This window comes from Marmota monax, unplaced genomic scaffold, assembly GCF_021218885.2.
Source record: "Marmota monax isolate L192 unplaced genomic scaffold, Marmota_monax_Labrador192_F-V1.1 WCK01_AAM20220418_F8-fsc00184, whole genome shotgun sequence".
NCBI classification, from domain to species: domain Eukaryota; kingdom Metazoa; phylum Chordata; class Mammalia; order Rodentia; family Sciuridae; genus Marmota; species Marmota monax.
This window is the reverse complement of record NW_026695008.1, coordinates 3,472,123-3,544,211: the sequence shown is the minus strand read 5'-3', so window position 1 is coordinate 3,544,211 and position 72,089 is coordinate 3,472,123. Positions and strand designations below refer to the sequence as shown.

Genomic DNA, 72,089 nt, shown 5'->3' with positions numbered 1-72,089 from the left:
TGGGAGTCTCCAAGTAAGGCAGGGTCCATCATCAGTTGATAGGAATGAAAAAGTCAAATGTATTTTTCTGCCTCCTGATGTGGTTTGGGCTTAATGCCTAAGGTGTTACCTGTGCCCCCAATGTGCTATGTCACCTGGCAGCAGGTCCTAATCAGAATGTCTGTGGGGGCTCCAAGCTGTGGTCCAGGCTAACTGTAAGGTTGGCCTTAACCTAAAAATGGCCTAAGCCTGAGTAATTCCAGTTGAAAATGAACCTGCAGGTCCACCAGGCACAGCCTCCAGAGACCTCTGGTATGAATCAGGCACAGCCTGATAAAGACAAGCCTGTCCACAACCCATAGGAAACTCAGAGTGAAGTTATGGTCATTTGCCTTCACTCTGATTGGAGTCAGAGTTGAGAGGTCAGGGGAGAAATTGTCAAACCAGAGGTCGTGACCTGAGAATGTAAGACATCACTAAGAAACACCTGTAGTAGCTGATAGGGATTGAAAAGGTGAGCAGAGCCCCAACATTTAGTAGAAATGATAGAGCAAGTGAACAGATATTGAGCCAGATGCACTCAGGGCCACATGCTGGAGAGCCTGATGAGTTCCTGCACTAATATCCCAACTCTTGTCATTATCTGCCTGATCCTCTGCATCATCCTCACTGCTCTCAAACTCTATAGCCACATCTTGACCCTGGTGAGAATGGTGACTTCCTCTTAGTCTCCTCAACCAGCTGTCACATCCAGCCCAGGAGAAGACTCCCTCAGTTCCTGACCTGATCACTGTGGTCTGAATGAGTGAGCATCTGCTGGACTTCAACCCTAAGACTTGAGACTCTAAACCTGGAACTTTAGCTGAGCATGTAGAGGGAATGTTTGTAATGAGTCTGGCATGATTAAGTGTTTGCTGTGCTCAGAGTTAACTTAGGATTTTTGGTTTTGAATTGATTATGTGTATTACAGTGCCCAACATTAAGGATTATCATTTTGTTGATTAAGAACCTATACAATGAAGTTGTATTGTGTGATTTGAGTGAATAAAGCATTAAAAATGCATTAGTGTGTATATATGATTTATTTCTCCCCTCCACTGTAGATGTCACACCTTTACCCATCCCAACACTAGCTGGGTTCCCTTTGTCCCTGCCCACTTCCACAGCATTGTCCTCACTTTGCCAATAATCTTGTGGGCTTTACAACATACTTACTGTACATTCTCTCTGCTTAAATGTACCTGGGTTAGTTTTTGATACTAAGATCCATGGTTGCCAGTCACAGTGGCACATGCCTGTAATCCCAGTGGATTAGGAGGCTCAGATAGGAAGATCACAATTCAAAACAGCCTCAGCAATGGCAAGGCACTAAGCTCATCAGGGAGTTCCTGTCAAAATATATTCACAATTTTCCTGGGGATGTGGCTCAGTGGTCAAGTTCCCCTGAGTTCAATCCCTGGTGCCCACCACAAAACCAATGATTGTTGATGTGTGAAAATATGTAGGGTTCAAGTGACCTAGAGAGTAAACTCATATGTGAAAATTATACTCCCTAGCCAAGGGACAAGTACAGCCTTCATTCAGTATCCACAGTGAATTGATTCCAAAACTCCACCCCCTTTGGATACCAAACTCTGCACATGTTCAAGGTCCAGGTATAAGTGATGCACTACAGGAGCTGAGGCAAGAGGATTGCAAGATCACAGACATCCTCCAGTGTGCTTTAAACCATCTTGAGGTTCCTTATAACATTTAAAACAATGGGAATATTATATAGCAGTTCACACTGTGCTGTTTAGAGAATAATGACAAGAAAAAAGACTCTACACATTCAGCACAGATAAACTTATTTTCAACCATGTTCAAACCAAGATTGATTGAGTCCAAAGATCCAGACCCTACAGCCTCAGAGCCCAGATGAGAGACGCAATAGCACAGAAGTGTGAGCAGAGGCAGAAGCAAACAGAGACATCAGATACAGAAGATGACCAAAGAACCAGGAAGAGCAGCCTTGAGAATTAGAAGCACCACAGCTCTGACATCTGCTTGGTGTTGGAACAAAAAGACCTACACCCCTAGGGACAACAACAGCATTTCTGAGAGACAAATAAGACTAGCAAAATGCACCTGGTAAATTTCATTCAGTGCCTAGGTTTCAATAATGAAGGGAATTTATCTCTATTAATATTTTAATGAAACAGTTCAATGTTTCATCTTACCTCAAAGCAATAAGCTTCAGAAATCAGGAACTGAACTAATAGAAAAGGCGTAATTGCCCAACATGTTGTATAATTAAACTATTCATTTCCTATAACTTGTATTTACTGAATTTTAAAAAAAGCTAGAACTGTGGCTCAGTGGTTTAGTGTCCTTGGGATCTACTCCTGGTACCAAAGGGGGGAAAAAAGAGAATAAAAAGAAAAAGTGGCTTGGGTACATTGTTTTTTGCTGAATAAAATTTGGGGGTGGGTAGCTTTAAAAAAAAGTGGATTGCAGTGGACACAGTGGCAAAACCTCTAATTCCACCAACTCAGGAGCTGAGGCAAGAGGATTGCAAGATCACGGACATGCTGAGCAAGTTAGTGATAATCACTCTCAAAATAAAAAATAAAATGTACTAGGGATGTGGCTCAGTGTTAACGTAGCCCTGGTTTCAATCCCCAGTCCCTCCACAAAAGGGGGAGTTTGGATGTGGTTCAGTGTGTAACAGGGGTTTGCTTGATGCTTTCACTAAATCACTTGTGGGTTTGAATCTTACATATTTTTTTTCTTTCCCCCAAGTCTTCTCCCTAACTTCCTCCTTGTGATCTTCTTTTCCCTGGTGTTATCCTTCCTGGTTTCTTCTCTCTAATCTAATTTTCTTAGAATCACTTCTAAAAAACAACCTGTTCAGCACTAATCTCTGGGTATATAAAGAACTCAAAAATCTAAGCACCAAAAAAAAAAAAAAAACAAGTAACCCAAACAAAAAATGGGCCAAGGACCTGAACAGGCACTTCTCAGAAGAGGATATACAACCAATCAACAAACATAAGAAAAGATGTTCATCATCTCTAGCAATCAGAGAAATGCAAATCAAAACTACTCTAAGATATCATCTCACTCCAATCAGAATGGCAGTTATTATGAAGACAAACAACAATAAGTGTTGGCAAGGATGTGGGGGAAAAGGCACACTCATATATTGCTGGTGGGACTGCAAATTGGTACAGCCAATACAGAAAGCAGTATGGAGATTCCTTGGAAATCTGGGAATGAAATTACCATTTGACAAAGCTATTACTCTCCTCAGAATATACCCAAAAGACTTAAAAAACATAATCCTACAGGGACACATCCACATCAATGTTTATAGCAGCACAATTCACAATAGCTGAACTGTGGAGCCAACTTAGATGTCCTTCAGTGGATGAATGGATAAAAAAAATGTGGCATATATACACAATGGAATTTTACTCACATAAAAAGAGAATAAAATGATGGCATTTACAGGTAAATGGATGGCATTGGAGAAGATAATGCTAAGTGAAGTTAGAAAATCCCCCTCCCCAAACAAATGCCAAATATTTTCTCAGGTTTAAGAAGGCTGACTCATAGTGGGGTATGGAGGGGGACCATAGGAAGAATAGATGAATTCTAGATAGGGCAGATGTGTGGGAGGAAAAATAAGGGTGCAGGGGATTAGCAAGGATTGTGGAATGGGATAGACATCATTATACAAATACATGTATGAAGACAAGAATTGTTGTCAACATAATTTATATACAACCTGAGATATAAAAAATTGTGCTGTATACATGTAATAAGAATTATAATGCATTCTGCTGTCATTTATTTTTTTAAATCAAGCAAATAAAATAACAACCTATTCCTCTGATAGGCAGAATGACAGCCTTTGGGACAGATGACCCTCTGGTTTTTTTTTTTTTTTTTCTACCAAAATAGTAAACATTCCCTTTCCTTTTTCTCAAAACTGTGTCCTCATTATTACATTAGCAACAGGGATGAGAACAGAGCATTTGAAAACAAGTGCTTTACTGGTATAGGGCAACTGAGCTCAAATCTACACTCAGACAGTCTTCCCTAGTGACCTACAGCCAAGGAGTGGTAGCACATGCCTGCAAACCCAACAACGCCATAGGCTGTGGCAGGAGAAGCACAAGTGGGAGGCCAGCCTCAGCAAGTTTGCAAGATCCTGTCTCAAAATAAAAATAAAAGGAGGTGGGGATGTAGTTCGGTGGTAGAGCACCACTGGGTTCAGTCCCCAGTACCAAAAAAGAAACATAAAATTGTGGCACATAGTTTGTAATGAAAAGAGAATATCACATTCCTATCTCTTCAAATGACCAGAGGTCTGGACTTAGTGTCTCCACATGTAGTTTCCCTTCATCCCAATAGTTTTGATTTCTGCTTTGGTTTAGATCATATGAAACTTCTTTCCTTCTGTTTTCCTTTTCCTTTTTCTGTTGTATTTTTGTTTTGGTTTGGTTTTGGTTTTGGTTCTGGGGATTGAATCCAGGTGCACTACAGCACAGAGATACATCTCCTTTTCATTGATATATTTTCAGTTTGAGACAGGGTCTCACTAAGTGGCTTAGGGTCTCATTAAATTGCTGAAGCAATTTAATCCTTGCTTAAGCAATTTGATCCTCCTGCCTCAGCCCCAAGTCATTGGAATTACAGACACGTGCCACCATACTGTGCTAAATTTCTTTATTTCCCCTTTGCAAATATGTGTGGGTGTGTTTTACTGGGTATTGAAGCCCAGGGATGATCTGTTGCAGCTACATTCCAGGCATTTTCATTTTGTATTTTCAGACAGTGTCTTGTTAAATTGCCAAGGGCATTGCTTGAAGTCTTAATCCACCTGCCTCAGCCTCCCAGGAAGCTGGGATTACAGGTGCAGGTCACCAAACCTGGAATGACACAATATTTTTTATATGCTGGACTCTATTCTGATCTATTTCTTTCTCATGACTCCACTCCAAAGTGGCACGCTGTCACATGTACAAGATACACATGACAATCGAGCCTCATCTCAGAGTTAGCATTTTCCATCTCTTACTTGCAAATATTCTCAAATACTATATGTGGCTTTTAGCATTGCTTACATTTAAACGGACCGTGTTGGTACCTGTCTGTAATCCAGCTATTCAAGAGGCTGCAGCAGGATGATGATGAGTTTGAGACTAGTATGGAGAACAAAGTGAGATCCTGTCTCAGCATAAAATGTGGTGGGCCATGATTTTAATCCCAGTAGTTTAGGAGGCTGAGGCAGAAAGGATCAAAAGTTCAAAGCCAGTCTCAGCAACTTAACAAGGCCATTATCAGCTTAGTGAGACCTTGCCTCAATAAAAATTGAAAAAGCTGGGGATGTGGCTCAGTGGTTAAGTACCCTGAGTTCAAACACCAGTACCAAAAAGAAGAAGATAAAGAATGGAAAGGAGAAAGAGGGGTTGAAGGAGAATAAAGAGGAGGAGGAGGAAAAGAGCAAGAAAACAACAACAGATAAGGGCAAATGGACAACCCTGACCTAAGGCAGAGTCCACCCACAAGCTGCCCATTCCCTCTACTGGGCACAATGACATCTGGGCTTAGAACCCAGCAGTAGAAAGTCACTTGATAGGAAAGGGGACACACTGGGACAAGCCTGCCCCCTACTGGCTCTTTTAACACTGATTTTTAGGTGGTTCTTGCTTCAGATTACACTTTTCTGTGATTGGCGCTGACTGTGGAGAGTAGCCATGAAAATTAATTCAAAACCAATCTCCCCCACCCTCAAAAGTGACATTCTGTTTGTTGATTTTTGTTATTGGAAGGTGTGTAGGGGCTGGTGGTGTACCTGGGTAGAGGCATCTTGGAGGGCAATGGGGAGACAAAAGTAGAAAACTGGACCCTATTTGTTGGTGAATCTAGCTTTCCTGTTGGGTGTTGTTTCTTCCTGGACTAGAGCTCCTGTGGCCCCTGTTGCAAGCAGAGCCTGGCTGCATGTGGCCTCTGGGAACCGAGGGCCTCAACTCCCCAACTCCCCCCAAGGCCAGTCTTACTACCCTTGCCACTGTAGGTTTCTTCCCTAGCCAGGAGAAGCTTTACTCCTCTTTGTGGTGCAAAAGAGCAACCTCGGGTCAAGTTGCCCAGGGCAACTTCCAGGATCTGCCAAGCTGCTCATGGTCACTCAAGTGCAAGCCAGTCTTTTTCACCTTGGTGGCAATGATTCCTCTGATGCTGTCTCTGTTTCTTGTTAATTCCCTCTAGGGAGCATGGTCCTCTCAACAGCCTTCTGGAAATGGAAACAGACCTCAGGCCATGTTCCAACCCTGCCCAAGCCAGCTAATTGCCATTTAGCAAGCCCTGCCTGGGGCCACCTCTCCAGCCCCAGCTCCCTGCTCTCCCCTAGTTCCAGGTGATGAGTGGACTCCTATGTTCCTTCTGTGGGCACCTCCCAGCCAAATATTCTGGTCATCCCCCCACACCTTTGTTCACTCCAGTGGCTTGGGTCATAAGATTATCTTGAGAGTCCTGACAAGGTATCAGACTGAAAGACTGTAGGACAGAAAGGACAGGACTCTTTGGATTTGGAAAAAGCCTTGGACAAACAAAAGATTTGGAGAATATTCAGGGAAACCCCTGAGGAGGAAAGTTGAATTGTGTTCTGCTTGGGATGGCACCTACCTGGGTTATGGAAACCCAGCTAAAACTAGTCATTGTCAGAGGACCTTAGTAGTCAGAGAGGGCTTCTGAAACTGCCTTTTGTCAATAGTTATCTAGGATTTAAAACATGCTAATTAACACTATATATATATATATATATATATATATATATATATACACACGCGCACACACACACACACACACACACACACACAGAAATATATCCATTTGATGGATTGATGCACTGATTGGATTATAGCTCTCATGATCTGATCATTTCACCTCTTGCATTAACACATATCCAAGCCATATCAGAGACACTTGCCTTTGACACATATCTTCTGCTCCCCAACTTCCCAAAGAACTCACAGTTCCCACCTCAGTGGATTATGGAGACTGGACTCTCATATTTAACATACAATGGGACCCCAACCTGGGTGACTCTCCTGAGAAGACCTATGGAGTTCCTCTTTGGGAAGTTCCTTCAGGTAGGAATAAGGCCCTGTAATTTGTCTATGTTCCCTTAATTCTTTTCACCTTTGATGAGCAGGACCACATCAGGAAGAAGGACAGGAAGGGTTTTGAAAGTCTATAATTGTTAAATTCATAATTTTGATCTGATATGCCTAGGTTAATATGTTTTTCTGATTACATTCTGCTTTGTTCTAAGGCCAATTTACAAGGGTTAATTCTCAGTCTAATAGGTTTTTAACAAATAACCTACAAGGCTTTTATTTGTCTGTTTTGTGTAGGGGCACTGGGGTACTCTCTGTCTACATGTATTGCCATGTCTACATATATTTAGTACTAAAAATTGATATATGAGCTCAGAAATTAATATTTAAAAAATGGATCTGAATACCTTTGCTTCATATGATTTAAAAGGTTCAATTGAAATTGGGTGAATAAATAAAAGCCAAAATGTCTTTAAATTACTAATGCAGAGTTTTGTTTCTAGGTGATCAAACATTTAATAAAATGGTAATGTCTATACAGTGTCTAATATCCATTGTCTCTAGGATTTTTCTTCAATGGGAAAAAATTACAAATGCTATTCAATGCACTTGTCTTATACCTTTTTAAAAAAAATGTAAATTTGATCTAACCTATATGAAATTAACCATGGATGTGTTTGTTAGAGACATCTGATTGGTTTACAAAGTTTAAATGTTAACTATTAAATGTAATATCAAGTAATCAAACTTTTTAAATTCCATAAGGTAAAATATTTAAGCATTGTTGGTGTTTTCATATATTGGTAAATTTAAAAAAAAATCAAATTACTTTACATTATCCCCAAAACAAAGTTACAAAAAGTTAAAAGTCCCAGTGAGTATAATTCTATACTCAAATAGTCAAGAGGTTTCAACTGCATTTCAATTAGAGTACTATAAATATAGTTCCTCTTATTCAAATGGATTAATTTATCTAAATTCAGAAATTGATAAGGGTTATTTTAAGGTATAAACAAAAAGAGGGGTCCATGGATCAAAAATTATTAAAAGCTTCTAAAGATAAAAATATATTTAGTAAAAAACATGTTTCCAGGTAAGAAAGTCTTTGTGTGGTAAAACATAATTATAATACATCTAAGTAAACAATAGGGTCTAAGTAAGTAATGTAAACATCTATAAATAAAGGAGAAATATTAAAATGTTTTTTTATAACAAAGTTGTTTATATTTGTAATACAAATAGTTAAAAGTATTCAAGGTTATTCCCTAAGAGCAAACATTAATGTACTGATATAAACCAAAGTTTGATTCACATATTAAAATGACAAACACTTCTTAAAATATTAATTACATTGTGTCTGTTAAGTTTTATTCTCTAGAGCAACTAACTGGACAAATGAAGGTTTCTACACCTCTGGTGAAACAACAACTGTTATTTTAGAGTATTGTTCCACATTACAGAGTCTGAAACTTGGTTGATATAAAAACATCAATAAAATTGTAGTACACTACTCTTCTTTACATATTAAGTGTGCTTGCTTACCTTGGCTTGACCCCCAGATCTCGCTTTTGTGGTTTTTTGGCTTAAATATGAAGCATAACTGAAGGTGGTATGCTACTCTGACCATCTCGCTTTTAGAGAGTAGAGTGTCTGCTGCTGGCCAGCAATAAAGGCTTAATTGGAATGGCAATGTGTGGTCTGAGAGTTACTTAAGGGTCTCGGTATTGGTATAACATTCATCCAGAGGAATTTTGCAGTCTGAGGCTATTATTCTCCTATTAGTTATGGCACTTGCTCCAAGGTGCAATGTAATCTCTTGAGGGTTTTAAATGCTCTATGGCCAGGTACTGAGGTGCACACTTACAATCCCAGTAACTTGGGAGGCTGAGGCAGGAGGATCAGAGATTCCAAGCCAGCCTGGTCAACATAGTAAGACCCTGTCTCAAATAAAAATATAAAAAGTGTTGGGGGTGTAGCTCAGTAGTAAACTGCCCCAGGTACATAATTCCCGGTACTACACACACACACACACACACACACACACACCCCAGCAGCCTCATGCATGCCAAGTAATTGCCATCAGATTCAAACAACTCAAGGGAGCCAAGACTGACCATGTAATGGCTTAGAATATTCCGTGGTCACAGTGTCCCAGCTGATGATGCTACTGTGAAAGATTGCAGAATCAAAATGAAATTTATGTACCAATACCTCACAAAATTCAAAGGCAGGGGACCATGCAGGAGAAGGTCCTTGAGCTTGATAGTTTGATAATAGACTTTCAGGAGGACTCTGCCAAAACCACAACATTACACAAAAAAATGGCTTCTAAACTCCTAACTTTCCAAAAAAGATCACAGGATTCGTATCATTGGCTCTCAAGAGATTAATAAAACACAGAATGGGACCTGCAACTTCCAAGAAACTCCAGGAGAGCCTTTCTTCTGCACTGCAGTGGAGTCTATTATGGTTCATTCTCAAGCACATTTTGAAACTGGTGGGCAATGATTCTGAAGACAATTAAAAACAGTAATGGCTTCCACGTGGAATGTTCCAGTTGAACATCTCTCAAACAGCTGCTCTTTTAAGCAAGGTGAGGTGGGCCATGCCTGTAATTTCAGATTCTCAGGAGCCTGAGGAAGGAGGATGGCAAGATTCAGGCCAGATTTGGCAAGCCTGTTTCAAAATAAACCAAAGAGAACTGGGCAGTTAGCCCCTAGTTCAATGCTCAGTACTGGAGGAGGGGAGAGTAAGTTTTTAGGCTTCAAGTTGGTTTTATCAACTTTGCTGATTACATGGGAAAAGCAAAACTGAATCATCTCTGTTAAAAGTTGAAGTATTATTTCATAGGACATAACTTCTGTATTCACTTTAAATATCTTTCATCACTCTGGTTAAATGACTTATCTTTTATAATGATCTGGGACCCCAGGTTTCATTAAGTGCTTTAAGCCTTTTGAGATTATTGACTAACTTCTCTATGATCAAAATCTATATTGGCATTTGACCTTGAGCTAACATTGGGATGTTCTAGAGAACTCCATATTTGCTCAAGGGATTTCTAGAAGAGAGACATTAAGGCAAATAGCCTAATTTGATATGATGGGAAGTCCTGTCAAATATGACATAACTTTTTCAAGTGATATTTATTTAGATATGTCTTAGTATTTGCTTTAAAATGGCAAAAATTCATAAAAAATCTCATATGTTTTTAGACATAATTCTGGACACTATATTAAAATGTATGCCAATCAAATCACCTTGTTAATAACTGGTTATCGTAAATTCCCAACAGATTTTTAACCATGACAATTCTAAATGTTTAGCATCAATAGTTATCATTTGGATGGGGATGTGGCTCAATCAGTAGAGTGCTCACCTGGCATGGACGTGGCCCTGGGTTCGATCCTCATCATCATGTACAAATAAAGATGTTGTGTCTGCCAAAAAATAAAAACATAAATATTAAAAACTCTCTCTCTCTCTCTCTCTCTCTCTCTCTCTCTCTCTCTCTCTCTCTCTCTCTCTCTTAAAAAAAGAGTTATCATTTGGATTATTGCCCTGAACATAACTAAAATCAGATTAATTGATTAAGAAGACAAAAACCACTAACAAGTTTACTTGAACACAGTTCTCACAACTATCTGTCTGTCTATCTATTTATTTATCTATCTATCTATCTATTTATTTATTCATTTCTTTATTTATTGTTGCTAGGGATCAAACTCAGGGCCTCATGCATGCTAGGCAAATGCTCTTTTCAAAATTGGAATTCAAAACAGGGTGTGGTGGTGAACACTTTTAATCCCATCTGCTGTGGTGTGTAAGTGATAAATGCAATCAATAAGATTGTCAGTTATGGGTTCCAGATTAGTAAAAAATACAGATGATGGATGTAAAATCTTGAAAAGTGAGATAAGACAATTATAAAGCAAGAACTCTCATAGGCAGGCCTGAGACTCCATTTCGCTGCCTCCTATGAAAGACTGTTATAAGAGCTGTTTCTGAGAAACTGAAATGACAGCTGTTTTCTTATTTAAAAAAATGCATTTCTGTACTTTGTACCCCACAAATTGTACCCTACTCAGGATGCACTGGTGGTCGTGGAGAGCTATATCCTGGGTTTGATGCTATTGTGCATCTACATGACTTTGAAGTAGATTCTCATCCCGATGACCCTCACCCAAATTCAGGATGTGACTGTCTAGCACCTGCTTGAACCCAGGACCTTGCTCAACTGAACTGCAAGGCTAATGTGCTGCCTTGCTGACTGGAAAATTTTGATCCTGCCTATAGCCCAGAGGCCCCACTTATTAATGTTTTAATTTCTGTAATTGGCTAGCTTACATGAGGATAAGCAAGTCACTGATTTGTGGATTTTGTGCTTATAATGTCTTTGGATGGATCAGGAAGCTGCTGTCCTCTCACAGAGCTTGAGACTCTGGTGGGTGACAGTCCCTAGTCAGGTAAGTAAAGCTCTATTTTGATTTGAAATTCAGACTTAGAGTGCTTTCTGGAGGGACGCCCCATAACGCCATCTATTTAGCAGGCTAAGGCAGAAGGATCTCAAATTCAAGGCGTGTCTCAGTAATTTAGTGAGAACCTGTCTCAAAAAAAAAAACTTAAAAAAATGGGCTCCAGATGTAGCTCAGTGGTGTAGTTCCCCTGGGTTCAAACCTTGGTACCCAAACTGAATACATGAAAAATATAATTAACTAAATAATTAATTAATAAAAATGAAAAGAAGCTGAGGATGTAGCTCAGTGGTAAAGCTCTCCTTTAGGTTCAATCCTCAGTGTCAAAAAAATAAAAAATAAAAATACATAAATTCAGGGCCTAAATAATTTTTTAAAAATGATCACCTGTACTCATAAAATTTGTGCAAAAGTCTAACTCTTCATAGAATAGTAAAGGCTGCAGCTTGGAGATGAGATACCCAAGGCCTAATGAATGAGCAAAATTGAATTTAACAGTGATTTCCTGGTGGAGGGACTCTGAGAGCCACTCCCTCCAAACCCACCTTGTTGTTCAAATATGGCTCAATGTGTTTCAACACTGATTCCTAGTCATCTGTTAATTCCCTCCAATGGGGGACTGGACCAAACAGGAAAAGTCTATCCTGGCACTGAGATAGAATCAAACCCTAACCATTATGTGATACATCCAGAGGAAAAAAATCTTCATCCCAAAGGGGAAACATAAATGGTGCTCAAATCAACAGGCAGTAACTGTGTCAAATCCTGATGAAGGGGAAGCAGGGTGCTGTGAAGGGAAGGTCCCTGGGCAGCCCTGCCTGATGGCAGGAACTATCAGGAACCAGTCAGCCCCAACCTCAGCTGTGCATCAAATCCACCCAAACCCTCACCCCCCATTTTTTCTAAGAGGACACCTGGCCAGTCACCACCTATTGTCCTTGAACTGAGGCCACCCTTGGTACTGAATCTGTGGAGCCAGTGATAATTGATTCAAAGCTGCCTTTGACACCCTGTCTCCCTTTGCCTCCTGGATGGAGCTCTGACTCATCTTTCTTTAAGTGTCCTGCATTCCTGCCCCATTATGTTTGACTACACTTGTCCTTTGGAGAGCCAGTGTCTGTTGTGACATAGGTTGACTGTAATTTTGTCCTGCCTTGTGCACCAAGTCAGGGGTAATAAGAGAAGTCAGGGCTGTGGCATGAAGTCACCCTTTCAGCTGATGACACACAGACAAATTCCAGAGAAACTTAAAATTAAATCAGAGAGTAGATTTCAAATATTGTAGAGCATAAAAACCAGAGACCGTGTTGGATGTAGCCTTAATCCTATATAGCTGCACACACACATGAAATTAAATGTGTTTCATTTGTGGCAAGTTATTACGTGAAACAGAAACCAAATATAACCTTAGCCAATTGTAATTATTTAACTAACATATGATTATGTGATGTGAGCAGGGATATTTTCCAGCAAGATACCCCAAAAGACCATCACGGTTTAGATGCTGTGTCTCCCAACAGCTCACATGTGACAATGTTTTTGGAGGAGAAATGATTGGTTTATAGCCTTAATCTAGCCAGTGAATTAATCCCTGGTGGTATTATCTGGGGGATAATGAGGGCAGGTGGGCTGTGGCTGGAGGAAGCTGATCTTTGGGGTGTGAATATGGGTGTAGAGTTTGTATCTGCAAGTGGCCATCTCTCTCTCTCTCTCTCTCTCTCTCTCTCTCTCTCTCTCTCTCTCTCTCTCTCTCTCTGCTTTCTGGTAATGTGAGCCTCTTCCCTCTGCCACACACTTCTGCCATGATGTTCAGTCTCAACTTGGAGGTGCTGTCTCTGGATTGAGGCCGCTGAAACCAAGCCACCCAAATAAACATTTCCTCCTCTGTAGTTGTTGTCGTTGGGTCTTTTAGTCACAGCACCATGAAGCTGACTAAAACAAAGACAGACTGAAAAAACAGAAATGCAATTGTCTAACAGCCACCCATCAAACCATTCCTTCTACAGGTTCCCTGGAAGTGCTCACCTCACATGGCTCATCCAAGCATTCCATCTCTTTCTGTCTCTCCTTCCTCAATTTTAGAATTTCATTTTACTCAGACTCTTGAAATTTTCCTTTGCTTCTGTTCTTCTCCCAGGCTAAAGGCCTTGAAAAGTGCCTGTGGCCAAGGTTTTCTGGGAGATTTTCCCTGGGGAAGTCTCTGATTCTGAAGGTAGGCTCTCTAATTGGTGGCCTCCCTGAAGTCAAGGACACCTTCTGTCCAACCCTGTGTCTTTCTCTCCAACATCCCAAGTTGCCCACTGCTTCCACCCTCAGTGGCTTTCAGACTTTCCCAAGTCTGATGGGGCATGGTGGCCTGTGCTTGTAATCACAGCAACTCAGGAGACTTGAGGAAGGGGGATGGCAAGTTTGAGGCCAGCCTCAGCAACTTAGGGAGGACCTAAGCAATTTAGTGAGACTCTGTCTCCAAATAAAAGCAAAAAAATAAAAAGGGATGGGGATGTGGCTCAGTGGAAGAGAGCCAATGTGTTTCATCCCCAGTACAAAGAGACAGAAGAAATCTTGCCCTAAGTCTAGAAGACTGATTCTACCTTCCTGTGTCCTCTGCCTCCCTTAGTGTGCTCATATTTGCTGCAAGTTAACTTGACACTTGTGTGACTGTTGGAAACATGGTTTCCATTCTGTAATCTTTGTGGATGACACTACTGTCTTCCAAAAGCTGTTTTCTCTCTGGAGTTTTCAAAATATTTTTGAAAATTATTTTTTTTCAAATAATTTTGATATGGCTAAGATCCCTGTAGAAAGGTATTTTCCAGTAATGTTTTTCTTACATTAGGGATTAAATACTTTTACGTCTCACAGTAGAAACAGGAAGGTCACATACGGACAAAATTGAGTCCACCGTTGGGAGTGCATGGACAAAGGCATCATTGACTCTCACATCTTCCGATTCTGCTGCTCTTGCATGACCATCAGATTCAATGAACTAATGCAAGGAAGAAAATCCCATCATGATTAAGTGGGCGGAGACTGGGGAAGGTGATCACATACTGCTTTCTGATTGGATGCTGATCAATCAGATGGATGTAGGGGCGTGGCCAGAGAGGTCCATAAAAGCTTCTGCAGAGCCAGAAGAGAAGCACAAGAGTCTTGCAGCCTAAGGAGACACATCCTGACCTGCTGAAGCTCAGAGCACCTGCACACCTGGCCAGATCCCGTAAGTCCCTCACTGGCCTAAGGAAAAGCACCTTCCCTCCTCACCTGTGTGGATTCAGGAACAATTTTGTTCCTGTCTTTTCTCATGAACCAACTCAGGCCTTCGATTTTGCCTCTCAGTGTGGTTTTGCCTTTATGCTGAATATTAGGATTTCCATTTTAGTTTATGTCACTTTCAAATTCCTTTTTTTTTCTTTTCTTTCTTTTTTTTTTTCTTTTCGATACCAGGTATATGAACTCAGGAGCACTCTACCACTGAGCCACATCCCCAGCCCTGTTTTGTATTTTATTTAGAGACAGGGTCTCACTGAGTTGCTTAGCACCTGCTCTTGCTGAGACTGGCCTTGATCCCTTGATCCTCCTGTGTCAGTCTCCAGAGCCCCTGGGATTATAGGTGTAGGCTCCATGCCCAACTTTTATTGATTTGTTTATTTTTTTGTTTTTTAAGATATATATGGACAATATAATTTATTTATTTATCTATGTATTTATTTGGTGGTATGGTGATTGAACCCAGGGCCTTGTACATGTGAGGCAAGCACTCTAATAACAGAGGTATATCTCCAGGCCACCATTTATTAATTTTTATGTGCTGCTGAGGATCAAGCCCAGTTCGAGCCCCAGCCACTTTCTTCACCAAGGAGATTGGATTCCTATTTCATTCTAATTGATTGCAATTCTATTTTCTGATGATGGAAATATTGATAGTGTGTGCCTATAAATTATACTCTTTTGCTGGGTGTGGTGGCACACAGCAATAATCCTGTCAACTCAAGAGGTTGAGGAGGCAGGAGGACTAGAGTCCAAAGCCAGCTTCAGAACACGAAATGCTACACAAATCAGTAAGACCCTGTCTCCATCTCAAATACAAAATAGGGTTAGGGAAGTGGCTCAGTGGTTGAGTGTCCTAAATTCAGTCACCAATATCGGCCCCTAAAAGAGTATACTGTATGGCCTAGGTGGTTTTGTACTTTTATAATTTGTTTAAACAAATTAAACCAAAAGCTTCAAATGATCTCATGGAACAGTTCACAGACTCTGTTCTGATCTGTTTGTTCTCTTCAACATCCCCCTAAGATGGCAGAATGTCACATGTGTAACAGATATCCATGAGACTCTGTTGTAATATCCAAGTGTTTTATAATATGGGCACATGCTTTATAAATGCTCATTTTTAAAAAAAATTAAAACGAATGTCATCCATATGAGGGCAAGTCCATTTCCAGCCATATAGTTGTTGAATCTAGGGGCCTACTGTTTAGGTCACATGACACTCCAATTCCCCTTTTAAAAGGACAAAATAATAATCCAAAGCTTTCCCCCATAAGGGTGACGTGTGCTTATAGACTTCCCAGTACCCCCTTCCCAGAGGCTGGCAATGGATGGGATAGTGACCTTTTCCCTGGACCATTTGCCAGGATTTTTCTTCATTCAGACTCCCCAGGATGAGCATCCAGTCCCCACCCACGCTGCTGGAGCTGGCAGGGCGCAGCCTGCTGAGCAACAAGTCCAGGGCTGTCCTGGATCTGGAGGACCTGCCCATAGAGCTCTTCCCACCACTCTTTGTGGAGGCCTTCAGCAGGGGACACACTGAGGTCCTGAAGAAAATGGTGCAGGCCTGGCCCTTCACCCGCCTGCCCCTGGGGGCCCTGATGAGGAAGCCACAGCTTGAGATGATCCAAGTGGCCCTGGATGGGCTGGACATGCTGCTTGACCAGCAGAAATACCCCAGGTGAGGGGACCTAGGTGGCCTGGAAGTGAGCACCCTCAGTGCCAGGGAACGGTTGGGAATAGGCAGGGAGAGTGGGTGCTGAATTGTGCACCACAGGCTTCCTGTGCTGCCAGCAAGGAGGGGTGGAGAGGCCTTGGCCATGCTGAGCCCCATCTGGGAAAGGCTTCCAGATGTGGAGGTGCTTGTGGCAGCTGTGGTGACCCATGAAGGAGGCAGTAACTGCCCCTGCCTCAGTCTGTACAAGTGGGGGCACCAGGCTGGATTGGAGGGAAGTGGATGGAGAAAAGTGAGACAGAAGGAAGAGGTGGAGCAGGAGGCAGCAGCTGAGAGGTGAAGGAAGGGGCCTCGGGGCTGAGACTCTGCTGTCGTCCCCGCAGGAGGTGGAAACTGCAGGTGCTGGATTTGCGGGATGTTCCCCAGAACTTCTGGAGGATGTGGTCTGGAGCCCTGTTTGATGCCTGCTCACCAGAGGACATTAAGAAGAATCGAACATTGAAACTTGGTCCAGCAATGGCAGCTAAGCCACCCTTCAAGGTTTTCATAGACTTGAGCCTCAGAAAAAGACCCCTGGATGAATTCCTGACCCACTTGTTCCTGTGGGTCAGACAGAGAAGGGACAGGCTGCACCTGTGTTGCAATAGGCTGAAGATCTTTGGGAAACCCACCCGTCACACCAGGAAGGTCCTGCGACTGCTGCAGCTGGACTCTGTCCAGAAGGTGGAAGTGCACTGCGCCTGGGCGCCCTCCACCTTCGCTGCTTGTGCTCCTTTCTTGGGCCAGATGAGGAACCTGAGGAAGCTGCTTGTCTCCCAGGTCTATGTGCCTGCCTACACCTCCCAAGAGGAGCAGGAGCAGCTGCTTGCCCAGCTCACCTTGCAGTTCCTCAGGATGGACTGCCTGCGGAAGTTCTGTGCCAATGCTGTCTTCCTCCTCTAGGGCCACCTGGAACAGGTGCTAAGGTGATTAAGGGGGGTGAGCACCCTCTGCAGACCAGTTACAGGAAATTTGCACCTACCAGCCACTGACACTCTCATGGTTAATAAGACACTGGAAGGTAAATAACCCATCCTTTTGTTCCTATTGGATCCTGAAGCTAGTTCGCATAACGTGTGTTGGAGCAGACTCCTAAAGGAGGGCCCATAGTCTGGGAAGTGCCACCATGCTGGGAATCCAGTTGGGAGGGACAGGAGCTAGGGATGGGATTGATGTTCCCTCCGTGGGAGGCCTGTCCAGTGAAGGTGGTGGAAAGCGGGTAGAGAAGAGGGCTTGGAAGGAGGGAAGCCCCCACACTGACACCTGTCAACAGGGAAGCTCTGTGCTCCCCAGCTGGGAGCAGAGGACCTGCCTCTATACCCACCTGGGGAAGGCTGTTCTGAACTCCAGGTAGTGATCCTGGGTGTAAGGGTCAGGAGCAGGGGTGGAAATCTTGCTGAGGATATAGGGTGTGAGCCTCTCAGAGGGTAAACCCCAGTGGATTTTTTACATCCTGCCCAAATGTGTCCTTCATACATGACTCCCCATGACCTCCTGTGGCCAGACCTGTGACTTTCTGCTTGGCAGAGAGGAGGGGACACAGAGATGCGGACTCATCACAGGAGATGTGGTGAAAGGCTCACCCTGACATGGGGTGATGTGAATGACCAGATTCTGCAAAAGGCAGCATCCTAAGTGTGGACCATTGTCAGATCACCAGGGTGACTTTGGGTTTGGGCCAATTTGTCTTCTGCCTCCATGACATTGCTCCTCAGCACTAACCATCTGGTTTTTCCTTAGGCACCTGAAGACCCCCCTGGAGACCCTCTCAATAACCAACTGCCCACTGTCCGATTCTGACTGGAATTATCTTTCCCGATATCCAAACGCCAGACAGCTCAGACACCTGGAACTGAGGGGCATCAAACTGACCGATTTCAGTCTGGAGCCCCTACAAATCCTGCTGGACAGCACTGCAACCACCCTGAACAGCCTCGACCTGGAAGCTTGCGGGATCACTGACTCCCAGCTCCAGGCCCTCCTGCCTGCCCTGAGCCGCTGCTCCCAGCTTGTGATCATGAGCATCCATGGGAACCACCTCTCTATGTCAACCCTGAGGGACCTGCTGCTTCACACTGCCAGGCTGAGCCAGTTGAGCATAGAGCTAGCTGTACCCTGCCCCTCTGGAGAGCTATGATGCCCGGGGTACCATCCACCCAGGCAGATGTTCCCAACTCTGTGCTGAGCTGACAGCAATAGTGAGGGACTTTAGGCAGCCAAACATCCTTGTGTTCTGTACTGTCCCCTGTCGTCTTTGTGGCTCCAAGTTCATGTATAACCAGGGTCTCATTCACTGCTCCTGTCCAACAGCTGCCTAGTTGGGTGTGTTTCAAAAGTGTACTTCTAGGCAATTGTAGGTATAACCAGGATGAAAGGTCACCTTAGAGGGAACACAGAGCCCACCATTTCAGACATTGCCTAAAGAGTGGCTCCATTGGAGGGAAGCCCCCCAAGGATAGGACATTCCGGACATGTGTGTCTATAGAGACATACATAGGGACCTGGATTTCTAGATTGAAATTCAGGCTTGATGGGCACAGGAAGATGCTACTTTCTTTCATGGCTGGTCCATAAATCATCAGAAATGAACAGAATCTCAAGGTTAGTCTTCTGACGTCCTCTGCACTGGATTTACCTGGCTTTCTAATGAAAACTTGGGATTCTCCAGGTCCTGATGGAGAAAGAAGGCATGGGGTTCTTGGTGAACAATGAGGTTCAGCCCCAAAAAGCCAAGGTATCAAACTGAAATCTGGTCATGATATGTGGCTAGTCTGTGGCTTAACACATGCAGGTTTACACAGGTGGATTGGAACATTCTATGTCGGCATTGAACATGAGCCATTGCAAGAAAACCTCTTCTCAGTGGACCTCAGTGCCACCCAGACATTCAATGCTGGTTCTTCCTCGTGATTCTCCATGTAGACCCAGAAAACTCAGGTCCTGGTCTCTGGGAGTGCTGGGCAAGGGCATCTGTGCATAAGACAGGACCCATCGTCCCACTCCCAGTGCTGCAGGAGGTGTCCATGCTGCACATTGATCAGAGCCTCTGGGCCTCACCAAACCTTGCCTGTCATCCACCTAGGTAGTCTGTCCACAGTTAAACCTTTGGTGCCCCTTGAAGGACCCAAATTCCCTTTCAGCAAAATAGTAGAATCATATAGGTAGATAACACTTGTAAATATTTCAAAATGAAACTGAATCAATTGCAAGCTCTGGTGGGGGGTCGGGTAGCACATAACTGAGAGATCTTCCTCTAACACTTCCCTCCACTGAGGACTGGGCTGATGGGGTTGTACAGCGACCTTAGCCTTAGTTTCTCATCCAAGGATGAGAACAAGGTCCACCCAGTCTTCATTTGAGGTATTCTAAAGCTGCCTGTGGACGTGTTTTAATTATGGCTTGAATAATTCTCCACACACAGTGAACTGGAACCCACTTTGATGTGTAAGCAGACTGCAGCTCACTCTTGGAACTGGTAGCAGAGTCAGGGCGAAGCACAGCCGGCATCTCTGTCACCCATAGAGTGATCTTTGTGCCTCGCTCCCTCTTTATGGCACTTCCTTTGCTCGGGCTCTAAGTCTAGCTTTCACGAGTGGGGCAGGCGGAAGGTTCTGAATGGCATTCATTTTGTTGGATTCTAGGATCAAATAAAGTCAAGGAAGATCTGCATAATGAGATCTGTCATCATGTGTTCTTTTAAGAGTTATCATGACTAAAAAGGGACTTGAAGATATTCTGGTGCCTCCAGACCCCTTGAACACTGGAAGGATTGTGAGGGCACTTTGTTTTCTCAGATGCCTGGGGATAAAGCACTCACCTCTCTTTGAGTTCCTCATCTTTTGACTCTAGGTTCATTTGTGCTGTGAGCGAGCACACAACTGTAGGATGTCATAACAAACAGGACCACGTTTGTAAGGGTGGCCGGGTCAGGAAGTGGGGACTGGGTTTCACTCCTTGGCCACTGAAAGATGCAGAGTCCTTTGTGCAGCTGTATCCAAAGACTCTACAGCCCCTTCCTTAACACTGGCCAATTTTACCTCCACAATTTAGAAACCCAGAAACCATGCTATTCTAGAGAAATGAGTGAACTTCATCAAAGCTAACTCAGGGAGCTGGGGACATTTCTCAGTGGTGGAGCACTTGCTAGCATGTGGAAGGGCCTGGGTTCCATCCAAGGCATCACAGAGATAAGTAAACAAATAAATAAATCCAAAAATGATGTGACCACATTGGGAAGGTTTAATTGGAATAGAGCTGTCTATCTGTTAGAAATATTCAAAAAGAAAGAACCACAACCCACATGAAAACAATGGAATGCATTCTTTAATTGGTCTGGACAGGTGGGTCAAATTGATGTCCTGAAAGATTCTCTTCCAAAAACAACTGGAAAAGCTGGCTTGGTGGTGCTCAGCTGTAGTTCCAGCAGCTCAGGAGGTGAGGCAGGAGGATGGTGAGTTCAAAGCCAGCCTCAGCAACTTAGGGAGGTTGTAAGCAAGTTTGTGAGACCCTGTTTCAAAATCCTACCTGGGGATGGGGCTCACTGGTGTGGCACCCTTGGGTTCACTGCCTGGTCCCCAAAACAATAACAAACAAGTATGAAAAGCCAGTTGCAGTGGCACATGCCTGGGATCCCAGCTACTCGAGAAGCTTTATGATTTTATTCCTTCTCCCAAATTTACTAACTGAGGCATGACCCATCCTTATTTTTTCCAGTCCCTTGAGATGCAATATTGGGCCATTTATTGGAGATCTATTTTCCTAATGAAGCTATTTCTTGCTGAGGACTTCCCAGTTAGAATTGCTTTTGCTGTATCCCCAGGTTTGAATATCTTGTGTGGCCCTTTTCATTGGTCTGCAGGCATGTTACACTTTCTTTTTTTATTTTTATTTATTTTTCTTATTTCGTACATACATGACAATGTTTTGATTTCTTCAAAGACCCATTGGTTGTTGGGGAACACGCTGAAGAATTCCCATGCTTTGTAACTGTCCAGGTGTTCCCCCTGCTATGGATTCCATTCTTATTAAATTTATGGAGATTTATTTTGAGAATAAATGGAGAATGTGTCGTGTGCTGTTGAGAAGGATGTTTGCTCTGCAGTGGTTGGGTGGGATGGTCTGTAAATGTCTACTGTGTGCAGAGATGATCTGTCCAGTACGGAAAAGGGGAGTTGACTGGGCTGGCCATGTGGCTCAAGCAGTATCGCGCTTGCCTGGCATGCAACCGGCCCGGATTCCATCCTCAGGACCACGTACAAACAAAGATTGTGTCCGCCAAAAAACTAAAAAATAAATATTAAAATTCTCTCTCTCTCTCTCTCTCTCTCTCTCTCTCTCTCTCTCTCTTTCTCAAAAAAAAAAAGGCGGGAAGTTGAAGCCCCACTGTTCTTACTGTGTTGTAGTCGACTTCTTCTTTTACATTCCAGTAATATCAGTTTTGCACATGTGGGTGCTCCGGTGTTGGGCACATGTATGTGTACAATTGCTGTCTCATGTTGCTGAATTGACCCCTTTATCATGGTGTGACCACCTTGTCTCTTTTTATTGTGTTTTAATCTGTAGTCTATTTTATCTGACAGGAGTCTAGCCATTCCTGCTCTAGGTTGGTTTTCTTCCTGTGGAATATCTTTTCCATCCCTTCACTGTCACTCTGTGTGTGTCCTGAGGTGAAGTGACTTTCTTGTAGACAGCAGGTGACTGAGTCCATTAAAAAAGAAAATCCATTCAGTCACTTTACATCTTAAAATTGGGGAGTTTATTCCCTTTACATTCAAGGTTTTTTATTGAAAGATACAGAATTATTTCTGACTGGTCTTATTTGTTTTTCATTTCTTTTTCTGATTTCTCTTTAGATCTTTTTTTTCTGTTTTCCTCCCTTACTCTCTAGTCTGTTTCTGTGGGTTGGTGTTTTCTTCTGGGATAAGTTTGGATTTCCTTCTTTGTCATTTGTGAACATGGTGTCATTTTTTTTTTCCCTTTGGGCTTCCTCTGGGAATTAGAAAATTTTTACAATTACCAAAGAGCATTTTAAGCTGAACAGAACAGAACCTCCCTCTGCTCTGATACCAGTACTCTGGATTCCGTCTTTTTCCTTGTAACTTGTGATTTGGTTGCCTTGGTCTCCTTCTCCTGGTTTTGTGCATCCCTTAACCTCTTACTGTGGCTATGCTTAACACTCACCATTTTATTTTTAACTTTCCTATTAGTCATTTGAAAGTTTAAATATCCCTGTTATGTAAGCCAGGCACACTGCTGTATGCATGTAATCCCTCAGGAAACTGAGGCAGGAGGATTGCAAATTGAAAGCTATCCTCAGCAACTTAGCAAGGGCCTAAACAACTTAGTGAGAACTTGTCTCAAAATAAAATATAAAAAGGGCTGACTTCCCATTAGATCCAACACCTTCAAGGGTCTGTACTCTCACCTGTGGCCTTCACTGGAAGATATACTGTGTTCCCTTCCTGCAGAAAGCTGGCTGTGAGATACACCAGGAAACCACACAGCACAGAAACAATTTTGAAATGCAAGGGCAGGCCAGTTCTGAGATCTTAAGAGTGCTGCTTCCACACTGGAAGGAGAGAGTGAGTGTGTGTTTTTATTTTTCTATGGGGGATACACAAAGGCTTTTCCATAGAATATGATTCACCAAATAAAGCAATGGGTGGGCTGTCCCAGCCCGTCAGGTAACACCCAAACCCAGAGCTACAGAGCAGTCTCTACATCTCCATCACATTTCCCTTCTCTGAACTCTCAAGAACTGTGGTGAGGGAGGCCAGCAGGGCTCTTTAGGGTAATAGAATAAGTTAGGGATGGTGCATACACACATATAGAGATAGATAATATGTGTTAGCTTTTGTTTGTAGCTGAGGTGTAGTGTAGTTGGCCTCTGAATGAAAGCCCTTCCTGTATCAAGAAATTCCCCACCCAACCTGGGAGTCTCCAAGTAAGTCAGGGTCCACCATAAGTTGATAGGAATGAAAAAGTCAAATGTATTTTTCTGCCTCCTGATGTGGTTTGGGGTTAATGCCTAAGGTGTTACTTGTGCCCCCAATATGCTATGTCACCTGGCAGCAGGTCCTAATCAGGATGTCTCTGGGGGCTCCAAGCTGTGGTCCAGGCTAGCTGTAAGGATGGCCTTAACCTAAAAATGGCCTAAGCCTGAGTAATTCCAGTTGAAAATGAACCTGCAGGTCCACCAGGCACAGCCTCCAGAGCCCTCTAGTATGAATCAGGTACAGCCTGATAAAGACTAGTCTCTGTCCACAACCCAGTGGAAACTCAGAGTGCAGTCATGATCATTTGCCTTCACCCTGATGGGAGTCAGAGGTGAGAGGTCAGGGCAGAAATTGTCAAACCAGAGGTCGTGACCAGGGAATGTATGATGTCACTAAGAAACACAGTAATAGCTGATAGGGACTGAAAAGGTGAGCAGAGCCCCAACATTTAGTAGAAATGATGGAGCAAGTGAACAGACATTGAGCCAGCTGCACTCATGGCCACATGCTGGAGAGCCTGATGACTTCCTGCATTAATATCCCAACGCTTGTCATTATCTGCCTGATCCTCTGCATCATCCTCACTGCTCTCAAACTCTACAGCCACATCTTGACCCTGGTGAGAATGGTGAATTCCTCTTAAGACTATCTCCTCAACCAGCTATCACATCCAGCCCAGGAGAAGCCTCCATCATTCCCTGACCTGATCACTGTGGTCTGAATGAGTGAGCATCTGCTGGACTTCAACCCTAAGACTTGAGACTCTAAACCTGGAACTTTAGCTGAGCATGCAGATGGAATGTCTGTAATGAGTCTGGCATGATTAAGTGTTTGCTGTGCTCAAAGTTAACTTAGGATTTGTAGTTTTGAATTGATTATGTGTATTGCAGTGCCCAACATTAAGGATTATCATTTTGTTGATTAAGAACCTATACAAGGAAATTGTATTGAGTGATTTGAGTGAATAAAGCATTGAAAAATGCATTAGTGTGTGAATATGACTTATTTCTCCCCTCCACTGCAGATGTCATACCTTCACCCATCCCAACACTAGCCAGGTTCCCTTGGTCCCTAACCACTTCCACAGCATTGTCCTCACTTTGCCAATAATCTTGTGGGCTTTACAACATACTTACTGTACATTCTCTCTGCTTAAATGTACCTGGGTTAGTTTTTGATACTAGGAACCATGGTTGCCAATCACAGTGGCACATGCCTGTAATCCCAGTGACTTAGGAGACTGAGATAGGAAGATCACGGGTTCAAAACAGCCTCAGCTATGGCAAGGCACTAAGCTCATCAGGGAGTTCCTGTCCCTAACATATATTCACAATTGTGCTCTGGATGTGGCTCAGTGGTTGAGTGCCCCTGAGTTCAATCCCTGGTGCCCACCACAAAACCAATGATTGTTGATGTGTGAAAATATGTAGGGTTCAAGTGACCTAGAGAGTAAACACATATGTGAAAATTATACTCTCTAGTCCAAGGCCAAGTACAGCCTTCATTCAGTATCCACAGTGAATTGATTCCAGAACCACCCCCCCCCCCTTTCTGTACCAAACTCTGCACATGTTCAAGGTCCAGGTATAAAAGATGCACTATTTGAATATAACCTATGCACATCCTCCGGTGTGCTTTAAACCATCTTGAGGTTCCTTATAACATTTAATACAATGGGAATATTATATAGCAGTTTACACTGTGCTGTTTAGAGAATAATGACAAGAAAAAAGACTCTACACATTCAGCACAGATACACTTATTTTCAACCATGTTCAATCCAAGGTTGATTGAGTGTAAAGATGCAGACTGTACAGCCTCAGAGCCCAGATGAGAGATGCAATAGCACAGAAGTGTGAGCAGAGGCAGAAGCAAACAGAGACATCAGATACAGAAGATGACCAAAGAACCAGGAAGAGAAGCCTTGAGAATTAGAAGCACCACAGCTCTGACATCTGCTTGGTGTTGAAACAAAAAGACCTACACCCCTAGGGACAACAACAGCATTTCTGAGAGACAAATAAGACTAGCAAAATGCACCTGGTAAATTTCATTCAGTGCCTAGGTTTCAGTAATGAAGGGAATTGTGTCTCTATTAATTTTTCAATAAAACAGTCCATTGTTTCATCTTACCTCAAAGCAATAAGCTTCAGAAATCAGGAACTGAACTAATAGGAAAGGCCTAATTGCCCAACATGTTGTATAATTAAACTATTCATTTCCTATAACTTGTATTTACTGAATTTAAAAAAAAATGCTAGAACTGTGGCTCAGTGGTTTAGTGTCCTTGGGATCTACTCCTGGTACCAACGGGGGGAAAAAAAGAAGAGAAAAAAAAAGTGATTTGGGTCCCTTGTTCTTTGGCTGAATAAAATTTTGGGGTAGAGAGTTTTGGAAAAGGATGAATTATAGTGGACACATTTGCACAACCTCTAATTCCACCAACTCAGGAGCTGAGGCAAGAGGATTGCAAGATCACGGACATTCTGAGCAAGTTAGGGATAACACCTCTCAAAATAAAAAATAAAATGTACTAGGGATTTGGCTCAGTGCTAAAGTAGCCCTGGTTTCATCCCCCAGTTCCTCCCCAAAAGGCTAGTTTGGGATGTGGTTCAGTGTGTAACAGGGGTTTGCTTGATGCTTTCACTATATCCCTTGTGGCTTTGAATCTTACATATTTTTTTTCTTTCCCTTAAGTCTTCTCCCTAACTTCCTCCTCCCTGATCTTCTTGTCCCTTATGTTCTTTTTCCTCGTTTCTCCTCTCTAATTTTCTTAGAATCACCATTTTAAAAACAACCTGTTCAGCACTAACCTTTAGGGTAAATAAAGAACTCAAAAAGCTAAGCACCAAAAAAAAAAAAAATAAAAACAAGTAACCCAATCAAAAAATGGGCCAAGGACCTGAGCATGCACTTCTCAGAAGAGGATATATAATCAATCAACAAATATATGTAAAGATGTTCATCATCTCTAGCAAACAGAGATATGCAAATCAAAACTACTCTAAGATATCATCTCACTCCAGTTGGAATGGCAGCTATTATGAAGACAAACAACAATAAGTGTTGGCGAGGTTGTGGGGGAAAAGGCACACTCATATATTGCTGGTGGGACTGCAAATTGGTACAGCCAATACAGAAAGCAGTATGGAGATTCCTTGGAAATCAGGGAATTGAATTACCATTTGACAAAGCTCAGATTATACTCAAATGACTTAAAAACAGAATCCTACAGGGACACAGCCACATCAATGTTTATAGCAGCACAATTCACAATAGCTGAACTCTGGAGCCAACTTAGATGTCCTTCAGTGGATGAATGGATAAAAAATATGTGGCATATATACACAATGGAATTTTACTCAGCTTTAAAAGAGAATAAAATCATGGCATTTACATGTAAATGGATGGCATTAGAGAAGAAAATGCTAAGTGAAGTTAGAAAATCCCCCCCCAAAACAAATGCCAAATATTTCTCAGCTTTAAGGAGGCTGACTCATAGTGGGGTGGGGAAGGGGACCATGGGAAAAATAGATAAATTCTAGATAGGACAGAGGAGTGGGAGGGTAAAGAAGGGTGCAGGGGATTAGCAAGGATGGTGGAATGGGATGGACATCATTATAAAAATACATGTATGAAGACAAGAATTGGTGTCAACATACTTTATATACAACCAGAGATATAAAAAATTGACAACCAGAGATATAAAAAGTTGTGCTGTATACATGTTATAAGAATTATAATGCATTCTGCTGTCATTTATTTTTTAAAAATCAAGTAAAAATATAACAACCTATTCCTCTGATAGGCAGAATTACAGTCTTTAAAACTCCCCACCCCAAAATTTTATTCAGGAAAAGAACAAGGTACCCAAGTCACTTTTTCTTTTTCTCCTCTTTCCCCCCCTTTGTTACCAGGAGTAGACCCCAAGGACACTAAACCACTGAGCCACAGTTCTAGCATTTTTTTTTAATTCAGTAAATACAGAGTAGTGGGAAATTGCTCCTCCAGGCAGAAGACCCCTCCCACTTGGGTGTCAGGGGGAGATCTTATACCACTGTAGCCATGGTAAAGGGTACTTTCTCCTTCAGGTGGGTGACCCCTCCCACCTGGGTGGCTGGGGAATTTCTATACCACTGCAGGCGGGGTAGAGGGAACTCTCCCCTCCAGACGGGAGATCCCTTCTATCTGGGTGTCCTGGGGAGCTCCTATAACGCTGCAGACAGGGTAGAGGTGAGTCCCAGCTCCAGGAGGGAGACCCCTTCCAACTGGGTGTCAGGGGGAGTTCATATACTGCTGCAGGCAGGGTAGAGTGGACTTGCCCTTCCAGTTGGGAGACCCCTCCCACCTGGGTGTCTGTGTGAGTTCCTATACCTCTGCAGCCAGGGTAGAGAGGACTCGCCCCTCCAATCGGGAGAACCCTCCCACCTGAGTGTCCAGGGGAGCTTGATTACTTCAGCATCGAGGGTAAAGGGGACTCGCTCCTACAGGCAGGATCCCCACCCAGCTGGCTGTCAGAGGGAGCTCCAATGCTGTGACAGCAAGGGTAGAGGGAACATGCCCATGCAGGCAGAAGATCCCTCCCACCTGGGTATACTAGGAGCTCTTATATGGCAAAAGGTAAAGTAGAGGGGACTTGCCCTTCCAGACGCAATACCCCTCCCACCTGGGTGTCAGGGAAGCTTGTATACCGCAAAAGCCAGGGTAGAGGGGACTCTCCTGTCCATGCAGAAGACCACTCCCACCTGTGTGTCTGCAAGAGCTTGTATACCTCCACAGCCAGGGTAGAAGGGACTCATTGCTCCAGGAGGGAGACCCCTCTCACCTGGCTATGGGGGGGGGGCTCCTATACCCCCTCAGCCAGTGTAGAGGGGACTCGACTCTCTAGTCGGGAGACACCATAACCTGGGTGTTGGCGGGAGCTCCTATACCACCAGAGTCAGGGTACATTGGACATGCACCTCCAGTTGGAAGGCGGCTCCCACCTGGGTGTCAGGGGAAACTCATATACTGCTGCAGCCAGGGTAAAGTGGACACGCTCCTCCAGGCGAGAGACCCCTCCCATCTTGGTGCCAGGGCGAGCTTGTATTCTGCCTTAGCCAGGGTAGAGGGGACTCGCCCCTCCTGGTGGGAGACCCCCCCTTTCACCTGGTTGTCAGGGGGAGCTCTTATACTGCTGCAGCCATTGTAGAGGGGACTCGCCCCTCAAGGCAAGAGACAGCTTTCCCCTGGGTGTGGGGAGGAGCTCATGTATCTCCAGAGCCAGGGTGGAGGGGACTCGCCCTTTCCAGTGGGAGACACCTCCCATCTTGGTATGGGGGGGAGTTCCTAAACCACAGCAGCCAGAATAGAGGGGACTCGCCCCGCCAAGCAGGAGACCCCTCGCACCTTGGTCTTGGGAAAGCTGGTAAACCCCTGCAGCCAGGGAAGGGGGAAATCACCCTTTTAGGCTGGAGACCCCTCCCACCTGGGTGTCAGGTGGAGCTCATATTTCCCAGCTTCCAGGGTAGAGGCAACTTGCACCTCCAGGTGAGAAACACCTCTCACCTATATCACCTTAGCCAAGGTAGAGGGGACATGCCCCTTCAGGCGGAAGACCCCTGCCATCTTGGTATGTAGGAAGGATCTCTTATACCACAGCATCCAGAATAGAGGGTTTTAAGCTGGAGACCACTCCCACCTGGGTGTCTGGGAGAGCTGGTAAGCCCCCGATGGGTAGTGGGAAGTCACCCTTCTAGGCGGGAAACCATTACCACCTGGGTGTCAGGGAAATCTAGTATACCACTGCAGCCAGGGAAGTGGGGACTCGCCCTTTCATTCAGGAGACCCCTCACATCTGGGTATGAGGGGTGCTTGTATACCAAAGCAGCCAGAATACAGGAAACTCACCCCTCTAGGCAGGAGACCCCTCCCATCTGGGTGTCTAGGAGAGCTGGTACACCCCCTCAGCTAGGGTAGAGGGAAGTCACCCCTCTAGGTGGGAGTCCCCTCCGGCCTGGGTGTCAGGGAAATCTCCTTAACCGCTACAGCCAAGGTAGAGAGGATTCTCCCTTCCAGGTGAAAGACCCAATCCACCTGGGTGTCAGGTGGAGCTCATATACCCCAGCAGCCATGGTAGAGGCGACTAGCACCTCCAGGCGAAAGACACCTCCCTCATGGGTGTCTGGTGAGGTGGGGATCTTATACACCTGCTGATGGGGTAGCAGCAAATCACCCCTCCAGGCGAGATACCCTCCCTCCTGGGTGTCTGGGGGAGCTTGCATACCACTGCAGCCAGAATAGAGTGGACTCGCTTCTCCAGGAGAGAGACCCCTTCCACCTGGGTGTCCTGGGGAGCTCCTATACCACTGAAGCCAGGTTAGAAGTGATTCACACCTCTAGGAGGGAGACCCTACCCACCTTGGTGTCAGGGAGAGTTCCTATACCTTTGCAGCCAGGGTAGAGTGGAATTGCACTTCCAGTTGGTAGACCCCACCCACATGGGTGTCTAGGTGAGCTCCTATATCTCCACAGCCAGGGTAGAGGGGGCTCATCCCCCCTGCGTGTAGGGGGGAGCTCCTATACCACCGCAGCCAAGGAAGAGGGGACTCACCCCTCCAGGCTGGAGACCCCGCCCCCCTGGGTGTCAGGGGAGCTCCTATACCACTGCAATTGGGGTAGAGGGAACTCTATTCTCCAGAAGGGAGACCACTTCCACCTGAGGAGCTCCTGTACCACTGCAGCAGGGTAGAGGGGACTCCTCCCAATTGGGTGTCAGGGGAGCTCCTAAAGTGCAGCAGCCAGGGTAGAGGGGACTCCCAAGTCTAGGCAGGAGACCCCTTCCACCTGGGTGTCAGGGGGAGATTTTAAACCACTGCAGTCAGGATAGAGGGGACTTGCCCTTCCAGTTGGGAGACCCTCCCACCTGGGTGTCTGGGTGAGCTCCTCTAATCCGCATCCAGGATAGTGGGGACTTGCCCCTCCAATTGGGAGACCCCTCCCTCCTGGGTGTGCAGGAGAGCTTGATTACTGCAGCAGCCAGGGTAGAAGGGACTCACTCCTACAGGCTAGAGACCCCCCACCTGGGTCGGGGTGGGGGCTCCTATACTGCCACAGCCAGGGTAGAGGAAACACACCCCTGCAGGGGACACCCCTCCCACCAGGGTGTACTGGGAGCTCTTGTCTGGTAAGAGCTAAAGTAGAGGGGACTCACCTTTCCAGGCGGGATACCACTCCCATCTGGGTGTCTGGGAGAGCCTGAATATAGCCACAGTGAGGGTAGAAGGGGACTCATTACTCCAGGTGGGAGACCATTCCCATCTGGGTGTCTGGGGGAGCTCATATACCCCTGCAGCCAGCGTAGAGGAGACTCGCCCCTTCATTCGGAAGAACCTATATCCTGCATGTCCTGGCAGCTCCTATACAGCCAGAGCCATAGGAGTGGGGACTGGACTCTCCAGGTGGAAGATCCCTAACACCTGGTTGTCATTGGAGTTCATATACTGCCATAGCAGGGTAGAGAGGACTTTTCATTCAAGGCAGTAGACTCCTCCCACCTGGGTGTAGGGGGGACCTCCTGTACCACTGCAGCCAGGGTAGAGGGGACTCGCCCCTCCAGGTGAGAGACCCATCCAACCTGGTTGTCATGGAATGCTAGTAAACCACTGCAGCCAGGGTGCAGGGGACTCGCCCTTTCAGGTGCAAGATCCCTCACATCTGGTTGGGGGGGGGGGCTCGTATACCACAGCAGCCAGAACAGAGGGGACTCTCCCCTCCAAGCAGGAGACCCTTCCCCTCTGGGTGTCTGAGAGAGCTGGTACACCCTCTCAGCCAGGGTAGAGGGACTCACCCCTCTAGGCTGGAGACCCCTCCCACCTGGGTAACAGGGAAAGCTCCTTACTGCTGCAGCCAGGGTAGAGTGGACTCGCCCCTCCAGGCGGAAGACCCCTCCCTCCTCGGTGTCAGAGGGAGCTCATATACCCCAACAGCCAGGGTAGAGGCAACTCGCACCTGAGGCAAGAAACACCTCCCAACTGGGAATGGGAGTAACTCCTATACCCCCTTAGCACGGGTAGGGTAGAGGGGACTCCCTGCTCCAGGTGGAAGACCCCTCCCACCTGGGTGTCAGGTGGAGCTCATATACCCTAGCAGCCAGGGTAGAAGTGACTAGCACTTACAGGCAAGAGACGCCTCCCACTTGGGAATGGGGGTAACTCCTATACCGCCTTAGCCAGGGTTGAGGGGACTAGCCCCTCCAGGCAGAACACCCCTCCCACCTGGGTGTCTGGTGAGCTCATATGCCCCAGAAGCCAGGGTAGAGGCAACTCGCACCTCCAGGCAAGAGACATCTACCACTTGGAGATGGGGGTAACTCCTATACCTCCTTAGCCCGGGTAGAAGGGACTCGCCCCTCCAGTCTTGTGACCCCATAATCTGGGTGATGGGGGAGCTCCTATACTGCCAGAGCCAGGGGAGAGAGGATTCAATCCTCCAGGCGGAATGTCCGTTCCACCTGGTTGTTCAGGGGAGTTCATATACTCCCACAAGCAGTGTAGCGGGGTCTCGCAACAGGAGGCAGGAGATCCCTTCCATCTAGGTGTAGGCGGACCTCCTATACCACTGCAGCCAGGGTAGAGTGGCCTCGCCTCTCCAGGCCAGAGTCCCTCCCACCTGGGTGTCAGGGGGAGACTGTTTACCGCAGCAATGGTAGAGGGAACTCACCCCTTCAGGTGATAGACATCTCCCTCCGGGGTGTCAGTGAAAGCTAGTAAAGCACTTCAGCCAGTGTAGAGGGTACTCACCCCTTCAGGCGGGAGACTCCTCCCATCTGAGGAGCTCATGGGGGGAGGAGCTCATATAACTCAGCAGCCAGGTAGAGGTACCTGGCACCTCCAGTCCAGAAACACCTCCCACCTGGGAATGGTAGTAACTTCTATACCACCTTAGCCAATGTATAGGTGACTCGCCCCTCCAGGCGGAAGACCCCATAACCTGGTTGTGGGGGGGGGGAGCTCCTATACCGCTAGACCCAGGGGAGAGGGGACGACCCTCCAGGCAGAAGATCCCTTCCACATGGTTGTCAGGGGAGTTCATATACTGCCACAGACAGGGTAGAGGGGACTCTACACTCAAGGTGGACGACCTCTCCCACCTGGGTGTAGGGAAACTCTTATACCACTGTTAGAGTCTGTAAACAAGTCAGGATGGCACCTGGCATTTTGCCAGGGGGAGTGGTTTGTGAGGTGGCGCCAGCAAGCCATTAAGTGTGGAGATTTCTTATTGGTTGACTGCTGAATGTAGTTTATGTTAATTAAGATAAGCTGTGTGGAATGTATAAATACCTCTGTTGTCCTATAATAAAGGGCTCCCGCTCCTGCTGTATCAATGTACACAAGTTGTTCTCACCCCCCGGGTTATTTTGCTGCAGCCGGTCTGCAGCAGCACTAGTAATAATTCACCTTATTTTGCTCCAGGAGACAGGGTCAAACAATCCCTCCGGCCTTATCCCTGACTCAGATAAAATCCCTTTTTACCCATACTGTACTATCAAAGACATCCGAGGGGTCCTTCTCTTTATCCTAGTCCTAATAGTCCTTGTATTATTCTCACCAGACCTCCTAGGAGACCCTGATAATTACATACCTGCTAACCCTTTAAACACACCCCCTCACATTAAACCAGAATGACACTTTCTATTTGCCTATGCCATCTTCCGATCTATTCCTAATAAACTAGGAGGCGTATTTGCCACAGTCTGGCTGGGCACAAATCATGAGCCACTCAAGAGGAACAAACTTTATTTCTGAACTCCACCAGCACACTCCACACACGCTCCCCAGGAACTCTCCCGAATGCCACTCGGCTCCTCCCGGAACCACCAACTGAAAAACCCTCTTCCAGCACTTCCCCAACCAATGCAAACTCTTCAGGAATCCCCGCAAGAGCTCAACAGGAACTCAAGGGGAACTCCACGAGAACTCAAATGTCATCATCTTAATGGCTCACTGGTGTCGCCTCTCAACCACTACTTCTGGCAAAAATGCCATGTGTCATCCCGACTCAGATGTGGCCCTCAACATCAACATGTATTGGCCTTAGTTTTCTCTATCCTAATTCTTATACTCTTTCCTATACTCCATATATCTAAACAACATAGCATGATGTTCCGACCATTGAGTCAGTGTATATTCTGAATCCTGGTAGCTGACATATTTACACTAACCTGAATTGGAGGCCAAGCTGTAGAATACCCATTCGTTATTATTGGTCAACTAGCGTCAGTCTTATTCTTCACCATTGCTGAGAGCTATAGCCAAGTCGGATGATGAATGGCATTTTTGACAGAATGGAGTGGTTGAGAGGTGAGCCAGCAAGCCATTGAGATGATAATGGTTATGTTAAGCTGTGTATTCAATTGTAATATTAGACCTCTGCTGTCCGCCTGGGCCTGCTACTTTGTAGTTCTGGCAGGGATTCTGGGAGTGTTCCCAATGGTTGGGGAAGTGCCGGAGGAGGGATTTCCAGTGTGTGGTTCCGGGAGGAGCCGCGGAGCGTGTGTGGAGTGTGCTGGTGGAGTTCAGAAATAAAGTTTGTTCCTCTTGAGTGGCTCCTGATTTGTGCCCAGCCAGACTGCAGCACACCATCATCCTCCTTATCCTACCAACTGCCAGCTTAATTGAAAACAACTCCTCAAATGAAGAGCCCTAATAGTATAAACATTACCTTGGTCTTGTAAACCAAAAATGAAGTTATAAACTTCTTAGAGTAAATACCTCAGGAAGAAAATAGACTATTCCACCTTCAACTCCCAAAGCTGATATTTCTTACTGAAACTATTCCTCATAATTAGATGTAGCTGCAAGACAATTTCAGTCAACAAAATGTGTGCAACTTCCAAGCCTGGTTCATGAAGAACTCCTGGGTGTGATCCTGTCATTCTTCTTCCCATCTGATGGCTGCATATTAGTGTCAAGAATAACCTTTGAAGCCAGGTACTGTAGTTGGAAAAGGCTCTAAAAGCCTGGTTCCCTATTGGAAGTCTATAAAATTTAGTGTGTGTGTGTGTGTGTGTGTGTGTGATTTAAAAAAACACATAGGAGCTCAAAATAATTACATTCCTAGCTAAGGAAAAGCTTTTTTAAAAAAATTTTACTTCCTGGGTTGGAGTTGTGGCTCAGTGATAGAGTGCTTTCCTAGCATGTGTGAGACACTGGGTTCAATTCTTAGCACCGTATATAAATAAATGAATAAAATAAAGGTCCATCAACATCTAAAAAAAGTTTTTAAAAAGTTCACTTCTGAAGAAATGTGGTGGTAAAGACACATTTTTCTTTGGTCTTGTGGTTGAATAGATATTATTGATCCCTAATAACTAATACATAATCATCTTTAATACTAGTTTACCTTATTGAAGAGTAAAGGCTTTCAAATATAGAACCTTTCTGAATTATCTTTTAATGCTAAAACTTGATCTCTTTCATCACTAGTTCTTTTTGTTTGACCCATGTTGAAATTTCTATGAAAAGATGAAAAATTGCCTTTATAGTTTTTAAAAACAAATATTAGATTGTAGAATTTTCTATCAGAAACTATAATGTTTAGTCAGGTGTGGCGGTGCACACCTGTAATCCCAGCAACTCAGGAGGCTGAGACAGGAGGATCACAAGTTAGAGACCAGCCTGGAAAACTTAGTGAGGCCCTAAGCAACTTAGGAGATTAATATAAAAAATAAAAAAGGATTGGGGATGTAGCCCCATGGTCAAGTGCCTCTGGGTTCAATTCCTAGAATAAAAACAAAAAAAATAGCATGAATTTGTTGGGATGAACTCAACTACTATGTGTAAGTAGAAAGCTCAAATTAACAAACGAAGAGAGAAAAAGAAACAAGAACATTTTTTCAAGAACTTTTTTCTAGTTAGGACATAACTCGAGTGGATCAAGAGTGATCTTCACCTGAGCAACTGTGAGAGCTCTAAGTCCTCTAGGGGATAGCCTGTAAGGGATCGCCAAATTCTTACTTGCCCCTTCCTTTCCTAGCCTTCTTGACAGTCTACTGTTAGGGAAGCCACAGGAATGATCAGGAAAGTGGCTTTGTCACCTCTTTACAATTATTCCCATCCTATCAGGCTGAACTGGATTTCTCTTTTTCCAGAGAACACCAAACACTAATTTTATAAACAAAGACTTCATGGAAGTTGTAGAAAATGAGACTCTTTCTCTAAAAGCATTGAAAAAACACTGATGCTCTCTATAAAAGCAGAAAAAAAATCTTTTCAAATTCAAACCAACTTTAAATTTCAAGTCATAACAAACTGTATTCATTTGTTGTTGAAGATCCAGTCAATTTTTACAAATCAGTAAACCTAGGACTCCATTAAAAGAAACCAAAACAAAAAGCACCCTTTAAAACCACAGCCCATTCTATGAATCAATTTTCTATTAAATTGGCACAAACCTAGAATATTTTAATATTTTGTTTTGCTGAACACATTGAAAGCATTTTGAAAGTTAGCATCATTTTTTCCTCATGCACTAGAAGTACAGAACACCTAGATACATTTTGTACCTGCTGAATATTTTTTATAAAACATGCAAATTGATAATTAAAATACAAATAACTTCTATAGCAATCATAAGACAAAGACCATGTTTCATATAATATCACTGGAACTCTAAGTTAAGGTTACACACAATTGGAATTCTGCAATGAATCAGCTATAACTTAACAACAATGGATTTGACTTAGGAGTTTCTGGTTTTGCTCCCAGTCCTGCTTCTAGTAGCTTGTTTTTGTGCAAGTGACAACTTCCCTGAGCTCATTCAGTTCTGCAAATTGAGGGAAATAGTCTAGACCGGCAATGGCCAATAGAACTTTCTACAATGATGGGATTGTTCTCTGCTAGCCACATATGGTGACAGAACACTTGAAATGAGGCTGGTGTGACAAAGGATAAATTTTAAATTTTATTTAATTCTAATTGATTAAATAGCCTCATGTAGCTAAAGGCTGCTTATTGGACAAGAGAGGGCTACATGCACTCTCACGACATCACTCAGAAGGCTTTTGAATGCCTACAATATCCAAAGCAACAGGTGAGCAGGTGAGGTGAAGGAAGGGATGGTGGTCATTATAATGTCTTTGCCCTCAAGGAAGGAGAAAAACTAAATGTTTTTGCTAATACAGATTCAAAACTACTATGTACTCATAGAGGGGAGAGAAATAACTGGAATCATCTCTAAGGTCCTCTTTGGCTCTAAAATTGCATGAATTAAACTTAGCAAGTATTTACTGTTATCTGTGGAGCTCATTATTGGCTTTATTTCTTAATACAGAGATAGTAGGAACCAAGCTCTTTATTGGCTCTATTTCTTAATATGGAGATAGTAGGAAACAAGTACTATGAGCACTCTTATTTCATTGATTGATTATGTGGCTGATTAATTAATTAATTCACTCATTCATTCAATATTTAGTAAAGTATTGTTTTAATACCAAGATTTTGCTAGGCACATACGGGAAAAAACAAACAAAACAAAATAAGAATAAATCTGATGATGTCTTAAGGGTGATCTAAAAAGTTTATAGTGAAACAAAGACTTTATTTTTCAGGAAATGGTTACTATCAGATGCTGTGTTCACTCAGGACATATTTAGAATTGATGGTGTTTCAAATGTTATTTGAACAAGCTAGGGCCAAATCAGGAGTGTTGCTTCATCCTAATAATAAAGAAAGTAGAATAATTCTACATATCTGTCTGTTAGGCAGTAGCTAGTGATGAGTAGTGAAATGCATGGCAAGGTCACAAGTGTTCTCTAAACTACTTCCAAAGTAGATGAGAAAGCAAAGTATGGTAGTTCCTTTGTAGAAAATAAATAGAAGCAAAGGTGCTAATGAGAACACACATCAAGAGAAAAGGATTAATGGGACTAACTCTTGACAGGGCCCATTAAGACTGGTGTGAGGCTAGGAATTATGGCTACAGGGGTTTCCATCGGTGTGGGAAAGAAGGCTCCTTTAGTAGCTCAGGTGCACTAAGGTAACTTCTAACTGGCTATTGACTCCAGTACCCACATTAACATGGGATTGACTTGTAGATGACTGCCCCCCACCCCCCAAAAGGATGGCCACCATGACAGCTCCAGAGAGGACCAGATAAAGTCAAAACTCCACTGCCTGAGGTGAAGGAGGAGTTGAACACCTGATTGGCAAAGAGTGCAGAAGGAGGTCCCAGTTCTCCTGGTAAACAGCACACAGTAATGAACCTGGAGACAGCATTGTCTCCTTTGTCATTCTCTGCTGGGAGACAGCCCATCCTCTCTCTTGACAGTGTTCTCTGCTTAAGCCTCAATAAGATTTTACTTTACTTTCACCTCACTTTCTCTTTACATTTACTTATAATCAAGTTCTCTTGCATGGCTTTCGTTGTCTGACTTTAAATTTTCTTTCATCAGAATGCAAGAACAGAGGTTTGGAGTTTTAGCTCCCTGCTTTCCTGTGAAATGTCCATTAAAAATTATGCACAAGGGCTGGGGTTGTGGCTCAGTGGTAGAGTGCTAGCCTAGCACATATGAGGCACTGGGTTCAATCCTCAGCACCACAAAAAAGTAAATAAATAGAGAAAAGTATTCTGTACAGCTACAACTAAAAATGTTTTTAAAAAACTATGCACAAATGTGGGGCGTGGTGCTGGGTTTGTAATTCAGTGATAGAGCGCTTGCCTCACACTTGGGAGGCCTTGGGTTCCATCCTCAGCTCCACATAAAAACAAATAAATAAATAAATAAATAAATAAATAAAGGTATTATGTCCATCTACAACTAGAAACAAAACAACAACAAAAAAAAACAAAAAAAACAAAAAACAGTTGTGCTTGGTGGTACACACCTGTAATCCCAGTAGCTTGGGAGGCAGAGACAGGAGGATCAAAGCAATCCTCAGCAACAGAGAGATGTTAATCAACTCCATGAAACTTCTGTCTTTAAATAACAAATATACAAAATAGGGCTGGGGGTGTGGCTCAGTGGTCGAGGGTAGATCATGGTCATATTCTGGATTTAAATGCTAGAGAGGGGCATCTATATTTTGTTTTGTAGTTTGTTTGTTCATTAAAAGATTGATTTGACAGAACTATTTGCCTTGAGATAGGGAGAGGCTAAATGCAGGGACAAATTGTAGGAGTAGTTATCGCAGCAGGGCAGGTAATCTCTCGAGTTAGGGGGATTGGAGAGGAGGGCACTCAAGAGTTTATTGCAAAGCTATAACCAATAGAACCTGGCAACTGAGTGCATATGGTGATGAAATAAGGGAAGAATTTTAAAAAATGACTTTGGTATTAAAAGTCTCCCCGATAGATAGGGTGGTGGTACTTCAAGAAAATTTAAGAAATGCAGGAGGAAAATCAGATTTAGGTTGACATTTAAAAATATGCTCTTGTAAGGAAAAAACATATTCAAACTACATTTTGGAAAAAATATACATAATTTTAGGCATCTATATCCATCTATTCATCTCTCTCTCTCTCTCTCTCTCTCTCTCTCTCTCTCTCTCTCTATATATATATATATATATATATATATATATATATATATATAAACTGATTCCAATGATGAAAATGAGAAAGGCACTGGGGACATCTTGAATTTTGCACTGAGGTAATGAGTGTCCAGGTTACTTGTATTTAATGCTATTTCCTTTATTACTTAAGTGTATTTATTCTCACAGACTGAGGGTTGAAAAAATGCTTTTTGTAACTTTAAGCTGACCTTCATGGTTAGCCAAGTGTCTGAGGTCTATAGATTTTCTTACTGCATTCAAAATCTTTAGCCAAGGGAATTCTTAAAATAGCACAAAAGATCTTTATTGTACCAACAACAAAAAGTGTCCATCCTTGGAAAGACTTGATTTAAGCTTTTAGCTCACATGCTCTTTGAACACTTAAAATGAAGGACTTTCTAGATTAAATCTGATATGCTTAACAAATTTTAAATAAATAGCCCATAGACAATTGCTGTCATGAAATGAAATATAATTTCTCAGTTGGCAATCTCTCTGAGAAAGAGTATTCAGATTTCCAAATTGGTTAAGATTTAAAAATAATAATAATAATAATAATTGCTTAACCAATTGCTTCACAAGGTACTAAATAGGGAGGGAAGATCTGTTATTACAAGCGAATCATTTTTTTTTTGAGTCATTTTATAACACAAAATGTCCTAAGCAATACTTTATTCCATATCTATGGCTTTGCATTTTCAATCTGAAATCACAGTAGGAATATGCGGTAGGCTCAACTAGAATGGTATTTATAGTGCTATAGTTAACTTCACTGATTTTTAATTCTCCCTTGAATCTAAGATCTGTCTTTATGAGAAACTCTTCTTTTGTCTGGCTGTTGGAGGGACAGGAGGGCTGAGGCTCAAGGTATGTTGAGACACCAAGCACAATTTCCATTCATTGGCATGCTTTGAAATTCTAAGAAAAGGTGGGAGGTTGCTTTGTGGGAACAGAAGAATGCTACATGCTTGGCAAGTCAGTTTGGCCAAAGGAGAGTACAGCAGAATCCTGATGGTTTTAATATAAAGTAAAAACACCAGAACAATGCAGATAACAACAACAAAAAAGATAGAAAAAAACATTTTTTCCCTAATGACATGCAGAAAACGAAACTGAGATAAATGCATAAGCAACTGGCTTAAAATCAAATTTTATTAAAAAAAATCCATATTTTTGCTTCAATTTTTGGCTTATTTTTAGTGCAGAATTGATAGTTAACACTTAGCTAATCAATCACCTTCATTTGTAGAACCCTTTTTGTGGGTCAAGTTTATTGGCTTTGCACTAATGTGATAAGTCTGGGCTGGAGCAAAAATTATGTTGCTTCCTCCAGATCAAAGCTGTTAGTAAAGAGGGACATGGTGCTTATGTGGTGTAGAAGACGCAAAGATAGTGGGAAAGGATTCCATCTTCTTTGCTTATATTGTGGCATTTAGTTTTAAAGATACATATGTGCTTTGATATATACTGCAATTGTTATCCTGCAAAGTTGTATATAAACTAATTTTTTTGGTTGTTAATCAAATTTGAATGGCTCCATCATAATTTCAGACTTCCTTTGTCTTTATTGCTGATTTTTATTTTATTTATTTTTAGTACTGGGGATTGATCTCAGGGACAGTTGACCACTGAGCCACATCCCCAGCTCTATTTTGTATTTTATTTAGGGACAGGGTCTCACTAAGTTGCTCAGCACTTTGCTTTTCCTGAGGCTGGCTTTGAACTTGAGGTGCTTCTGCCTCAGCCTCCTAAACAGCTGTGATTACAGGCATGTGCCACCACAACCAGCTGCTGATTGATTTTTAACTGGCAGAAGTTTCTAAGACTTTCATTTCAAGTTTCTCTACCATTTTTAACCTATGCTTTGTAAATCCTAATACACATTCATTTGTTATGATTTTTCAAATGTCCTTTATAATTTGAAAAATGGCACTTTCTTCTACCTCCTTAATTTAAACTTTGAAAGTCTGGATTTCTGTAACAATAATAATATCAGGAGGCTGGATATAGCTCAGTTGGTAGGGTGCGTGCCTCACATGCACAAGGCCCTGGGTTCAATCCAAGCACCACCAAAAAAATAAATAAATAAATAAACAAAACCCAACAATATCAGCAAGCACTAATAGAATACTTATTATTATTAGGTATTATTCCAGAATAAGCACTTCATGTATTCATTTATTCAAACCTCATATTTAATGAAATAGGTGACATTTTCTTAGATTTCACAGATGAAGGAATTGAGGCCCAGGGAGATTAAACAACTCTCCTAAGATTACCCAATCAGTAAGCAATATATAGGGTTTGCTAAATTAGATTCACAACTCTAATTGAGTGAAACAGGAACATTTGTTTAGAATCCATTAATTCATTTGTTTGTTCAAATATATATATATATATTGCATTCCTATGCATTGAGAGCACTTCTTCTATGCACTGAAGAAACAGCAGTGGACAAGGCACACAAAATTCCTGTGCTCATGAACTTCCACAGGCTTTAAATGGACACATAACAAGCAAGCGAATATGTAATATCAAGTAGTAATAGGGCAATGGAAAAGAGTAAAACAGGGGAAGGAGATGGTCAAAGTGGGTGGTGGCCATGGGAAGAGGCAAGAAGCTATTTTGGGGGGATTATCAGGGATTGAACCCAGGGTTGCTTAACCACTTAGCTACATCCCCAGCCCCTTTTGTCTTTTATTTTTTATTATGAGTCAAGTCTTGCTAAGTTGCAAGGGTGACTTTGAACTTTAGATTCTTGGGCCTCAGCCTCGAAAACTGCGAGGATTACAAATGTGCACCACTGTGCCTGGCAAAGTTGCTATTTTTTGATAGATTGTCCAGAAAGGCTTCTCTAGGATGTCTGAATGACATGAGTGACAAAGCCATGAGCACATGTGGTAGAAGAGTATACCAGGCAGAAGAAGAGCAGATGCAAAGGCCCAGAGGCAGGAAGGAGCTGTTGCCTTCAAGGAACAATCACAAAAGTAGAGAAGAATAAAGAATCAGGAGAGTGGTAGAAAGTTAAGTCAGAGAGGTATCCAGGAAGGAGGAGGCCATGAAAAAAAGTTTGAATTTTACTGAGTGTGAAAGGAGAATGTATGAGGATTCTGCAAAAGTGTGTGGCATTATCTGATTTGTGTTTTTTTTTCATTCATAAATACACAATTTTATTTGCCATTTTCAGGAGAAACTTAGGCATTAAATGGTAAGCTGATAAAATATGGATACCAAAAAAGTACAAAAGTATAAATATCACCTTAGAATAAATTTTAGTGAATTAACTCTTAATATCTTTAAGTTAAAAAACAAAAACAAAACAACCCACAAGCCTACCTATTATGTCAATGTCAAAATAAAAAATGCTAAGCACCCAGCAGCTCCCCAGGGCCAACACAGGGACACCTTCCCTTGGAGCTCTGCTGGGGAGGACTGGGTCAGCCAGTGACTAAATCTGCCCTATAGAAAGGTTTTTATAAATTGTTTAAGATGAACATTTAACAACATACAAGAGGCCTTACAAAAGGAGGAGGTAAATCCTAGATGCTGGAAAACTTGGTTAATCAGGTTATTGGCAAAGAAGAAAAAAAAGAGGACCTAGGCAAGAAGTTTCTGGAAGCATTGACATTGGACAGTCAGAGCCTCTGACCTCAAACAGGCAACTCCAGTGGTCAGTCTGCACAGCTCCACTGGGAAGCAGAGTTCAAGAGGCAGAGCTTGCTCACTGGGGCCAGGCCCCTAGCCCCCAATCAAGAATCTTAGAGCCTGCAGGGGGCAGCCTCTACAGCAACCCCAGCAGCATGGATGGCACACTGGCTGGGTCATGTAAGTTGTGTCAAGTCTCAAATGCTCCAGGAGTATTACAAAGAAAAACTACATAGTTTCACAGAGAAAACAGAGCCAGAGTGGAAGAGACACATGATGCACTATAAACATCCTGACTCTTCAACGTGACTCGGAGTGTCAGCTCCAGAAGCTAGGGGACAGGCCTCCATCTAGCCTCCATCCCAGGTGTGACAAAGGCACTGGTGGGCACCAGCTCCCCGATGAGCCCTCAGGTGGAACCCATGAGGCAAAACTTCTACTTCCCTTTTAACTATTTGACAGATCCATCTAAAGCATAGCAACACTTCTAGGCATTTCTAAAGAGTATAAGCATTGGGTAATATATCCACACTTTAAAAAAGGGATACAAAGTTCTCTTGCCTGGAAAATACAAATCAAGAAACCTTGACTGTCCTGGCTGTGCAGGCTGGAATGAGAGCCTGGCTCTGAAGGAGGCCGGTCCTCAAAGTAGGTGCCCAGAAAGTAGTGATGATGCAGAGTCCACCATTGTCAGGGGTCTTCATTGAGGTTGAGAAACTGTCAACTGATCACACTGAAGGCAGAGCATCCTCCCTGACCCGAGGATGATGTTCAGGTGCTCAAGCAGTGATCACCAGGCATCTGGACCTGAGCCACGGTGTGCTGGACAATCCACATGGCTGCTGCCCCTTCCTCCTGGTGAGGCCTGAGCTGCTATCACAGACTGTGAATCTAGCACCAAGGGCCCTGCCCTTCAGATGGTCTTCAGGACTGTGCAGGCTAGTTGGGAGCACCCTGCCTCAGTCCCATGCAGCACTGGGAAAGAACAGAGCAGGCTCCCAGAGAGCCCCCCTGGTCCCCGTGCCTCCTGTCTATGGGGATGCCTGGCCTTAGACAGCTGGGCTGTCTCTCACCAGCCACCTCTGAGGCAAAAAAAGGATGCACACCCAGATCTCTAGAGAAATGATCAAAAGCAGTTTTCTTCTCACAGACGTACTTCCTGGACACGGCGGTGCACTGAATCTTGGGCAAAAGTATATCATTTCTTCGGCTGTCAGTGCAGCATCTCACATCCTTGAGCCCTGTTCTTGCAAAATCTTGGCCTCCTCGCTGGGCTCACTGGTTGTGCCATCTGGGGTGTTGTGCAGCTCCTTGGAAACCACATGGAGGAGCTCGACCTGGTCTTCATTCCCATAGTTGTAAGAGGAGCCCATGCTGACCAGCTGCTCAAATTTCCAGCCATCAGGCATGGTGGACACCATCTGTATGAGCCCCTCCTCCTGACACTGAACACAGGGTATACATGCTTCACAGGCACCTGTGATGTTTTGCTGTCTTGTTTTCTAATTTTGTCCTTTACAAGTTTTATGAGTGAGGTGATGTTGTAAAATTCTGCTTCTTCCCACACTCCTTCCTCAGCGAGGTCTTTGTTAAGGACCAGCTTCCCATGTCTCAAGGAGTTCAACACAGCTCAAAGGTCCCTGGGATCCTGTCAATTAAATAGGCACCCCTTTCACCCCAGGGCCAGAGTCCAGGGAGGAAAAGTAGGTCTGCAGCCAAGTCAGGGGTCTGGGGACCTCCTCCTCCACCACTGGAGGCGGGAGGCGAGGGTAAAGGGCGCCCCTGGCACAGCGACGGGGGTCCCTGAGGCAGCAGTGGGCGCCAGGGTGCAGTGCTGTCCTGTGGCCCAGGCGCGGGGCCAGGGCCCCTGGCAGGCCTGCATGGCCCTCACCTTGTCTGAGTCCAGGTTGGTGTAGGCCTGCCACAAGTGGTACAGGAAGGACTTCGGTCCCTGAACAGTGTCTACTGGGGGGTGGGGAAGTAAGTGACACTGACATTGAGCAGGACCCCGTGGGACACGCTGCCAGGGCGCTGAGCCAGGGTGCCCACTGAGCCCTGCTCTTCAGCGGCAGCATAGGCCACCTCCCAGTCTGGCCCCATGGCCTCCTAGGGCCGCTGGCGGAAGCTCTGAGAGATTCTCCACCAGGATCTCAGCAAGCCCTGCTACAGCGCTGATTTGTGTTTTTGAAAAGGTAACTGGCTCTGGATGTTGTGTGAAGAACTTCCTAGAGGGAACCCCTTAGAAGATTGTCACTGGGTGATAGACAATAGTGGCCTAGACTCATCTACTCAGATGGGGAAGACATGTTATGCTTTAGATTCCTTGTAAGCAGCCAAGTAGAGACTTTGAGAAGGTGAACAAAATAGAAATCTAGAACTTTGCTGGATTGTTAGAGAAGGAGATATAATTTTGGAAGTTATCAATGTATAGATGTATTAAAAACCTGGTATTGATTATGATCTGGAAGTGAATGTAAATAGAAAAGAGAGCCCTAGGACTCAATGAAGTGTTCTTAGTATTCTGTGAATAATCTCAAAGATCCCTCTTTCCATCAACAATAACAGTCATTGATGATCATTGTCTAGATTCATTAATTCATTAGTGTTTAAAATGGTGGTAATCTAATTCCATCATTCTTTCTTCAATTTATTAACTAGAATCTTCTATAAGAAGAAAACTCCTGTGGGTGCCATGGTGCTTACCTTTAATTCCAGGGACATGGGAGGCTGAGGCAGGAGGCATGAAAGTTCAAGGCCAGTGTCAACAATCTAGCAAGATCTTCAGCAACTTAGTGAGATCCTGTCTCACAATAAAAAGGGTTTGGGATGTGGCTTAGCAGTAAAGTGCCCCTGAGTTCAAAGTCCAGTTGAGAGAGAGAGAACTCAAAAGACTAATCCAGTAAAAACTTGCTTTTGGTTAGGGAATCATCCAACCAGGCTGTTGCTGATGTCTTGAGGATCCTGGACTCTCTCCATAAGCACTAATCTACTTCTCCTATGCAGTTCTATACTCCTCTGGGTCTTTAAATCTTATCTATGAAATTGGTGAATGGAAAAAGAGAATGGAGGATTACATGTGGCAGAACTCTGCAGGTTAGACCCTGAAGCTACTTTTTGCTGCCTATATTCCCTTGGCTAGAACAGTCATCTGGCTGCAGCTAACTGCAAGTGAGATCAGGAAATGAAGTTCAGTTGTATGAGGAAAGTGGAAATGCTTTGGCAAATAGTTACAATTTAGGATTATAACCTGTGATAGAATTAAATAATTAAATAATTAAATAATTTAATTAAATTAAATAATTTAATAATTAAATAATTTAATTAAATAATTAAAATAATATGTTCAGATGAGAATAACAGGGTTGGGGAAGGGAGCAATTTCAGGAAAGTCCTTTGTTATGAGGTAAACATAAAAACCCTTGGTCTTAATGCATACCTGGGATCATGCTTAAGAGGCCTAAAAACTGAGAAATCAAGAAGCAGTGGGAGAGCTGAATGAGGTGGCTCAGGCCTATAATCCTAGCAGTGGGGGAAGCTGAGGCTGGAAGATCGAAAGTTCAAGGCCAGCCTCAGCATCTTAGTGAGATCCTGCCTCAAAATAAAAAAATAAATAAATAAAAAGAACTGAGGATGTACTTCAGTGGTAGAGTGCCCCTGGTTTTAATCCCCAGTACTTGGAGGGGGGGATTTTTTAAAAAGTACTCTAAAAGGAAGTTCCCTTTCTAACCCATTGCCCCACTATTTTGGAGAATTGGGGGATCGGTAGGTAATTATGTGATAATAGGGTTTTTCTTTCAAGAAGCAAGAATGACCTTAAGGGACAATCAATCCTTGAGTAGTATCATTGTCAGAAAAAAAAAAGGAATGATATTAATAATTCTAAAATGAATGTCATATTTGCTAACATCTCCCAATTTTTATTTTACTTATATTGTATCTTTTGATGCTGGGGACTAATCCTAGGGCCTTGTACATGCTAATCATGCACTCTAACAACATGTTACTCTCCAAACACCCACTTCCAAAATGTAATTGTTAGATGTCTTATAAACTTAATAAAATACATAATAAATTTACCTGTGTGGACTGTAATATAGTCTTCAGGCCTTTGTTCTCAAAAAGTTCACACATAAATGCACAGATAAGGTTTTTGGGCCCTGTTGTCTTAAAGACCTCAAATGGCTTGTCACCCTCCCACCCCACCCCTTATCTCCCCCTTTCCTAGTGCTAGAATTGAACACAGGGCCTCCTACATGCTAAGTAAATCTCTACCACTGAGCTGTATCCTCTTCGGCACTTTTCATTTTCTCTTTGAGACAGGGTCCCACTGAGTTGCTGAGGTTGATCTCCAACTTGCTATCCTCCTGCCTCAGCCTCTCTAGTCACTGGGATAACAGGCATGTGGCACCACAGGCCAGTTTAGTTTGGCACTTACCTATATTGTAGTCAATTGATATTCATAACCAGGGCAACATACTCATTCCCATGCTAAAGATCTGCTGAGGAGATACAGGAATGTTTTGTTATTTTTTTCCCTTCCTGCCTGGGATAAATTCAGGGGTAGAGAACCAGAATTTCTCTTTTGCTTGCAGTCTGGACAAAATTGTGTTTATTATCCCCCCCCAGCTGGCTAGGGTTTGGAAGAGCATTTGCATCAGATGCCAAGGCTGACCCATGAATAAGCAACAGAGGCCACTTTTAGTCTTAGCCCTTGAGTTGTATAGAAACTATAGAAGTGACTCAAAGAACTCTTTGTAGACCTGCCTATCGCTTCCTCATCAGAATTTCCTCCCTGTTCTCTTTCTGGGCATTGCTTCACAAGGAGAGGCTGGGCCCTCCAGGGCTCTGTGAGCATGGGGAGAAACTGGCTGCTCCCTGAGACCTTGAAGTCCAGCCACACCATTCACCAGGGATGGGTCCTCATCTTGGTTTAATGACTACAGTGTTCTTAGTGTAGAAAACACTCTTTTAGGTAAGACCAATAAAAGTCCTGCTGCCTAGTGACAGATGTTTGGCTTGGCATGTTACATTTGCATTTGGCAATCTCATAAACAGGCCAAGCCAACCATGTGATCCAGAGGGAGAAAAATAAGATCAAATGCTAAACTACTGGACCAGTTCCCTAGCAGCTGACAGGTGGATAAGAGAAGAGGCCCTGATGTTCATATAGTGACTATGTTGTTAATAGAGGAACATTTTGAAATCCTTGTGGGTTGATATCAAGAAGTTAAAATGCTTAAAACCAAATGTTTCATGTTATCTTATTTTATTAGTGAGCAGCTGGTAATACTTTGAAAATTTCCAAATCTAGCATCATCTCAGTTGTGATGGTACTTTGGGGTTCTAGTGTACATTTTTGTGTGTGATAGACTGAAATAAGAACTGTTTATTCTTTTTCTTTTTTAAACTTGATTTTCTTTAATTTCCATCAAAGTAAAAATAAAATACTATTGGAGAGTTTTTATAGAAAAACAAGTGTTTTGTCTTTTTCCTAGTCCCACTTGCCACAGGAAAATATTCTCCCATTTTGGCAGGTTAAAAAGACTAAAACCTTTAATACTGATTTTTATCCCTGTATTCCTTTCAACTGATCCCTGAAAAGTTACATCTGCAAGTAATCTGGTGCATATCCTTCAAGAATTCATTTCTCAGCTCATCACAAACATACATACGGTCATGCATTGCCTAGGGTTGGGCTATGTCCTGAAAAAATGTATCTTTAGGCAATTTGTCATTGTATGAACACCACAGTATGTACTTAATACAAACTGGAACAATTACCATGTCAATAACCACTAGATATCATGTTATAGGACAACCATTCTGTTTGTGGACTGCTGTGTTATTCAGCACATGACTGTACATATGTAGAAACAGCAGCGACTTTTTAATTGCCAGTACTACCAAAAATAATTATTTTTTTCTTTTTAGTATTCTGGTAATGACCTCCAGACATTCAATTATATGCTTTTGCTGATATTTCTTTATTTCTCAATTTAAAAGTCACTGTCTTCTGAGAACAGTGGTTCATACCTGTAATCCCATCTATTCAGGAGGTTGAGGCAGGAGGATTGCATGTTTGGGACCAGACTGGGCAATGTAGGGAGACTGTGTCTCAAAATAAAAATAAATAAGGGCTAGGGGTATAGCTCAGTGGTAAAGTACTTGCCTAGCATGCAGGAGGCCCTGGGTTCTATTCCTAGGAACACAAAACAAAACCATGAAAGATACTATCTATTCACTTTCTGTATTCCATGTGAATATCTTTGGAAGAAAGTTCCAGACAGGGGCAACAGCAAAAGCCTCAAAGCAGGAGTGTGAGATGGTGGAGGGCCACATGGATCAATTTAGGGATTTTTTTTAACTCTAGGTTCAATGGGAAACCACTGCAAGGTTTTGAGCAGAGAAGTGACATGGTCTGACCTGTGTTTAGAAGGCTGTGTGTGTCTTCCATGTTGAGAGGTGCAGGAAGACATTGGTGGAGGCAGGGGACTGACCATGTAGCTCTTAAGTAACCTAGAAAGATGAGGTTCCTTCTGAGTAGGCAGTGCTCTTGGAGTTAGTGAAGTAGCCCATTCTGGATATGCTTTTTTTGTAAGGTATATTTTTGTATATTTAATTGCTATTTTAAAATTTTAATGTATTTTTTTTGCTAATCACTTGTTTAAAAACAAAGCATGCATGTAATTGACTGAAACACATGTAAATAAAAAGCAGGTTTTGAAAATACTTAATGTTCGAGTGTGTGCATTTCAACTCAGAGTAGTAGCCTTGGTAGCAAGACTTGGAAATACAAAGGGAAAGGTTCTGCTCAAGCAGAGGAGATAGGTGCTGATGCCTCTGGCCACTTCTGTAACAGGCCATAGTATGAGAATGCTAGGCTTCAAATGGAGATTACAGTGGAAGCCCAGGCCTTACCAACCACCCTGGCTTCAATTATACAGGCACATGTTGACAGTCTCCCAACTGTGAACTCAGGGTGGCCTGAAGTAGCAGGACTGGGCTTTTTCCCCGTTCAGCCCACATGACCCCAAGGACTCACCCCCAAACCAACCCTCTTGCTATATATCCCAGACCTGAAAGTATTTATCTTGAAGAGAAAAATTCTTGGTCCAAAGTCCTCTAAGCCAGTGCTACTCCTCGCTCCTCACTAGGACATCTGTAGCTTAACTTCAGTCCCATGGCTTCAGGAAAACTTGTTGTGAGGCCATCTATGACCTTGTAGTTGAATCTGGACAGCCTCATCCATTCTCCACCAGGTGCCTGAAGACCTACACTCAGTCTGAGCCACAGGCCCCTATGAATAGCTTGTTTTGTCTCTTATTCCTTCACTGCCCATTTCATTACTATTATTTTTCTCATGCTGTTGGAATTCACAAAATCCCCTTGCTTTCCCCATCTGCATGCACATTATCCAGCTCTGTATCTCTGACTTAAAAACTCAGCTGCCTATTTGATAGTCCAAAATCAAGCATAGGTGCCCTTACTGCCCTCATCTCCCTACACCCACCCACCTCCTACCCCTTACCAGCCACCCTCCTCCTATCAGTTCAGGCCATATATTTTTCTCTGCACCATAGTCACAGCCCACATACTGCTTCTACTGGGGGTAGGATAAGGTGAGACAGGCCACCAGGTGGAAAGAAGACTAGGACAACTGCTGAGAGCAGACAGGGTGTTGGCCATGGTGACCACCCTGAGTGCACCTTATGGGCTGGAGGTGGTGAGATGGCAGGAAGCTTGGATGAGGATGTGCACATCTGCAGGGATAGCTTGGAAGTCCACAGGTGGAGAAGAAACAGCGTCTAGGGCTTGAGTTCAAGGGCCATGTCTGGGTGGGGTTCTGCCTTGAGGAGATCCAGGATTGTGGAGATGGATTGAGGAGATCCAGGATAGTGTCAGAGGACTGACACCATCTGTCATCAGAGAATAAGCTGGCAAAGATGGAAATATCACACAAGGCAGAGAAGCAGGAGGAGCCTGCTAAGAGCTGACACAGGTAAGATCCTGAAATACCCATTAGATTTGTAACTTGAGGTTCACTGGTGGCCTATCAAGAACACTCTCATGGAATGACAGGGTGGGCTAAACACAAGGTAGAAAGTGAGGAAAAACAGCTTCTCAAGAGAGGAGCAGTGGGATGAAGGAAGGCCAGCGAGACATTCACAGCTCATGCTCTGGGTCCAGAGAGATCTGGGCTTGATTCCAGTTCTGCCCATTTGCAGCTGTGTGACCTTGGGTATATTTGCTCTTCTGGGCTTCAAATTCCTTCTAGGCTAGACTGTAGGAATAGCCAGGGCTGAGGAGACTGCCCATGTGGAGCACTGTCATAACCTCATGTGCTCCATGAGATGGAAGTTCACAGGATTAATCTGCCCAGCAGAGCATGAAAGCCAAGGGCACAGGAGCTGAGAAATCCCTACCTCCAGTCCCAGTACAAGTGGGAAGATGGTGGTGGTGTTTTTGGTAGCAAGGAGAAAGTGCAGCCAACAAGCAGACAACTGAGAGTGGAAGGCCTAGAGATGAGTGGCTGCAATAAGGGTGGACTGCCATCCCAGCAGCATCCCTCTCACTCTGCTGCAGGAGGCCCCAGCCCAGCTGGACCCACACTCTAGATGTGTCAAGGCACATGCATAAAGGCACGTGTTCCTTGGGGAAAAGGCTATAGGACGCCCTGCGTCAGCTGGCCCTCTGCTGCCATCACACAGCCCACACCCAATCTATTCACCCCTCCCTCCACCCCAGAAAGAAACTGAGCTACGTGTAGAGATCACAGAACAGGGAAGGTCTTGAGATCTTCCTTCTGGTTACAAGGCTGCTTTATACCAGGCCTTTCCTTGCCTTCAACTGTGATTCCCACATCACTTGGTACATTAGATATAAAAGCTGCACTGTTTCCAAGAGGAAGGCTTCTTAACTTATTCTGCACAGCAGAAAGAAAAGGTCCAGCCCTTAGCAAGACACTCAAGTAGCCTAAAACCCATGAGCACCAGAGGCTCCCAGAGTTCATCAGCAGACACTTCAATTCCTCCTTTGCTACTCAGCCTAAAAGGATACTCTCTACATGGCCCCTTGAAGAGCTGTCAATTCCAGAGCTCTTTGGTGTCACACTGCCAGTCTCTGTTTTTTCCACTAGCTCACCCACTTTGGTCAGGTCATTATGCCCCTTACCCTAAGAAATTCTGCCAGCAGTTTTTTCCTTCCATATGGACCTTCCCATGATTTAGAGAAGTAACACAAGAGCTGCCCTTCTAAAAGTTGCTTTTTCAGTTTCAGGAACAGAATTAACCCACCCAATTAAGTTTGCAGATGCTTAAAATAAATCATTTTTCAATATGTACACACAAAGGCTAAATGCAAACCAGAGTAATGCACAGGTGATCTCTAAGGCCGTACTGAGAAAACAGTGATTAGATTATCACACACAGCAGCTTGTCCTGCACACAGCAAGTCAAAATAGAATGCACAACCTGAGCCAACTCAACGTGGGACAGCTCTTCCAAGGCTTCTGCAGTGAGTTATGCTGAGATTTCCAAAAACACCACAGGTGTAACAGCGCTACTCGGAAGGGCAACTTAAATACAGGAATCCTCATGCTGCCTGAACATGGTCCACTTGTTTTTTAATGCTTCTTTCCTTACCGGTTGCTAATTTAGACTGAATTTTTTTAAGGATTTATCTTGATGACTTAGAAAAATACATGTCATTTCTCAATTTGATTCAGATAGTACACGATCATAAAACTGAGTAAGTCTTTTAAAAAACAAAAGTCCACAGATCCCATTGTAGAAATTTCAGGATGCCCTCCCAGGTAACAATCAGAGAATCTTCAACAGCTCCAGGAGTGCTCCAACAGCTCCAAAATAACCCTCATGTTCTGAAAAAAGTGCTTTCAACTGTCCCTTGGACCAATAATCCAAAGCATATGCCAAAAGCCGCACAGTGATGGTATTAATTCTCAAGAAATTTCCAACAAATACCACCTGGTTAATGTTCTCGAAGCTATAGCCCAGCCTGGCAATCCAAACCTCTCATAATCTCCTCCATAAATATCTTGCACTAGTTTATCCACTTTGGTGCTACCTTCACAATATGCCATTTCAAGAGCTTCTTCAAAAGTGGTACAGCCAGTAAGAAGACAGCAGAGACCAAAAAAAGTTCCTCCTCCAAGTCTTGTGCCTTTACATTAACTCTTGTAATTATCTTTGGACTACACTGCTAAAATTCTAACCCCTGAGCCAATGTTCACCAGAAGCAAAGGACATGGGCTTTTCAACTCAAATGGTAACTTCTGACATTTTTCAGAATCAGCAGGATTTTCAAAGTAATAGCACTGTGACCGTCCATTGAAACCAACTGAGTCAATACATAAAATTCCTTGGATTAAGCAGTCTAGTTCATGCAGTTTGCAAAGCTGAAGATCACCTATCTTTGCATCCACACAGAGTCAGGGCCTTCAGCTCCAGGTGCACGTCCCTAATGCCCCTGGACCCATAAGCCACATTGGAGGTCAAGTACTTCCTAATGCTTTGAAGACTCTCCACTTCTTCCTCTTCTTCTTCAGCAGTGATGTCTTTGGGTTCAAAATAAATCAGCTTGACCAGAGTTCCACCAATCTCCAAGCCAAACCATGGAAAAAGCGGCCGCTTTTTCCGGAGGCTTTCAACCTGCAAGCTGGAGACCGAGGCAGGGCCGCTATAGGAGTTGAACCCATGGGGCCTCACACCATCCACCGAGGCCCGATAACAGGCGCTGACAGGCTGCTCGCCAGGCGCCTCAGTGACCCCCGCCTCTGCCCTTTAGAGCCTGAGGGCGCCAGCCAGCTCCCCAGCCCAAGAGGGTGAGGTGGCGGTGGCCCTGCCATTGTGCTCCAGGGGCTAGCCGATCTGGCCGGCTCCCATTGGCAGCCCCCCAGCAGCCAGCACCCTAGGGCCGGAATTCTCCTGCCTCCTCAGAGGCAGTCCTGCCTGAGCCTCTGGATATGCTTTGATGAGGCAATTGGATCTTTTCTCCTTTCTTCCATCTTCCACATGCTTGTACCTGAACACTCACACATTCTGTCAGCTGTATTTTTGTTTTTGCATTTCAAGGTCAATGCCAAATTCATTCTTTACCTGAGACCCATCTTTCACATGTTGCTTATAGGTTGATCCTCAAAATTGAAAATTAGTGCTTTCCCTAATTTATATTATTGTGTCTTTTTAACTATCATTTACTGCATAGTCAAATAATGTGCAACAATTACAGTTCTTTGTATAGGTTTAAGGTCATGATCTCTAGAATCCTTGGAGAAGATACAGATGATGCTATATTTTAATAAAATACAGATGATGCTGTATTTTAATGGGCTTTGTATTTGTATCATGACTTATTTTACACAATTTTTGTTGTTTTTGTTTCCTGAAATTTCTGTTTGTCTTTCTTTTATTTTTACTGGGAGAAAATTTCTTTACTACATCATGGATATCACACATTTCCATAATTATTCTATCTTTAATGTAGACCACATTTCATTTTTGTTCTTGAAGACATTGTATTTGGGGGCCAACTGGCTTCCTATTCTGATTTAGATTGTTTAGCAAACTCCATGCACAACTCTCAACCTGGAATTGTTTTTTTATTAAACTTCACTCCTAGTTCCACTCCCTCATATTCTACATCGTTGTTGGTTTGTACCTTGTTGAGGGCCACAGCTGAGTCGGGATGACGCATGGCATTTTTGCCCGAAGTAGTGGTTGAGAGGTGACGCCAGTGAGTCATTAAGATGATGACTTTTGCGTTCTAGTGGAGTTCCCTTTGAGTTCCGGTTGAGCTCTAGTGGGGATTCCTGAAGAGTTCGCGCAGTTGGTTGGTGAAGTGCTGGTGTGGAGCGGTGTGGGTGGCGTTTGGGAGAGTTCCCGGGGAGTGTGCTGGTGGAGTTCAGAAATAAAGTTTGTTCCTGCTTGAGTGGCTCTGATTTGTGCCCAGCCAGACTGCGGCAGTACCTCACTTCTCTGGAATATATCCAAAGGCATATTGAACAGAAACAAACAAACACATAGAAGGGAGATGAAATTTATGAGCACTTGCACACTTGAAAATGTCTTTCATATGCCTTCATGTTGATTTATAGTTTGGCAGAGCACAATGTTGAGAGCCACAACCAAGTCAAGATGGCGCCTGGCACTTTGCCAGGGGGGGTGGTTTGAGAAGTAATGCCAGTGAGCCATTAAGATGATGGAGATTCCTTAATGACTGACTGCTGTATCTAATGATGTTAATTAAGTTAAGCTGTGTATAATCATTAAGATGATGAGGATTCCCTATTGGTTGACTGCTGTATCTAGTTTATGTTAATTAAGTTAAACTGTGTGTAATTTGTTGGGTATATATACTTCTCTGACCTGTAATAAAGTGGCTCCCGCTGTATCAACCTTCACAAGTTGCTTGTCACCCCCCCCCCCGTTATTTTGTCCAGCCAGACTGCAGAAGATGGTGGCCTGTACGGGGAGCCCCAGGACACTGGGGGGTAAGTGACAAGGAAAAGCTGCCCATCCCTAGAGATAGATAGGACAGGAGCAAATCTGCTTATCCCTAGATGTAGATAGGACGAGAGGAAGGATGGCCATTTCAAAAAAATGGAGAGGATTGATACAGTATGTTTGTGTCTTGTTTTGTCTTGGTGTGTTGTATTGTCTTTGTTATGAAAATATGGAAGGAGTGTTAAGTAAATTGCTAAGGGAAGGAGGCACCCTAGTGGAACCAAGAACAGTTAGGGCAGCACAAAATTGTATATTCAAATTTTTTCCCTCCTCAGAACAGTGAAGACATTGTTTCATTCTCTTCTAGCACAGAGTGTTCCTAATAAGAAGTTTGATGCCAGATTATTATTGTTTCTTGGTAAGTGACCTCTTTTTCCTCTTTTTCTCTAGAGACTTTAAAAAATGTACTTTTCCTATGTTTATTGCAGCACTGTGCACAATAGCCTAGATATGGAATCAACCTAAATGTCCATCAGGAGGTGAATGGATCAAGAAAATGTGGTATGTACACAATGGGAATTCTATTCCGCCATAAAAAGAAGAAAATCCTTCCATTTGCAACAGCAGAGATGAGCGTATAGGGAATTATTCTCACTGAAATGAGTTCATGAGAGAAGGACATATTCTGCAATATTCCACTTCCAAGAAATTCCTAAAATAGTCAAATTTGTAAAAGCAGAAATATAATGGTGGCTGCCAGGTACTGGGGGAGGGGGAATGAGCAGTTGCTGTTCCATGTCTAGAAAGTTTCAGAACCAGGATAAGTAAGTTCTAGAGATCTGCTATACAACACTGTGCTTGCAGTGAACACACTGTCCCATAAACTTAAAATGTAGTAAAAAAGGTAGACCTCATCTTATATGTTCTTACTACAGTAAAATATAAAAATAAAAATAAAATCCTTTCTCTAATCATTTGGTGTTCTAAAATTTCATGGTAATGTGACATGGTCTTTTTTTTCCTTGGTACTCATTTATCCCCTTTATTAAGAATAGTTATATCTTTAACTTTGGAGGAGATCTCTTTATAATTTTTACCATTTCATTCTTCCTTATTTTTATTTTTTCTCTATTATTTTTTTTTAAATTTTTTAAGTATTTATTATTTTTTAGTTGTAGTTGGACACATTATTTTTATTTCATTCTTATGTGGTGCTGAGGATGGAATCCAGGGCCTCACACATGCACCTCAGACATGCTAGGTGAGCGCTCTACTGCTGAGCCACAACCCCAGGCCCAACATTGTGTGTGTGTGTGTGTGTGTGTGTGTTATGCTGGGGATTGAAGCCAGGGCCTTGTGCATGTGAGGCAAGCACTCTACCGACTGAGATATATCCCCAGCTATTTTTCTTCTCTATTATATTTGCTGGATGTTGGAACTTAAGGATTTATTTTCTTTGTTTCACCTTCTCTGAAGCTCTCTGTCTAATCTTTTGAATTATGTTCTAGAAGGGGTCCTAGTCTTTGTCTTTCACACTTCAATTTTATTTGGGGGGTTACTGGGGCACTTTACCACTAAATTACATACCCAGTCCTTTTTATATTTTTATTTTAAGACATGGTCTTACTAAGTTGCTGGAGGTGGTCCGAAACTTGTGATCCTCCTGTCTGAGCCTCCTGAGTCCCTGGGATTACAGGTATGTTCCACAAAACCTGGCACACTGTCCCATGAACTTTCAATTGATTTTTAAAATTTTAGCAATCATATGCTTAGTTTACAAGACTTTCCTTTTGTATTTTTATTTTGATGTGTGGGAGGGACAGGGCGAGGAGTAGGATTATCTAGTGCTAATTTTGTGGAAGTAATTAATATATTTTCAAATTTCTCTAAGAACACAAATTCAAATATTTTAGGGTTTTTCCCCCTATTTTATAAGCCTACAATCTCTGTTCTTCTCTCTGGATTAGTAAATCTTGGATTTGTTTGTTTATTCTGCTTATTTTCTTTGTCTTTCAATACTTCAGTTTTGTTCGGGGAGTTACTGGGGATTGAACCTAGGGGCACTTTACCACTAAAGTGGATCTTTAGTTGTCCATCATATTTAAGAACGGGACTGTTCTAGATAGCTTTTTGGAGTTTCTTTCCTTTGAATATATAGGTCTTTCCTCCTACAAGTTAAGTGCCTATGCTGGGAGCTCCATGTACATGGGAAGGATAATTAATTATGGTAATGCTGGTTACCAAATAAGCCTCAAAACTTCATTGTTTTCTATGATATTTGTTTGTTTCTCAACTGCAGCATAGTTCAGATGTTCCTGATTTATGGGTGGCTTTTCCTCATGTAGTGACTCAGAGACCCAGGCTCCTTCAACTGATGCTACAGGCATCTTTGACCTTCGTGGCTTCTGCTTCCGGCTGGTACAGGGTAAGTGAGAATGTGAAAAGGCACTTTTTCTTTCTTTATTCCTTCCTTTCTTTTCCACTTCCTCCCCACCACCCCACCATCCACTGGGTACAGAACCCAGGGCCTCACAAATTTTAGCATATGCTGCACCATTGTGCAACATCCCAGCTCCACAGTTGATTTCTTAAAAGCCCTGGCCTGAAAGTGACACACACCACTTCTACTCACATTCCGTGTACTTAAATAGCTACATTTGGATATAAGGGAGGCCAGAAAATGAAATGCCCAGTCTGGTAGTCCCTTCCCAGAAAAGCATCAGATTAAGGAACAAGGAAGTCAAGTTCTTGGTACATAGCTAACCACAGCTTTTTAAATTGTGGATGGACAAATACGTTTATTTAATTAATTAATTTGTTGATTTTTATGTGGTGCTGAGGATCAAACCCAGTGCCTCACACATGCCTGACAAGTGCGCTACCACTGAGCCACAACCCTAGCCCCAGCTAACCACAGCGTCAATAAACAGATTTACCCACTGGTTGCCTTAATCTTGGGGTTAGAATGTTGATGCCTTTTAGTTTTGCAGGGAGAGGTTTGGAACTCCAAAGAAGAAGGCAGGGGGCTTTACTGAGGACACTGATGTCCATCCTCAGCATACCTAATTCTCCTCAGTTTATTCTGTTTTTCAGAAGAAGAAACCTTATTTTATTTTTCCCAGAAGTGAAATGCTAGTTGGTATTTCATGTATTTAAAAATGGCAGAGGAAGGCAGGAAGTGTAGGCAGATATCTGGTGCCATCATGTGCTAGGCCCACTTTCAAACCATCCTTCCATTTTAGCCTCTTAGCTCCCTGCACACTGAGCCTGAAGCTTCCTTGGGTTTCTGCCATGGAGACTGAACTCTCCTACACTAACATCACTTCCTGCATATTCCATCCTGCACTGGCAACTCTCCTCCTGCTTTCCTTGGTGTTCTGAATTAATTCCCATTTATCATTAGGCCTTAGAAATGTAGGGAAGAAGAAGTCTTGTGCTGGGTCTTGAAGCCCCAGAAGTTTCCTTGCAGGATTCTTTCATGTATTCAACCAGAGTTTGATTTGGCTATATTATCTTTGAAAGGTCACTTCTGTGTCTGCTCAATTGTTTTAAAGCATGTTCAGAACTAGCAGCTCAGACTACTAACTTTGGGTTTTCATCAGGGAGCATGGCTCATAGAGTCTGTCATCCTTTGCCTACCAAAAGGCCAGGCAGGAGGGTGATATTTGAAGTGTGTTTAGAGGACATTTGTTTCAATTTTTAACCTCTATTCTTCAAATAAGTTGGAACAATCATTGGCTTAGTCTTAGTCATAACTGCCTTGAATGAGTTGTGGCTTAGCTTTATGACCTTCATTTTAACAAAACAACATAGTACCCTTATTAAGCCTGTTATTGTGATTATTTTAGGAATTTTTAAGAGACATTATCTGCTATCTTTATCTTTCAGAAAGATTTTTTCAAACAACTCTTTGCTATAAAAACTTGACTTTTTTCAAAACCCAGATGTATTCCCTCCTTTCTGATAATGAGAATTATACAATTCATTGTAGAGTCATGTGCGGCATGCAGATGCTTTGATCAACAAGACAAACCTTATACATGGTAGCTAGAAGATACAGCTTAGTGTGTAGTGGGGCTATGCCATCTAGGTTTGTGTATGTGCACTCTGGTGTTCACTCAATAACATTGTATAAGGATTTGTTTTTTAAAATACATCCCTGTTGTTAGGCAACATGACAGTATTTCCCTTTATCATCTTTTAAAGTTCTTTAGTCTTGATTTTATTCTCTGAAAACTCTAAAATGTCTCTAAGATCATGTGAATTCAGGGCTGTGGTTGTAGCTCAGTGGTAGAGAACTTGCCTGGCACATGTGAGGCACTGGGTTTGATCCTCAGCACCACATAAAAATAAGTAAATAAATAAAATAAAGGTGTTGTGTCCATCTACAACTAAAAAAAAGGAAAAAATAAGAAGATAATATAAATTGAGGTAGAACTGTGTTGGTAATTGGTTTCATACTTTACCCTGCTGCAATTCTTAAATGGGGACAGGCTAAAGGTGTGCAGGGTGAAGAGTCAGGAAATGAGTGCTCTGTAATTATTTAAGGCATTCTTAATTTAATGTATGGTACAATTTTAACATAATTTGTTTCTTACACATTTTATAAATGTAAACATAAATTAAAATACACATTAACTGGAAATCTACTTGAGAAATTTGTGTTTTTTTCAACCTTGCAATAATGTGGCCATAATTACTACATAATAGAATTTTTTGGACTCTACTTATAGTAAGATTTTACTATATCTTCCTTTATTTATTAATTCTACAGGGTTAATAAAATGTACACACTATTTGTTGACAATGATCAGCATACATTTTATGTTATACATATTTTATATTGAATGGATTATTTTATTATACACTGCAAAACTCCTATACAAGATAACATAAATAACATGAATATGAAAATAAAGTAAATAAAAAAAATTTAGTTGAGTACATTTTGGTATGTATCTGTTTTGAATATAATATATTTGGTACTCATTTCCATAGAGAAAATACTTTTCTTCCTTTTAAAGATTTCTTTGAAGACATACAAAATAGCCTTACTATTTGTAGTGGATTGAAGAAGGAATCTGCAAAATTCATGTCCATTGGAACCTCAGAATATGATCTTGTTTAGAAATAAGGTCTTTGCAAATGTAATTAGTTAAGATGAGGCCATACAGGATTAGGATGGGCCTCCAAATCCAATGATTGGTGACCTCATAAGAAGGTAATGGGAAGACACAGAGACACGTATAGGGTGAATACCTCTAATGACAAAGGCAGGGATTAAAGTGATGCAGCTACAAGTTAAGGAAAACCAAAGATTCCTGGCAACCACCAGAAGTTAGAAAAGGGGCTAGGAACAGAATCTCCTCTGAGCCTTTAGAAGGATTCTACTCTGCCAACACCTTTATTTTGATCTTATGCCTCCTGAACTAGAACAGAGTAATTTTCTGTTGCCTTAAGCCATGGGGTTTCTGGTAATTTGTTACAGAAATCCTAGGCAACTGCCCTAGCTCAAATTTAAAACATCGCCTTCTGTGAATACTTATAAGTTGAGTATTTAGTGGAGCTCCACAAATAACTGCCAGCTGATAACTTTCCAAATGAGAGTTAACTAACTCACTGGTACCTAGAGGAGCATTTCCACAGTAGTCTTAAAGAAAACATTATGATGAAAAAAAGCCATTTTCCCCTTGTTTTTCATAGAAAACACAGTGTGGATTAATATAAAATGCTTTAGTGCAATTTAAAAAGCTTTGATCACATGAATATTTTTATATGAATTATAGTCAAAGGAGATGACATAAATGAAGGTTGTCGAATTATATGCTGCAAAGAGATGCTACTCACAAATAATTTGAAGAATTTTTTAAAATCTTCTGTCAAAACCCATAGCTGGTGCCCATATTATGTTTTATTAATTAATCTTGGGAAGATACCAATAAGAAAGAAGTGATCTACAATACTTATGAGAAAAAAAACAGATTAAATGTATTCTCTTGAATGATGAATTTTCATGATTTTATAACATGGAGAAAAAAATATATAAAATGATAAATGCCACAGGAATAAATTAAAATTATTATTTTTAAAAAAATATTTTTTAGTTGCCAATGAACTTTTATTTTATTTATTTATATGTGGTGATGAGAGTTGAATCAGATGCCTCACACATGTTAGGCAAGTGCTCTACCACTGAGCTACAACCCCAGCCCCACAAAATTGTTATTTTTGTCAAGTCATGAATGTATTTTATTCAGAATGAATTTGTTCAATATGTATATTCATAGTTAAATATGTCATTGAGTCTGGGGAAGAAAACACTTGGTTGAATAAATTACTTTTATAGAAAAAGGCCTGCAACATGGTCCACAGAGGCTTACTCGAGCTGTCATTTTGATGTTCTGTTGCCCTCTACTGCTCAGAGAGACAAATTACAGTTAGCCCTTTTTTCTACCAAAGTTGATTTCTTTTCTACAGGTTAAAAAAAAAAGAAAAATAATTTTTTTTGTCCATTTGCTTAATCAACTACTTATGTTCAGAAATAAATAAATAATACTGGAAATTAGAATACATAAAATCATCTTTTTATGTCTGTGAACTCCTCAATGGTAGGGACTCCTTGTTTTATCTTCATATCCCTGGCAGCCAACATACTGTTTAGCATGGTATTGTACTCAATAAATGTTAGGTAAAGAAAATGCTGAGGCAATCTGTGCAATTATCCATGTTTTCATTTATCATTTTTATGAAATTCCTTATTATAAATATCATTGCCATATATTTATAAAATTAGTAAAATTTTTCTAATATGTTAATTCTATAAAGAATTAAAGTTATTTTAACATCGATATTACTCACCATTTCAAACCCTTTATTTGTAGACATTTTGACTGTGGTTTAACATGGGTACTTTTGTGGCTATGTTATTCTTTTTAGTTAATTGGAGATTTTTTGCTGGTTAGTTAGGATCAACTGTGGGAGGCAGAAAACGTGAAAATACTAGTGCCTTAAGATCTGAGTTTGTTTCTGTTACACACAAATCTATGTATATCAGGTCTGACATGAAGTTTCCATTGTCCACAGGATCCTGTCTCCTTCTGTCTTATAGCTCTGTCATGTATCAGCCATGTGTACTAAGTGTTATGAAGAGACACAGAGCCTCTGTGAGAGTGCATTAGGATGTCTGTATGCCACATCAGAGTGGAGATTGGCATATGGGTATTCTGACAGAAGGTGTGATGTAATGGTCCATTACAACTGTATAAGATTGGTGTGCTCAATGCTTTTTTATTTTTTATTTATAGATAGAGTCTTCATAATTTGCTTTAGGACCTCACTATGCTCATGCTAGCTTTGAACTTGTGATTCTTCTGCTTCAGCCTCCCAAGCTGCTGGGATTATAGGCATGTGTCAGGGCTTGTGTGCTCAATTCTGAGCTACATGATGCCCAGTAAATTTCCGAAATTGATATCCTATAAATTCATAGCCCCAATTTGGTACTCATAGGGCCCAAATATCTTGTTTCTTTTGTAACCTAGCCTTCTCATTCTTCACAGTAATGATCTTGAATCTCTTATTTCCTCAAATTTCTGGTCCTAACATTCTGTCCTTCTGATACTTTCTGCTTCACATCCTTACATCCTCATTTTTGCCATAGTTCTTCATTTTTCATTTAAGAAATGGAAGCTACTGAATGGGCCCTTTCTCCCCAAGGTCATATCTTTTTTCTACTGTCATATCTCCAAACTCTCAATTGAGTTTGCACCTATTTTTTTTTCTTTTTTTGCATTGAAGGAGGAGTATCTACAGCCAAAGTCAGCTACAGGTGTGAATACAGAGAATTGGATTTTCTCAAGAACAGGGTTTTGAAAATGAATAAGAGAAATGGATTATAGAGCAGGGAATAAAGGGATGTGTAAGATACTGATTGCCGCAGTCCGGCTGCAGCAAAATAACCGGGGGGTGACGAATAACTTGTGTACGTTGATACAGCTGGAGTAGGAGCCGTTTATTGCAGGACAGGAGCAGTATTTATACATTCCACACAGCTTATCTAATTAGCATAAACTAGATACATCAGTCAACCAGTAAGGAATCTCCACACTTAATGGCTCGCTTTTGTTACTTCTCAAACCACTCCCTCTGGCATTTTGCCAGGCACCATCCAGACTTGTTTACGAACTCTAACATTCCCCTGGCAAAATGCCAGGTGTTATTTTGACTTGTTTACAGACTCTAACAACTGATTAAGATGATGGATCATGGAATCTAAGTGGGACTAAAGAGAGAAATGAGGACATGATGAAGTGAGGACTTTGACAATATGGAAACATTAATAAATTGTAGGTCCTTTTTCTTTGACTATTAGGTTATTTGTCTTCTTATTGATTTATAGAATTCCTTGTGTGTTCTGAGCACCATCTTTTGTTGGTTGTAGGTTTGTGTTTTCATTCTATTTGGGGGTTTCCCAAAAAAATGTATGATATATTTTGATGCACAGCTGTTTTAAACTTTACCAAATTTATATTTTATGATTTGTTTTTAATGTTTGAATTTGTAACTCCTTTTCTATACTGAGGTTTTAAAGGTTTAATTTAAATCTAGGAGATAAATTCTCCTAGAATTTAAAGGTTCACCTATTTACATTTAGATCTTCACCTGAAATGTATTTTTATTTCTAGTCCTTAATGCTCATTAACTGATTTCTGCCCCATCAATTCATCAAAGATGCTTAAAAAAATGCTGATGCTTTTTTTTTTTTTTTTTTTTTTTCCAAATTCACAAGACACAATTGAGGAACAGGCTCCAAATTTCCTTGTTCAGCTACTCTGAATGTGTGAACATATATTTATATATTGTATACATTTGCAATTGTCAATTCATGTTACGTATCAGAAAGTTAATTTTTCCCTTAGATGCACACTCACATGCTCACAGACACACACACACACACACACACATGCACACACATTAGGATTTTGTTTCAGATACATACACATGCATATATATTCATATATATGTAATACACACACACACACATACATCCAAGGAGAAAACAACATTAGGACTTATTTGGCATTATATGTGCATGTGTATTTCTCCCTTGGCTTAGGAGGACCACATGGAAGCTTATCTACAGCAACCTTGATTTTGAGCACAACTGAATAAAACAATCACGTCATAAACACAAACACTCAGCCAGTTTAGAGGCTGAATCAAAATTGTGTGGGACTCTCCAGCCAAACCCAACTAGGGGGAACAATATGGTCCTCAGCTAAGACCTGAGTGGCCTCAGGATGGGCAGAGCCACAGCCTCCTGACCCCTGCGTTCTGTTGGCGGTTGCAGCGCTGCGGAGGCCCCCTGGTGCCCACTACCCAGCTACACGGCTGGGGCTCTCTTTCCTTTTCCGGCTCTTTGGCGCGCTGTCACCCTGCCCCTCTGGGTGTGGGGCTTTCTGCTGCCCAAGGTGGCTGGGCTTGACTATGACGAAACCTACTGCATTTTTGAAGAGCTCTTCCGGAAGCTGGACCGTCAAGGGTATGGGATGGTGGACATCAGGAACTGCCAAGAGTCCTGGAAGCCATGGGCGTCCCTCTGATGGAGGACAGCAAGGTGGGCCGCGGTGGCGGCTAGACGACAGGGGCCTGGGGTAGGCCGCTGGAGGCCCCTCCGTCCTTCCCAGCTCTCCTTAGGGGCTCAGATGTTCTTTCCCGGTGAGCGGCTTCCTGCAAACCACGGGCTCTAGGAACACTTGGTGCAAGTTCATGTTCCATTAGTGAGCTGCTTTGTGAAATGCACATGGAACCTTACTGTTCTGCCTGAGGGGGCCGCACCACCCAAATACATAGAAGGCAACATGAACCAACTAAGTCAGTCGAGGGTCCCTCCTGTTGGCTGATGATGCTTCATCCAAGAGCTCTCCTCAAGGGCATCCCAGCTTGGAAACTGGGGCCTGCCCGCCTGCAGAGGAATTGCTCCCAAGGCTCCATCCCTGGGCAAGTGCTCATCAGGGAGCAGGAGCATGGCTTGGGGCTTTCCCATGTGCCCTCGCCTTTTGGCTGATGCAGGGAGGGGGCAGTAATTACAACCACAGATTTTCAGTTCAACCATATACTAAAGACATATCTATACTATAATACTGTACATTATGGTATAGAATTGTCTTAAACAAATGACAGTATAATTACTATTGTATTTTCAAAGGCTCTTCATTTCCATAGCTGTGTATTTAACCAATTGACCCAATAAAGTTAAAAAAAAAAAAGACTTTGTTTTACTTTAAGCTTCTCTAAGAGACTACGTGGCCCAATGGGCAGTGTGGGAAAGGTTGTGGGGGTGCAAATATGTTTTAAAAAGGACTGTGACCCCAGATTTTGTAGAAACAGAATTAAATTCAGAAAAAGAAATAATGTTTAATAAATTTCTCTCTGGAAGACTTGAATTAAATGATGGATGTGAAGGCAAGGGTCTCTGAGTCCAGAAAAAACATGTTAGCATAGTAACAGTCAACATTAACTGTATCATTCTTAGGATTTACAAAGTGCATGCCAGAGAAAATGAGATAACTATGTAGTATGAATAATGCTATATCACATTTTACTTATGGAAATTAATGGTTTGTTCCCTGAGGCCTATCAAACCACAGAGATGGCAGTGTTAATAATAGTCAGTATGCATTGGTTACACTGGATTCTGCGAGGCCACGTTTTCTTTCTAGTTTTTCTGCATTCACCTTTCATTATACAAATCAAAACAAACAAATAACAATAGCAACACCCTGCCCAGTGGTTATATCATTCTTCCCAACTGAATTTAGCCCTAGAATCTTACAATAACATTTATCTTTTCAGCAAGAGCTGGATCCTCTCCTCTTCTTCATCAGACTGTCTAGAGTTAGCGCTGTCTTCTGTACCTCCACCTCAGGGATGACTTGGTTCCCCAGGGACATTGGCATTGTTTTTGAACATTTTTGAAGATCCTGACTGTGTGTGTGTACATGTACTTGTGTGTGCAAAGGGCCAGGAATATTGCTAAACATGTCATAGTGCACAAGACAACAAAGAATTACCTGAACCCAAATGTCAATAGTATTGACATTGAGGTACCCTGACTTATTTCAACTGCAAATTCCTAGTGTACCTTGCTCCTCCCTTCCAATAGATGAACATACCAATTACTTCACTGGCTACATGGAGGTGGCCTGAACAAACCTCTTCAGACTTTTGGTACTCTCATAGTTTACTCAGTTGTAAAATGGGGACAATAATGGTACTTACCTCTTAGGATTATTTTGATGGTTAATGAGCAAACATATGGAAAATGCTTAAAATTGCTTGCTGAGATTTAAGCAGTTAATTAGCCTATATATTAAATATGTCAAGTATTAGTTTATCTTTATTTATGCCTGTGCTTACTTTCTTTCCTTTAGTCTCAGGGAGTGAAGTTTTTCTTCTCCTTTTCAACTTTGGTACTTCTTGGCCTCATGTCCTCTTATCTCCTTTAAAAGAGGAAAGGTAAAACTTTATTTTCTTTTTCAATGCTTTTGGTGTGTTGTTTTTTTTTTAAACAGGGCTGAGTATTATACCCAGAGGCTCTCTACCTATGAAATACATTCCCAGTTCTTTTCATTTCTTTCTTTCTTTTTTTTCTTTTTTTGAGAGAGGGTCTTGCTAGGTTGCCCAGGCTGACCTCAAACTTCTGATTTTCCTGTGTCAGTCTCCTGAGTTGCTGAGATTATAGGAATGCTCCATGGTCCCTAGCCAAATTTCTTTTCTTTATCCTATATTTTCAAAGTCTTCCTGTCTCATAACAATGATCCTCCCTTGACTCTGGCTCTCCCATCTTTCCCTTTTCCTACTCTCTGCTCCACTTTCAGTCAAGGTCTTTGACAGAGCAAGGTCTACATTTTCTGTCTTATTTCCCTTACTCCATTTGTCTGTTTCCTTGGTCGCAGGCTTGATCACCACCAGGTTCTGACTCAATCTGTGTTTGCTTTGCATTTCATCACACTAGAAGCACATCAGAGAAGGTACCCTGAGCACACTGCTTACACAGGACATCCTCATTCTCTGTCCCTTTCTTGTGCACACCCCAGCCCACAGGACACACTGTATGGGGGGGGGGGGGGCACAGGTACCATTAGACTAGAAGGTGCCAAGTGGGCAAGTGCATTCTCGGTCAGTCAAGGCAGCACAAGGTAATTTCTCAACTATTGGCCTTGGGCATGGCTGACTACAGTCATAGCATCTCTCTATGGCATTTTCATGCCTGGTAAAGGTCCCTGGAGGACAACTGCTGCAAACTTGCAGGCTCGTGTTGGTACAATGCTCAAAGACATAGGTTCTTACTGGACACGTGACACAGGTTAGTACCTGGCCAGTGGCACGGTCAACATGGCGGTATGTGCCAGTGAGACTTGGGGCCTTCGGTTCTGGCTGAGCCATGGTGGTGGTGCTAAGGAATCTAAGCAGGAGAAAGGAGCCAGTGATCATAGTGGCTCCAATTCCACATGAGATGCGATTGCAATAGGCGAGGGTGGTGCTGCTGCTTGCAGAGGACCCCAAGGCTGGGGGGCGGGGGCGCTCGCAAGGAAGTCCGGGGCGCGGCTTGTGGCTCCATGGTAGCTGGAATCCGTGGCTGCTATTGCCCAGCGCCATATCCACCGCCGCCTCCTGGGTCGGGAGCCCATCTGCCTTCAACACCCCTTGTTCACTGTGGCAGCCAGGCAGAGGAGGAAGGTGGCAAGGGAGGCACTCAGCATCTGCCAAGTGGCACTGCCGCCCGGGCTGGGAGAAACAGCCTCGCCCGGGCTGGGAGAAACAGCCTCGGCTGCAGCCTGGGCCTCCAGGCGCTCTCCTCAGACAGGGGCTGCGCAGAACCAGGGAGGAGGGCTGGCCCAGAGAGAGCAAAGGGACAACTTCCCATAGCAAAGCCTCCAGCCACTACCAAACACCCTCCTCCACTGCCCAGACCCGCAGGCGAGGGACTGTCCTTTCTTCTTTAAGTTAATTATTTCTGATATTTTGTCACTTTGAAAGGAAGCTAATTAACACAATATCTTTAGAATTAAGGTTCTGTCTTACTTTCTTAATCTTCAATAGCATCAATCCTATTTTTGGTCCTTTGCTCTTATTATCTTATATGCTTTCATAAATTCTATATAAATTTTAGAACCAGCCTGTTTAGTTACATACACATAAGCATACACACACATATACTTCCTTTTTGGATTTTGATTATAATTTGTTAAATGTGTAGGTTGATTTGCTGGTGAATTGGCAAATTTATAATATTAAATTTTCTCTCATAAACATTACATCTTCTTTTATTTAGATCTTTTTTTTTAACATGAGCACTTATTTATTGTAAAAGAAAAAAGCAATGACAGTTCCAGGGGATGAGTGGCTACTGTCCTCCTAGCATACAACTGCACAGTCGCAGGGGAATCAGACCCTTGAGTTCTGGAGACATGGGGGTGCACCAGGGACAGCCGAGGCCAAACCACTTTCTAGATGTTCACCGGATCTTATACTTGTCCCACTTCTTTTCAGGGTCATAGGGCTCCCAGCGGATGGCAGGGAAGATGTGCTTGTTCTTCTCATACCAGCTTCTCAGCACCACCTTTCCTGCATGAGACTCACACTTCTCCACAGTGGCATCACTGAGTAGCCGCCCATCATCATGAACATCAAAGTTAAAGAGTGGCCCACTCTTCCCACGTGCCTTGGTAACAATGAAGTCACAGAAACTGTGATGATGGGGAATGATTAAGTCCTCCTTGATGTACATGAGCTGCCCCACCCCTGCTGACCTGAGCTCACTGAAGTCTTCACGCAGGATCTCAAGTGCCTTCTGGAGGAACTGCTGCATTGTATTGCCCTTTTTCATTTTGACTGTCTGCTGGTGTCCAGAGCCAGCCCAGTAACTGAAGGTGATTTCAATCTCTTCACTCTTAATCTTCTCCTGCTTGGCTTCTCACTCCTGTTACAGCTCTTCCTGGAGACGATTTCCCTCCTTCTCCCTGTCTTGGTCAGGCAAGAAGCTGGTGTCCACATCTGGGTTCTTCCCCAATTTCCTTCTCTTTGGGGTGATCTCTTCCCTTTCCAGCTCCTCCTCATGCATGGCCACCTCCTCCTCCTTTTCACCTCCCTCTTCTTCTTCCTCCAAGGTGAAGGACAGGCTAGAGATCTTCTTCTTGGCCTCCTTCTTGCGCTCTTTCTCTCACAGCTTCTCCACCTTTAGCTGCAAGTCCTTTGACTGCTCCCTCGTGGCCAGCGGCTTCTCCTGCTTCTTCACCAGTTCTTCCTGTTAGGCTTTCATGTCATTCAGGGTCACAAGGCCAACGGTGCTGGACTTGAGCTGTGCCTTTACAGCATCATAGTGTGCACAGAACTTCTTGTCAATGTTGGATTTCATTATGTTCTCTTCTGCGATCTGCTGCTTCCTCTGCTCCATCTGCTCCCGATGCTCTTCCCATTTCTTCATCAGATTTTTGGCACATCCTGCCTCGCTTGGGGCACCCTTGTACTGAGCCTTGGCGGCGGCAGAGGTGGCAGCATCGGCAACAACTGTGACAGCAGCCCTGCTAAATCCTAGATTTTTTTTTTTAACAGAAGGGATCAATACTGAAAAATGTCCATTGGGAGATTTCTCAGTGAAAGCAGTTGCAGCAGTGTGACAAAGGGCTACATCAGACTGCAGAGGGCTATTGAAAGAAAAGGAGGTGAGGAGGTGAGGTCTGTTATTGTGGTTTATTGATTTAGAAATATTGAGATAAAGAAAGAGAACAAATGAGCAAGTCTAAATGTTATTTATTTTTTTAAGGATAGGTGAGCTTTGAGGAAGAATATCTGTCAGAGAAGGACAAGTTGCACATGATGTAGTGAGAGGAGGTGGCTTATAGCTGACTGGGAGGGGTTGGAACCAACAGCTCAAAATGTGTGTGTGTTAGAGTCTGTAAACAAGTCAGGCTGGCACCTGGCAAATGTTAGAGTTTGTAAACAAGTCAGGATGGCGCCTGGCAAATATTAGGGTCTGTAAACAAGTCTGGATGGTGCCTGGTATTTTGCCAGGGGGAGTGGTTTGTGAGGTGGCGCCAGCTAGCCATTAAGTGTGGAGATTTCTTATTGGTTGACTGCTGTATCTAGTTTATGCTAATTAAGATAAGTTGTGTGGAATGGATAAATACCTCTGTCGTCCTACAATAAACGGCTTCCACTCCTGATGTATCAATCTACACATGTTGTCCTTCCCCGCCCCCCTGTGATTTTGCCCAGCCAGCCGGGCTGCGGCCGATGGTGGCCTGTTACGGGGAGCCCCGGGACACTGGGGGTAAGTGACGGGAAAAAAAAAGCTGCCCATCCCTAGATAGGACGGGAGCAAATCTGCTCGTCCCTAGGCAGATAGGGTGAGAGGAAAAACGGCCATTTTGAGAAAATGGAGAGGATTTATACAGTATGTTGTGTCTTGTTTTATCTCAGTGTATTGTATTGTCTTTGTGATGAAAATATGGAAGGGGTGTTAAGTAAATTGTTAAGGGAAAGAGGCACCCCAGTGGAACCAAGAATAGTTAGGGCATGTGTTGACGGAAGCCCAGGAACTCTAGTCAGAAAGAAGAAAGTTCAGAGGAGGAAGGATTATCAGGAAAAAAGTTGCAGCAAAAGGCTATTACTGAATACCTTTTGTTACCAGAGGGTGCATGAATTGGCGCAGCAGCGTCGGCGGCTGCCACATGCGCGAGCCGGTCATGGCACAGCAAGGAATTTCCAAGCGGCAGCAGCCGGTTCTTCCACTACTGAGCCCAAATCCAAACCTGACCCGGAGGCACAGTCTCACAGGCTCTTGCTCCCTGTGCCCAGAAGCAGTTTGAGTCCGGGACACTCCCCAGGGCCATCTGGGGCTGCCCAGGATGCTACAGCCAGAAGATGCTACCAGTGTCCCTGATGTTTGGTCATTTTCAATGCCAATAACTAAGCTACAATGGTTCTCCCACACCTGGAGGCTGATGAATAATGAGCACCATTAAGGCTTATTTCAAATGTAAAAAACCTTGAGATAATGTACTAAATTGTTCAGAAGGTTGTTTTCTTAGTGCCTGCTGGAATACTACAGGATTTTCTTTACCAGCATTGCCAGAGTTCCTGCCTTCGTCCCAGTGCCAGTGAGGATGAGGGTGGAAGAATTTCCAGTGTTGCTGAGAACCAGAGGAGACTTCGGATCAAGCTAGCTGCCTGCAGAACTTACCTGGACTGTGATTTAAGCTAGCTGCCTGCAGAACTTACCTGGACTGTGATTTACCTGGACTGTGAGTTAATCTATTGAGACACTGCTTTACCTAGACTGAGATAACAAACTGTAATCTACAACAAATTGTAACTCAGTATCTTTGCTAACGGTGTCATTGCTGGTATAATTTTTCCAAGGGCTTCTTGCATGGAGCCATCAATTGGCTTGGTATTGTGGCATTTTGTATCCTCCCTTTCTGTTTGTAGCAGGTTATTTATGGTGTTTCTGTAAAAACCACTATGGTCGTTATTTAAATTAAACAAAAGGGGGAAATGTTAGAGTCTATAAACAAGTCAGGATGGTGCCTGGCAAATGTTAGGGCCTGTAAACAAGTCTGGATGGTGCCTGGTATTTTGCCAGGGGGAGTGGTTTGTGAGGTGGTGCCAGCTAGCCATTAAGTGTGGAGATTTCTTATTGGTTGACTGCTGTATCTAGTTTATGCTAATTAAGATAAGTTGTGTGGAATGGATAAATACCTCTGTTGTCCTACAATAAACGGCTTCCACTCCTGCTGTATCAATCTACACAAGTGGTTCGTCACCCCCCAGTTAGTTTGCTGCAGCCGGACTGCGGCATGTGTGTGTGTTTGTGTGTGTGTGTGTGTGTGTGTGTGTGTGTTGAGGTGGAAA

The 72,089-nt window shown here is 42.9% G+C and overlaps 3 pseudogenes; all 3 read right to left on the bottom strand.

Annotated features, from left to right (window-relative positions):
- Positions 1-43,940: 43,940 nt before the first annotated feature.
- On the bottom strand, positions 43,941-48,396 carry LOC124081379 (BTB/POZ domain-containing protein KCTD5-like; annotated as a pseudogene).
- Positions 48,397-52,532: 4,136 nt separating this feature from the next.
- Positions 52,533-53,615, bottom strand: LOC124081378 (pantothenate kinase 2, mitochondrial-like; annotated as a pseudogene).
- A 15,068-nt stretch (positions 53,616-68,683) lies between these two features.
- On the bottom strand, positions 68,684-70,923 carry LOC124081377 (protein FAM50A-like; annotated as a pseudogene).
- Positions 70,924-72,089: the final 1,166 nt, after the last annotated feature.